The sequence below is a fragment of the Phaeoacremonium minimum genome (assembly GCF_000392275.1).
Source record: "Phaeoacremonium minimum UCRPA7 unplaced genomic scaffold PA7_03_scaffold_597, whole genome shotgun sequence".
Taxonomy (NCBI): Eukaryota; Fungi; Ascomycota; class Sordariomycetes; order Togniniales; family Togniniaceae; genus Phaeoacremonium; species Phaeoacremonium minimum.
Genome location: NW_006921499.1, coordinates 395,432 through 466,000, shown reverse-complemented (window position 1 = coordinate 466,000; position 70,569 = coordinate 395,432). Strand labels below are relative to the sequence as shown.

The following is a 70,569-nucleotide window of genomic DNA, read 5'->3' as shown; positions in this document are numbered from 1 at the left end:
TAGCCGGCTCCCGTTCCCTCGCTGTATAGAAAACAGTTAAAGCAGCTATAGCCTGTGCCAGTGGTCTGTGTACAAGCCCGTCTCGGCATCTTTTTTTAGTAGTCGCAGGATGGAGAAAGGCGTAAGATGGCAAGGGATAAATCTTCTCGAAGAAGACATCGATGAGACTCAGGATATCATCCGTTGTAGCAGACACTGGAGACCCCACGCTCTCATCGGCGATAGATGCCTGAGGGGACAGATCTTGAATAGGCCTCTTAAGTGCTGGGTATACGCAAGGTTGTTCCCTACGCTTGCATCTGACACATTGCGGCGACGTGCCTGAGCAGCGAATTTTCTTCTCGCGACATGCTTCACAGGCTCGTATACCTCTTAATCGTCGTGGTGTGATTGCAACGCTTTGTCCATTCTCAGAGACCGTACTGGAGTTAGACGAACAGCTCAACCCAAGTCGTTCACAGTTCGTACATGTTCCCTCACGTTTGTCACATCGCACCTACAAGCACCGTGTAAGTAAGATGAGGGAGAAAAGCCCTCAATCCCGGGGAGATGAAATCGAACCTTGCGACGCCTGCATTGAAAACATGTCTCCTGGCCATGTTTCTTCCCTGAACTGAAGCTACCAACATATGATTCCATTGTAAACCAGCGCCATCTCACAATACGAAACTGTCAAAGTTCATGCATTATGTACCCGCCAGCGGCCTGTTCATGAGCACCAAATCCAATGAGAGGCAATCAAATGCATCATTAACAGGGTGAAAGACGGGGCGAGTGGTCAGGTTTTCAGGCATCTCCGCTTCTTGGATCTCTTTGTCGGGGTTGGCTGGTAGTGTGGGGAACCGCGAAGACGACATCCGCTAGTTTTATTGCTAAGCACCAACACCCCTGGGACCATGACGCCTCGGCAGTCTAGATCCTCAGCATCATGCAAGATGCAGAATGACCAGTTGCATTTTCTAGCATACAAAATGGCGTAAAATGCTAGAACAGTTATTTCTGACAATCTATAATCGCCTTGCAAGTATGACTAAGCTACAAGATCGACTTCCCTTTAGGAATAGCTAAATTATCAAACATTCATTCTCATTCTGTTAGACCAGCATCAAGTGTAAGGTCACAACTTGCTCGAAATTGCTGCAGCTGTAGCCGGAGCTAGTCGAGGATGAACAGGCTCGTCACCTATTTGCTCCATCTTCGATTCGAGCAGCCCAGTCATTTTCCTCACCACCTCCTCATATCTCGGATCATTGTACACATTGAACAACTCTAACGGATCTTGTTCGCAGTCAAAAAGTTCCCATTCTTTTTCGTCCCGAGCACCTGGCCGCGCTCCCGGTATGCCAAAGTCTTCATTGTACCAATAAATGAGCTTATATCTTTGGTCCCGGACACCATAGTGGGCATACGCATTATGAATTATATCATTATGCATCCAATAACGGTGGTAGGCAATTTGTTGCCAGTTCTGTGGCGTATTACCTTGGAGCAGCTCGCGAAAGGAAACACCTTGCATGTAGTTCGGCAAGGGGAGCTTGGCAAAATCCAGGAATGTAGGAGCAAAATCCACATTACAGATTATATCATCGCAGACCGACCCCTTGGCTATTGTGGCAGGATATCGAACGAGGAAGGGCATTTGAAATGACTCCTCATACATGAACCTCTTGTCAAACCAACCGTGTTCACCAAGGAAGAAACCCTGGTCCGAGGTATAGATGACGATTGTATTCTGCGCGAGTCTAGTCCGGTCAAGATAGTCAAGCATACGCCCAACGTTATCGTCTACCGACTGTATAACTCGGAGATAGCGTTGCATATATCGCTGGAATTTGAACTCGGCTAGTTCGCTCTCGTTATCAAAGGTGAAGACCGTTCCGTCGTCCTTGTCGATTAGTTTCGTGGCATTTGTTGGGATCTTGCGTTGGCTTGACCCAGACTCCTGTACCACGCGCTCACCAACCCGGCTGCCGCCGTCCGGTTGAACCAGTCCAAGGTCTTGATATGTAAGGTCTTCTGCCACTCGCATCTTGGCAACTTTAGCAGCTTTTGCGCGATTCTTATAGTCATCCGTGTACGTCTCAGGAACTCGGATGGGATCCGTGTAGAGATGTTTGTGTTTTTCATCACACTCCCATGACCGATGAGGAGCTTTATGGTGGCACATAACAAAGAAAGGTTTCCCAGTGTCCTCGGTCTCGGTAATCCAATTCAGGCATTTGTCTGTGATAATGTCTGTAACGTATCCTGATTCGGACTTCTCTCCTGAAGACTCGATAAACTCTGGATCCCAGTAATCGCCTTGGCCAGGAAGAACAGACCAATAATCAAAGCCACTAGGTTCATGTGCAGAGCCTTCGCCCATGTGCCACTTTCCTACCATGGCTGTTCGATAGCCACCGGTACGAAGGTGCTTAGCAACATTAGGCATATGCTTATTGATTTTGCCGTCCAAGGTCATCACTCCATTGACGTGATTGTGTGTGCCCGTTAAGATGGCAGCTCGTGAAGGCGTACATATTGAGTTCGTCACGTAACAGTGGTTAAACTTCATTCCTTCAGAGGCTAGTCTGTCGATATTCGGTGTGTGATTGATACCAGCGCCATAACAGCTGATCGCTTTGCTGGCATGGTCATCAGCCATGATAAAGATGATATTAGGTCTTGCGGCAGCCATGGCGAAGAAATCAAAGATGACAAGCGGTTATTCTGCGTTAGGTGTAGGCTTACACAACTGATGAGAGACTTCGCCGAAGCAGCATGCTCGATTTTGTGACAAAGAAAGTTAGGCGTCCGTACTGGCTTTTAGAAATTCACATGCGGTCTGCTTCTAACAGCCCGATTTGAGACCACGCCGCCCAATTGCAAATGACCTGTTCCATCGAGCTTACCCACCTCCCGTGGCCACTTACAGATGAGTCTCACTCCTCTCAGCGGCAGACACGGCGAGTCTAGTGCACAGAGATCCATGTCTCAAAACTTGAAACCCCATCATCATCGTCTCGAGCTCTCCAATCGATTTCAAGCACTTCTCTGTATTAAGCAACCTAGTTATTAGCAGCGACCTATTAGATGTTAGAGCAGGGCGGAGACACACCGACAACCGAATAAATGCCGGGAGTCGGTTACAGGTTCCAAAACAGTTTAGTCGTCTATAAGCATCCGCTAGGCCCATCACCTAGCACCTTTCGAGGAGGCCGACCGAGTCCCGGGTTGTTATTTCAGTGTCCCATGGGGAATGCGCAAGAGTGCATCCACTAGCACGTCATCCCAGAATACCACCGTAGGATCCTCCTGCGCTTACCATGTGGTGAAGACGAATCACTGTGAGGTGCAATTGCAGATCTAACTCAGGCTTTAACGTTACTTGTGGCTAGACAGCATGCGTCGCCTTGAAAACCCAGTCAACAAGGCTCACGGCTCAGAATGTATTTCAACGCCGCAACCCCGCTGATCATTGCTTTTGCACGGCATCTCATTAACAGTCACATTCGAGGATCAAGGTTCTTACATCCGCAATCAGCTTGACTTTGCTAGCCATCGTAGGAGAGGGTTAGCAAAATGTCCAAGACTTTAGGGACCTTCCGGGCCGTTTACCTGGTTGCTATTTGCTGTACCGGGTCTTTTCTCTTTGCTTACGACACCGGCATCGTCGGCGGACTTCTCACCTTCTCAAGTTTCCAAGAGGACTTTCGATATGGGGCAAAGCAAAAGGCCAACGTTGGTTCAAATTCAACAAGTCTTTTACAAGCTGGAGGTATGAGAGTAGCCTCTCTTCCGAACCGTCCCCTCGTTATGCACACATCCCGATTCAGCTCTTTCTAAGACTTTTTGGCAGCCTTTTTCTCGTGTTTCTTCGTATGGCCCTTCACAGCAAAGTTTGGCCGTCGCTGGTCTATCATGCTTGCCTCTATCATCTTCTGCATCGGCGCTATCGTTCAGACAATCAACACGCACTCGATAGGGGCCTTTTACGCCGCGCGCGTAGTCAGTGGAATTGGGGTAGGAATGGCCACTGTCATTATCCCAATGTATTCGGCCGAGATGGCCCCCAAGAATATTCGCGGTGTTTTGGGAAGCTTCTTCCAGTTTTTCTTCACTCTGGGAGTGATGACTTCATACTGGATCGATTATGCCGTGAATAAGCACATGAAGCCGTCGACAGCCCAATGGCAGATTCCTATAGGGCTTCAACTTGTACCAGGTGCTATCCTCGGTTTAGGCATGCTGCTCACCAAAGAGAGCACGAGGTGGCTCGCCAAAACAGGAAAGAAAGAAGAGGCGCTCCAGTCACTTATCTGGGTTAGAGGGGGAGAGACTCCTGAGGTGCACGAGGAGTTCGTCTTATCTCGAGTGACTTGCTCTGTTGACATTTGACTGACCGTTGATCTCAGGTTTGCCGAAATTCTAGCTGGAATTGAGGAAGAAGAGCGAGTAACGGAAGGGTTGACTTGGAAAGAAATGATGTTGCCTCTCAACCGAAAACGTGTTGTTCTAATCATCGCTCTTCAGATTGGTATGCACGTCTTTGTGCATAGAAACGATCCAAAGACATGCGGGCTGACATGATGAACAGGTGTTCAACTGACTGGTAACACGTCGCTGGCATATTGTAAGATGATCTTTATCTCAATTTTACTGCAACATGCTAACACGGCGTAGATGCCCCTCAAGTCTTTGCAGCCGTCGGTGCGGGTCAGGATAACCTTTTGATAACTGGCTTCTTCGGTGTCGTCAAAGTCGTATCCTGCCTATTCTTTCTCCTCTTCCTGGTTGAGCGAATAGGTCGACGAGGATCCCTCCTTGGTGGTGCCTTTTTGATGGGCTCATATATGCTTATCATCGCTGTTTTAACGGCAACTCACCCGCCTAATGCCGCCAAGGGACTCACATCTACTTCTATTGCTTCTTTGACAATGATCTATCTCGAAGCAATGAGCTACAATATTTCTTGGGGTCCCGTACCATGGGTAAGCTTCAGATAAACTTCCCGGGGCAGTTCTGGCCGCCTTTGCTAACAAAGGTTCTAGTTGTATATGAGTGAGATCTTTCCTTCCAGAATCCGTGAAGCTGCTGTTGCAATTGGCACGTCAACGCAATGGCTTTTCAACTTCGTCTTCTCCCAAGTCACCCCGCACGCTGTAGCCAACCTTGGCTGGCGAACGTTCCTAATGTTCTGTATTTTCAACTACGCGCTAGTAGTCTTTGTGTGGTTCTTCATAAAAGAGACCAAGGGAAAGTCTTTGGAGGAGATGGAGGCTTGTAAGTGGACCCACAGACTTCACATAGCTGCCTGCTAATAGTGTAATACAGTGTTCGGCTCCATCGCGACATCCATTGACGTGGAAGCAACTCATGCCAAAGCCAGACAAGAACAAAAAGGAGGCCCTAGTTTCGAGGAGGCTAGACGAGAGATCTAGACATGACCTAAAGATTTCCGTAGATGATGATATACTCTCATCCTTCTAAATCTATTACTATCTTAGATATAAGCTAGCTTCCCCATTTGTATAGTGCTATTGAAGCTCGAAAAGAAGTAGGCGTCAACTAGCAAGAATCATTTCTCAATCTTGAAGTTCACGGTGAAGCAATGTTGTATGCCTCATGCCGCTAATCTCAAACATTAAAACAATTCTGCAGAGGCTCGTCGAAATGAAATACAGCACAGCCACTACCAGTGCATCTTGCATGCTGATAAACAAAGTACCGGAAAAGATAATTGTGCCATACACGATATGTGTGACAGTACTTATTGAGGTGATCCACGACATCATTATGAATAGGAGAGACTCTTGTTTAGCTTTCAGGTTCGCTCTTGGCTTGCGACAGGTAAGTTGTACTTCCCTCGCTACCGTCCTTCTGATAGCAAAGGGCAGCTGTGACCATTGCCAAATTGGCCAAGATGGAAGTTGTTGTTGCTCGCAAGTGTAGAGTCGCACCCGTAGATACACGGTAGCGGCCCCGCAGACATGAACAAGAATGGCGAGGAGCGCCCAAAGAAGGGGCTGGTAGGAGTTGTCACTGCTGAAACTACAAACAGTTCTGGTACCGAGCTCCCAGCTCGCATGGGCAAGGTTCACGGTCGCAACGCCGGCGCATATGTTACTGTAGGAAGCTGACGGTGACAGCCTTCATACCATTCAAGGGCTGGATGTCCGCGCAATCAGGGGTCTTGCACAAAATTTGAAATGGGCTCTTACTTTTAAACGTGCGTATAGGGGAGACGGCCGAGGTACCAGCTGAGAAAGAAAGTCGACACAGGTCGTCTTAGCGCTAAGATCCCAGTTTTAATAGTGCTAGAGCCTGCGAGTGCTAACATTGTGGGAAGAATTCCCAAGAGAACGGCGGAGGCGGCCATATTGGCTTTGACATCTTCCTCCGTGTGAGGCAACATATATCCGATCACGGCTGCGGATGCGCACTGGAGTCGGCTCAAAGATATGAGGCATTTAGCGCTGACCCCAGCCGGATCGCCATTGTGATAGACTGCGATTAGAGTGCTGCAATTCTCAAGTATAATTCTAGACGAGTAGATAACCTAGCCGCATTCAAGCTAGCAACTACCGCATAGTGAGTCGTCAAAGGGCAAATGAGTCGCTATCAGTTCAACTACAGTCAGAGGTTTCAGAGCAACAAGGCTCCACCACCACACCGGCGTACCACCCATTTCCACCGAGTTGTTTTGCCTCTCAGTGTAGTCAATAATTTCTCGGTCCATAGCTCTCGTCTCAAGTATCAGCCCTTCTCGGTTCCAGTGGCACTCTCAAAAGAAATGAGAAACGGAAGATACAGTACCAACGGCCCGCTAATCATCACCAAGATAAATGATGTGAGCTGTGCCGAAAGAGGCGCAAAGTAGAGTATGGATGTATGAGTAATAAATATGCTAATGGCCCCAACCAGAAGAAAGCCTTTGTCCATGCTGTTAGTCATTTATGGAATGGCAAAATGGCATCGTCTGATCTAGAAAACTTACACAAGCTATGCAAAGTGGTGTCGGCACGGAACGCGGAGACGCCGAGCAAAATGACGACGGCGTAAGATGCCTTTGAGATGACTAGCAGTACTCTTATCAGTTCTCACCCTACAAGCCATCGAACGGCGAGGGGATCGTACCGGTCACAGACAACCACGACTGACGTGCAGCCGATAATTTAGGCCTGTCCCGTCTTGAAGTCTGGGGACGAACACCGCCAGACTGAAAGGGGGACTTTTCGGCTGTGGCCATTGTGGAGATGAGTGATCTGAGGTTCGAAGTTGAACCACAAACGGATAAACTATGTCTAAAGGCTTAAGGGTGTCAATATTTCTGACAAAAATGGATCAGAAACTCAGGCATATAGATTATGCAAAGTGTCGCGTGCTCTGTTGAGACGATAAGAGCGCCGCAATTGCTAAGCTTTCGGGGGAGACGGATTCAAGATGCTTAAGCGCCCAAGTTTGAAAGAGTGGCCAATGGCATTCGGCTGTGCAGAGAGCCAAGCGCTGACCGAAGGCGTGCAGGCTTGGCTCGCCTGCCTCACCATACAGCGCAAGCCATCATTCATTCCTTGCAATGCCACCGTTACTAGGAGTTCTGGCACCCGAGTTATGTCATGCTTACAGATGAAAAGGCGAGGTTTACAAAATAGATCATCAGGGACACATATAGTATCACAATACAAGACAAGGCACGCAAGTCCGGCTTCATCCACCCGGGGGCGGATTACACCAATCTTCAATAAGTGTTATTGAGGTTCAACTACCGGAGTCTCCAAATTTGGAAGAAGAGGAGTTGAAAATATATAATCATCAGATAGAGGCATGTCGAAATCCCAGAGCAAAAAGGAAGACAAATCACTCCCATTCTGTTCCAGATCGTATTGCAACATGTCAAGGTACTCTTCTGCGTGCCATTCGCCTCCTGAGGATGACGTTCTATCTGAGTCATATGGTGTCGGACTCGGCCACTCGTCCCCGAAAGGACAATTGGTGTCGACGGTGGGCTTTTGAGATACAGAGGGCGAGGGTGCTCCTTGCTCCAAGGTAGCTGGTGCTGAAGCCGAGTTGATCGAGAGGGCAGCAGCAAAAGCCTTGGGCGGGGAGTGGAGGTATTTTTTGAAGAGTCGGTGTAGGTGGCCTCCACTGATGTTGACTTCCTTGGCCACGCCTTCGACTGTCCAGTCTTTGTGCTCCATGACTGCGGCGATAATGATGTCTTTGGCGTGTTCCACGAGTTGTTGGCTCTGGCTATTTCTGCTCCAGCCGTCGTTACAAGGTTGGCATCTCTTGCAGGGTCGATAACCAGACTGCTGAGCTTCTTGCAAGCTGTCAAAGAAGACGATGTTTGCCCGCCTTGCAAGACGCCCAGGGCAGGTCGGTCGACAGTAGATGCGTGTAGAGTGAACCCCGTAAAGGAAAGCAGAGTTTGCCGCTGGGTCTCTGCGCTGAAGAGCGGCCCAGCGTTCTGAGGGAGTGGAAAAAAGTGCCGTCGTTGCTTGCATCGTAGTCGCACAGTCACAGCGTGGCACAAGGCCCCCCGCCCTCGGATGCCCGAAGGGAAATCGACAAAACGAAGGCAAAATATGTCTCCCTATTATAGTTGTGTTGATGTTGCTGAGTTGTAAGAAAGAGGGAAAATAAAAAACGCGGTGAGATGGAATGTCGTCACAATAGGCACTCTGAGGCGGCGGGAGGCCGCTTTGATAATCCGGAATGCGGGATTTTGATTCGCCACATTGAGATCAGCCCCGTAGCGCAACTGCCGCTCCCACCAGCACGACTCGTAATTATCATGTTTGTGGATGCGACATGTTATCTGTCTGGCACCAAAAGAACAATCAGCTCATTTTCCTGGTTCCGCGTCAAACCTGCATCTCAATTAGCTAAGCCCTCGACCCGTGGCCGAGTCCATGAGCAACATTGGCTCGCCTTATGCATGACATTCTTACACAATAACCTCGGCTTTGGTTCCCTATTCTGGCACTTGTTGATTTGCAAGCTGTTATAAGCGCAACTCGTTCTCGTCAAATTTTGAATACTACTATATTAGGGGAACGCTTTCGACCGTTCCGGGCGTCTCGAGCGCTTAGTCGACAGCCAACTCCACGAACCAAAATAAATCCCCAGTACGCCAATTCCAATCCATAAACACAATTCCGTCGAATAAACGATCATGCCAAGTACATCTATTCGAGGCTCGAATATGAGCGATAAAATGGACGTCAAATCCCCAGCCGCATCAATCGCGACGAACAGGAACGAAATTGCCCCGGTTGATTTGAACTTATAGATATCCCAATAGTAGCGAAGAACACCTAAAGCAAGAAGAATCGCGGCTAGAATCGCCATCAAAGTTAATGGCCACTCGAGGTCTCTTCGATGGGCAATTGCCAGTGCGAAATAAAGTCCAGCCTCGACACCTCCAATGACTGTCATTGCAATCCCAAATGCACCACTGACGATCATGCGATGCCATTTCGCACCATAATATTGGCATTGAGCCCATGCCACAAGGCTGAGAAAGATCAGAATTTGAGGTTGTACCTGCAGTGCGAGATTGAAGTGTTGTACAAGATTGTAGACGCCGAGTGGAATTCCGGCAATAGCCCAAAAGAGATACGACAAGTGGTTGATGCCTTCGGTGCTATGGCGGCGGTAGTTTTTGATGATTTGAGGTATAAGCTGAAGTATTGTCAGATTGATCAAGGTAGTTATTCGACTCCTCATTGAAATATCTACCTGGACAGACCAGCAGATTGCGCCAGCGGTCCCAAGTATATTTGCCGCTGTAGAATTGTCCATGTCTTGTACGTGTTCTTGGGCGCTTCTGGCGATATTTAGGTCTGTCTGTACCTGAACCGTCTGTCGTCTTGACTGCATACATTTAAAAAGAATCTCTCTAAGACACTCAAATGCAAGACTTAGTCGATGCTTGATATGAACGTTTGAGATGTCTTGTTAGCAGCTGATACCTTTCTGGCCAATCAGAAGCTACCAATCATGCCAAGACAAGTTTGATATCAGCTCTGCCTTATCAAAGGTAGAGGCTAGAGTCCTGGAGCATTACAGCAATGTGGCACCCTAGACATGAAATTTCTCACGATGCCATAGTGTAAAAAGTTAAACCATGAGTGGCGGAAGACCAACTGAGGGTCGATAGTGTGTTCTTTCCCACTGTCAGTGCGCTTAACTCGCGACGATGAATTCGGTTGTTCTACCCGTTGTCTTTCAAATAGCGATTGTATACGACATATTACCACTAGTAAGTACTATTATGTAGCTGATCTACAACAAATCCTGCTGGGACGCCGCGAAGTCGCGGATAGTCATAGGCGGCTCATTATCTCTCAATGCGGTCTCCCAAGTTCTGACAAAACGGAATCCAGTCTTCCTAAGAATGTTCTCACTGGCGGCATTTCCTTCGATAATTCCGGCGATTACAATCTCCTTTGTCCCTTCTCCGTCAGCCCCGATTGTTGATTTATCAACCTCGATTTCGTGATTAGCCCTTTCCAATGACCACCATGCCTGTAGAAATCCTCTGACGAATTCAGTTCCATAACCTTTCCCCCAAGTCTCTTTCAGAAATAGATAGCCTATAGTTGGCCACCCAAGCTCTCCGGCCATTCGAGGCACTCCGCCAATACCAATCATCTCTCCATTTGACCGCAAACAGATCGCGCCAGAGAAACTATCTTCTTGGACACCCAGACGCTCCGCCAGATATACTTGCGTCTCTTGTAGGCTCGAGTCAGGGACACCCTTTCTGGTCCAGATCATGACTTCTGGCTGAGACCTGAGGGCATGGAGTGCCTGGACATCAGACAAGATGAGCGGGCGGAGAAGAAGTCGCTCGGTTAGAATTGGAGACCGAGCCGCCAGAGGCGGAAGAATGGGCAGAGTTGTTTGGACAGTAGTCCGTGCATTCATGTCTAGCTATACCATCACGCATGACTATGAGTTTTCACACAACTTGAAGACTCCAATACACCAATGTGCCTCAGTTCCTTTATGTACCCTGCTCCGGGGTGTCTGCCTTCGGAAAGGCGCTGCGGGTATCGCCTAACTTAGCCGACTAAGCCGAATCATTTCCGGAAAATAATGCCGACTATGAGGGAAGTCATGTGAAGGTTTCCTGTTTCATTAAACGGTAACTTTCCGACAAATGTGCAATGTGCGACTATTAAAGAAATATACAAGCCGTCATCGACGGCAATCGGTTGTGGGAACTATGGGATCATTAACCTAATGAAATTCAAGCTCAATTGTACGATGACGCGTCTTCAGTCATGGAAAAGACTGTAAGGCGCTCTTCAGTTTGCTCTCGTCTCTAACGGTATTAAAGATTACTTGGAGTCCCCAAATACCACGACGGCTGTAAATTTTTGCGCGAGTGACCTGTATTTAGACAGATTTAAAACGGATACAAGTACCCTGATAACTTCATTAGTGGATATTGATCGGTCATTATATTTTCATGGATTATCAGTCGTCCAGTTTGGTGGCCATCGCAGCTTTTGTCGTGTATTTCTCCGTGCCTACGTGTCTTGTTGCTGCAACACTTGATTGTTCTGACAATCAGAGAGCAATGGTGTTATTTACAATACAACAGATACATCCTACAACATCATGTGCGGCGTGAACTTCGTTGGTGGCGATCTTGCTACGCAAACGACGACCTCTTTCGAAGCTTGTATAGCCTCCTGCGATGAAACGGCACTCTGTATAGATGTGTCCTATGTCCCAAGCCAGAACCTTTGCTATATTAAGAAGAACCTACAAATAGCTATCACCAACGCCTATGTCTAGACAGCCCAGAACCGCATCTATGAATCCGATACACATTTGACTTGCGATAACAATCGCTCAACAGGGACTGTTTACGATACTTCGAGTGGTAACTCATACGGAATATTGTGTGGTGTGAATTATACGGGAGGTGATATTGCGATGTCAAATCAGGATACACTTCTAGCCTGCCTTGAAACCTACAATATCACGTTGGGTTGTATCGGTGTCTCTTATGTTGCCCCCTATTGCTATCTCAAGAGCTCAGGCGCTCCCGCTGTGGCAGCACAAAACTTGTGGGCAGCCATGGCTGTCCAGTCCACGGGTTGCACATAACAGACTGTCAACGGTATTGAACAGTGTCGAGCCGAAGATTGACATGTACACCGTAATCAGTGGTGTGGCAACTCGGTTATATATATCAGCGGGTATTTATTGAATATCGATGAACTGATGGGCCGCTAATCATGGTGATATCCTGATTCGACTTTTCGCATCGGCTTCCAGTGGCCAACGCTCAATCTCGTATATGAAATTTAAAGACAACTTGCCTTATCTGGACCGACCATGGCTTTTGATTTCAAGACATTCTTAGATAACACTTTGCACATGCCCCAAAAGTTTGCGGCCTGTCGCTTGCAAAAGCCTGATGCTATTTACGGAGGAAAAATCTTATGTAGGTGTGCAAGCACCCCAAATCTCTTTTGCATGATCCATATAGTTCAATGAACTTTCCATTACCTAATTATATGCTCGTACGCGCTCTACAGCTTGTCACACAGAAAGAACATGCATTTATGACGAGAATGAATACTAACTCTTAGTGATGCTCATGGATCATTGTAATTACGAATTCTTGTCGTCTTGTAGGAGTCGGCAATGGTTTTTCAAAACACTGACGCCACTTTGCACCAGACATAGAAGGAATGCTAGGAAAGTCCAGATTGATCGGAAATTGTGGGATAGGTTCCGAGAATATGAGATCGAGAAATATGTACCACGTGAATCCCGGAGTCGTGTTCTCCATTACTGCATTCAGCCGGATTGCGACTTTGTAATAAGAGGCGGCATTATCGCATAGCAATCTGGCTATCGGTCTCTGCGACAATGCATACAAGTGACATACCTAAGAATAGGTATCTGGACACTTAAAAGCAGAAAACAGAATAACCTTGGCTATTTATTGCCCTGCTCTCCGTAGCTCTCTCTCCGCAGGAACATGTCCCGTTTGCGACCCGGTTCGAGGATCATATTGCGACCAAACTCCCACTTCCCAGGATGATCGACAGATTGCAATATCGACCATGCAGCAGGCTCATTAATATCCATGATCCTGGAGCCGCGTGCCACTCTCCATGATAAGGAAGCAGAATTCATGTATATCACTCGAGTGAAGGGGAGTTCCTGCCAAGCTTCCCAATGCCGTCGTTCCTGCGTCTTTCAATCTCCCCGCCTGGCCAGTCGCTGCAGCTGCGCAGCCGATACTCACAATGCGGCTCCCTTCAAGCGCTCAAGTGCTGCTGCTTGCGCTTCAGGTCCTCGTTTGTGAAAGCGCGCCCAATTGCCCCTTCATAGGACCTGCATTTCCTAAGCCAACGGCTCTAGCCAGCAGCACCTCCTTCCAGGCCGCACTCGCCAATCTGACAACGACATTCACGGCTCGCGACCTAGACCCGGACACGAATCCCAACTCAACGAGTTACTCGTTAGAAATCTTTGCAGCTTACAATGACAAGCCAATCTGGTCGTGGTATCACACCGCGCCGGAGCTTATTGCTGCCAATACGAGCGGTGTGAAGACAGTTGACTCGAACACCGTCTACCGCTTAGGCAGCGTGACCAAGATCTTCACCATCTACACGTTCTTGGTGGAAGCTGGGGATGTCCATTGGAACGAGCCAGTGACGAGCTTTGTGCCGGAGCTGAAGTCGATGGCTGACAAGGCCGCCGATGACCCGGTTATGAATGTCGATTGGGGTTCGATTACGCTTGGTGGCCTCGCTAGTCAAATGGCTGGTATTACTCGGGACTGTAAGAGAACATGATTAATCTGTCAACTCGTGGAAATTCCGCTAAGACAAATGTAGATGGTATACTTGGGGAGCTAACTCAGGAGGTTACCGAGGGCAATCTTACTCTGCTGGGCTTCCCGCCAGTTCCAGACTCGGATATACCAACTTGTGGGGAGTGGCCGCTGTGCAATCGCACCGGTATGTGATTTGGCGTGGCATATGCGTCTGATAGTTTCATTGATAAGGTGTAGAATTCTTCGATGGTTTGAGCAAGGTGCCTCCCTCATTTGCACCTTGGCAGACTCCAGCATATTCCGATGTAGCGTTCCAAATTCTGGCTTATGCTCTGGAGAGTATCGTAGGGAAGGACTACGACAACATGCTCCAGGACGACATTTTGAGTAAACTTGGGCTCAATCACACATACTACCAGAAACCGCCCGACTCGGTAGGCGCAGTTCCTAATGGCACGAAGACGACCTGGTCTTACAGCCTCGGGGACGGCAGTCCGTGAGTACCCGTTCCATCGGATATGCGCGTTTCGCTAATACACATCAGCGCTGGAAATATGTACTCATCCGTCGGCGATCTCTCAACTCTAGGTCGAGCAATTTTCAAGAACACGCTGCTCACCGGACCTCAAACAAGGCGTTGGCTCAAGCCGGTGGTCATGACGTCTGAGCTCGTAGCTGGAGTGGGCTATCCTTGGGGATTGAGACGCGTTCCTCTCGGGACCGGAAACGATGCTCATCGTGTTGTCGATACGTATAACAAGGCGGGCCGAGTTGGTTCGTACGCATCTCTCCTTGTCATGATACCGGACTACGACATGGGCATCACAGCACTCATTGCTGGGAACTCAATACCTGCAAATCACAATTGGAACATCGCTGACGCTGTTGGCGGGATTCTGTTACCGGCACTTGAAGCAGCAGCAAGGGAGCAGGCTCAATCTATGTACGGTGGGAAGTACGTCAGCGGGACAAGTAGCGTGAACAGCAGCCTGACATTGAGCACATCTTCTGACAAGCCCGGGCTGGGCATTGATACATGGATTAGCAACGGCACAGACATGAAGGCAGTTGCGACATATTACAATCTCCAGTACTTGCCTAACAATCCAAGTGTCCGACTCTACCCTACGGGATTGGAGACGAAGAATTCAGACGGCACGACCAAGATAGCATTCAAGGCCGCCTACGAGGATCTTGATGCACCGACAAGGTCGAACAGCATGTTCTCGACGGACTGTGGCACATGGGTCAGCCAAACGGCAGCTGTGTATGTCAATCTACCACTAGATCAATTTGTCTTCACCCTCGACAAGAGTGGCAGGGTAGTAAGTGTTGAGCCGTTAGCACTTAGAGTGTCGTTAAAGAAGACGACGTAGGCAATTGATGATTAATAAAGTGGGTTTTACTCATTCTTCTGTTCGCCTATATCCTGTGCCTCTGAAAGACTGCTCTATGGTATCTTTGATGCACAAGCCAATGAACCCGCTCGCATCTTGCTCGTGGTCCTTATCCATGTATTCTTTTTTGTACACCAGCCCTTCCAACGCCGGGATAATATGCAAATGCAGCCTCCCTCCATCGAAGACGGACTTCGCCCCTGATCACCTCATTGGTCCTTGCTGCTTCATCTGTAACCTCCTGAGACCCATGAACATGGACGCCGGGTCGAATTTCCTCGTCTTTGGGTTCCACCAGCCGACCACGTCGATGACGGCGTAAGCCCGAGGGCCTTCTAATTCCACCAAGCCACTAACCCTAATGGCACCGCGTGGAGGGAGGTCCCGCATGGGTCGCCATTTCTGTGCCAGCTTTCTCTTGAACGCAGCCCAAGGACCTGCGTAATGTGCCTGGAAACTCGAGTGGGGCACCAAGTCCTTCGCTGATGCGGGCTTGTCCGGGTCTGTGGGGATCTCGGGAGTTGTGGGAGAGGTAGCCTTCGAAGCGGCAGGGCCCAAGGGAGACGGCGATCTTGTAGAGCGATCTGCAGCTATGTTCGGTGTCGCCGTGCCGTCGGGTGTCTGATGGTTCGGCGCCGGCAGTACCCCTGACTCCTTGGATGCTTCGGGGCGAGGACGGGCTCCCAGCTGCTTGAGAGTTTTTTCGATAATCGCATTGGGATTTACTGGCAAGACGGGGGACTTAGGTTCATAGCCAAGCATCTTTGCTATTTCTGCTACATTTTGCTTGAACATTGTCCCGGCGAAAGAGAACATCGACGCGGCGACCGGGGAGGGGAACAAAATTCGCTGCGTTCGGAATACGGTGGCTGCATCGACTGGCTTCGTGACCCAGTCTATACCTTCGTCATTGATCTCGAGCCTAGGGACAGTTCAGCGTTGGTTCATAACGTCAAGGCAAGGCAGAGACACATACCCAGATCGCTCGAATGTTGGAGATGGTTTGTAGGGGTAATCGACGTCCATCCACCATCTCCTTACCGCCATGCGGTCACCCAGTCTATTCTTAAGTATGGGGTTTGCTTCTGCCACTGTGCGAGCAATGTTTGCTAGATCATCTGCGCAAGTTAACAAAAGCAAGAGCTTGTGTAACGATTCGCAAAAAGGTACATACTTCTGATTCTCATCTGTAGGTTCTGGTCCTTGTTCACTTTGATGAATGTTTGCCATTCCTCGTCGGACCCTCGGTACGGCAGCGACTCGACTTGTTTTGTGGTGAAGGGGAATGCAATAAAGATCGGCTCGGCTTCCTCAAGCTCCTTCTCGTCCATCTGGTCCATCTCATCCAGCTCCTTGTCGAGCCATTGCGCAACGGGTCCCAGCACCACGGTGGTGTAGATCTGGGCGGCGAATACGAGGGTGCCGAAGCCAATACCGAGCGATCTGTAGTGACCAAGTATTAGCTATCGAGCGGCTTCAAGTCAAGGAAAGCCGTGACCCAGCCATGACAGCCGCGTGACTCCATCTAGACACTTACCTCAACCTTGACCGAGGCTTTATCTTCACTCTGTGTAGCACTACTGTCTCGCCGGCTTTATTAATTTGTGAGGCCGCTTTCGCTGAGGCGAGCGGCGTCCTCGGCGACCGGAATATTGACCGAAGCATTCTGCCTGCTACCGCGGCACGCCTCGCAGGCGGCCAGATCTAGAAGGAAAAGTGACGATTCGAAATCGGATGCGCGGCGCAAGACAACGGTATAATGTTCGTAAGATTTTAGATTCGAAGATGAAGAAGCACCTAGAGCCTGCGCGGGCGAAGAAGAGGAGGAAAGGAACAGTCGAACGTCGCTGGAAAACGCTGGCAAGCGATGGGCTGAATTCACGATCTGGAGATTCTGCCGCCTTCAATCGTGGATTTCCAAGACGATCTAGAATCTCGAGGTGGTCTAGGCGCTACAGGCTCGCTTGCGTCAGGGAGCACGACACTGTGCACTGGGTGCTTAATGGGGTTCACATGCGCTACAACAACGGGCCGGTGACCGTTATAGCGCGTGCCAGAGCCTGAATGCGTTGTGATTACAGTGCGGAAAGGGCAGCCGCCATCGGCAGCCGGACTAATGCAGCTCCGGGTTACGTCTCCACCCTCCTCCCAAGCTCGCGGCAGCAGTCGGTGTCGTAGCTTTGGTCTAGCTGCCTCCCGCTGGATATAGGAATGTCCCTTGTAGGCAGCCCATCGATCTCATCAACCACCATCACCATCGACTTCATTGCGCCACCACCATGAGGCTTCTCACAGGGCTCGCCATTGCGGCCCTCAGCGGCCTTTCCGTGGCAGCATCCCAAGAGCCAGCTGAGGTCTACATCCTGACAGCCGACAGAGATAGCTTCGCTCAGACATCACCACCGCAAATACCGCGCCAGGTGGCTCGCGACATCCTCTTTCAGCGACTCCGCAGCGAATCCTCCTATAGTGACCTCCCGGATTCGACCGACGAAGAGACGTCTCTATCACATATCCTCAAATATGGAAGCAGCCCGGCGCCGTTGTTTGAGGAACAGCGACCTCCGAGGTCTCAGCTTGTCGTAATCTTAGAGGGCATCACATCAGAGAATGCCAAGTCATTGCGCCAACAAGTGTCAGACAGCAACTTCAAGCAGACATTCACTATTTCCGATCCCCCATCGGCCAGCGCAAACCGTCAGCTCGTCGATGTTGAGTTCAAGGCTGCTGGCATCGCCATGCCATGCGAGCCGTCATTCGCCATTAACCCTTTCGACATGACTTGCTGGACCACGAGGTCGCTCGTCGTCAAATATGACGCATTGAAAGTTGGTCAAAATTCTGCTCTAATTCGGCGTATGATTTCTAAAGCTAACGTAACCCAGGACTCAAGATACTTCTCCTCCTTCGTCGAGATGATTCCAGAACTAGTGAAAACTGTGGAGCGAGGCTACCTAGAAGCCACCCTGGTCCTGATGCCTGAGAGCAGCCGCAACTCGAAGCTATCGTACTGGACCTCGACCCCCCCGAGCCAACTCCAGCGCCGACAGTCTGGCGAATCTGTTCTTACCGAAGGCGATGTGGCAAAGCCGAAGACACAGGCGTCCAAAGCGGCAGGGAACGACAACGGTGCGTTCGCTTGGGCTACCGCCGACCCGAAGACCATTCCCGCATGCTTCCAGTCGTTCAACTCGTGCGCCACCGCAACAGGCAACTGCTCTGGCCACGGCGAGTGCACTGACAAGTATGCGATTCCCGGCCAGCCCACCGGTGCAGACGACGCCGTATGCTTCCGTTGCGAATGCAAGTCTACATACAAATACCCCGAGAAGGGCGAGAACAGCCCTCACGTCCACTGGGGCGGCAATATTTGCCAGAAGGTTGATGTCAGCTCGCCATTCTGGCTCATTGCCGGCTTGACGATTGTCCTGGTCGGAATTGTCAGCTTCTGTATCGGACTGCTGTTCAGCGTGGGTGAGGAGAAGCTGCCGGGTGTCATCGGAGCTGGTGTTTCAAGATCTAAATAGGCCAAGGGAAGATAAGTATTTGTTGCAAGAGTTTGATAGCAAGACAAAGATGATCTGCATAATGGACTTGGAGGTGTATCATATGGTGTATTGCTACATGGCGTCGGTATAGGCAGGACGTTCTCCTTAGAATCCAATGATAGCTTGTATTTACGAGCAGATTTATTCGGTAATTTAAGCCACTTGAATGTTTTAGCTCTTGAATGTATTAAGTGACCGTTTTGATCCAAGACCGTTGAATATAAAGACTAATGTACTGGGTATCTCATTATATTATTTAGTACATCTAGTCAATAACACTCTGCAGCCGATCAATGACACTAAGCGTCATTGTCGATGTCAGGTCGCGTGGTAGGCGTTGTGCCAAAGCTCTCTAAGCCCCTTTCCGTGGGCAAGTCATGCATGCCTGGTGGTCTGAGAGGTGACTGCGAAACCAGCTTCGCAGCATCGACTGTGCTCCCCATGACGGATTGATACTTGGCCCCGGCCTGATCTAGAATGTCTTGGACTTCCTTCTCTCGGGTGAGTATCTCCTCCTTCTCCTTTTCCAATAAGCCTATTCTTTTGCGTTTCTGCATGACTTGGTCTTCCATTCCCTGGACCAAATCCCTCATCTTTGCCAGACACTCGCCTAGATCAGGAAGCGGCTTCATCTTCGGTATTATGATCCCTGTGGACATATTCAGGTCATCGTACCCGCCATCTGTCCTATGCAAACCATCCATAGCCGCCCTTGTCTGCGCTTCTTCATATGCAGCCTTCCGCTCGGCGTCTGAATCGGAGTCATCCTCATCCGAATCAGCCTCAGCGGTGTTTATCAGCTCCGCCATCTCTTGTCTGTGCCGTTTCTTCGCCTCCCGTTCGGCCCTCTTGCCAAGAGACAAGCCCCCGTCTTCGACGAATTCATCGTAGCCCTCACCAAGATCCTCGTCTTCTGCTATGAGCCGCGTTTCTTCCTTCTTCTTGCGCGGTGCCAGGGAGATGTAACCACTCTCCTCGTCGTCTTCATCGTATGCGCCGCCCTCAACTGCCAAACGGGCTCGTCGCTCCTTTTTCTCGCGTATCTCTGCTTCAGAAGGGATGTGACCTAGGCTAGCAGCCGTTGGAAGCGCAATCTCGGTTGAAGGTACTACCAATGCGCCTTCGAGCTCCGAGGGATCGAGTTCCATCTCGTCATCTTGTATTCGTAGCGACGATAGGTTTTGCGGCGTGTTTGGCGTAGAGCTTTGGAGCTCGTCCAGATATTCCTTACTGTACCGAGGCCTTTCCTCCTCCCCGCCAAAGGTTCGCGAGGGCAGTATCCCTGACAATGACTTCCTGAAAGCATTGTTCTCGGCGGCTCGCTGTCCAAGGGTACTCTTCTTGGGCGTGAAGACCTCCACATCGCCCCCGCCATCACCAAGGCTTTCTCCTGGCCCAAACGATAATCGCGAGGACGATGACTTCTTCTTCAGCTTTGTAGATCCCGATCGTCCCAAAGAAGGTCGAATGACAACTGGCTCCCCGGCGTCTTCCTCGATCGCTGTGGCCGTCGTGGTGCTGCCGGCGATGTCATCGTCGTTGATGTTGATGCTCCTCCTCAATGAAGAGCTTTTAAATGATCTCTTTCCGAATTTTATAGAAGCAGGACTGAGCGAGGGGCCTGGACATGCAAATTAGCCTCCTTCTTCCAACCATCAGCAAGGGAAGTCAAGCACTGTCGCAGGGGTAAAAACTCACCATTTGAAGCTTCCTCCTCGACCGCTACAGGGGCGCCAACCTCCCCATCATCATCTGCCACCTGTATCTTGCGCGCCTTGCGCTTTGCAGCGAATGCGCTCATATTGTAGCTTACGACGGTTCGTAAGGTATTTGTTGGTATTGAATGTTTGCGCCTCTGATGCCTGCAACCAAATACTGTGAAAAGCTGTTATCTTATCGCACGTGACCTCGAAAATCTCCCACTCTCCCTCACCACAGGCCAGCCGCGTCGCAGAGCTTCGAGGTCCTCCAGGCTCAAGCATCTTCGAAACCAATCCTTAGACAAGATGGCGCCCGCTCAGCCAGAACTCAAGAAGGTATGGAACTTTCTCTTCCCTATTCAGCCTGCCAAAGCTCGTCGAATCCCTTTCCTTGACGTGTATGCATGCAGCGCAGAGTGCTAACGCGATGCTCCTAGTATCTCGACAAGAGACTGTTTGTCCAGCTAAACGGCAGTCGCAAGGTCATTGGCGTCCTTCGCGGCTACGATGTCAGTATTTATTGCCTTAAAGTATGCGACTTTGTTTTGCTGACCGCTTTTGCAGGTCTTCTTGAACATAGTCTTGGACGAGGCGGTTGAGGAGAAGGAGGGTGGAGAGAAGGCCAGGCTCGGCATGGTGGTATGTTGAATTGCATTGCCGTTGAATGGGATAGAGACGCTGATGAAAGTATTAGGTTATCCGTGGAAACTCAGTCGTTATGCTAGAGGCTCTCGAGAGAATCGGCGGTGACGATCGCGGACATCATCGATAAATCGACCTGTCGGTAGACTGGGAGTCATGGAAAAACGGAGAGTCCACTTGTAATGGCGTTTTGTTGTTTTGACGAAAAAGAGGATCTGGGATGCCCTGAGGCGCTGTCTAGAATACAAGGTCTTGAGATACCAAAAGCAAAGATACGAGCAGGCTATGCGTCTTGTCGCCAGTACTCCTCGTCATACCATTCCATCATGCGACCCTCGAATTTTCTCGCCCAACCTTTGACACCGCCGTTCATGACGACCGACTCGATTCCCTCACCGCCGACTTCGTGGATGTAGTCCTGCATCCAGCTGGCACATCTTGGCCCTCGCCCATTGGACGAACCTGTGGGGGTCAGTCGATCGAAAGTGTAATGTCATGGGAGTGGAGGGGCGACTTACGGCAGAAGAAAATGATGCGCTTGATGTTCGCTCGTTTGCAAAGCTCGTATATCATGCCCCGGGCGTGGAAGAAAGCGTGCGCGGGCACGTTAATTGATGTAGTGATCGCGCCTCCCTCCCAATCCCCTCGTCTTACATCGACGAGGAGGAAATCGCGTGTTATGTCCTTGCCAGGTTGAACGCCCTCCAACAATTGCATCACTTCATCCGCCTCAATATTGGCGGCCTGTGTGACTGGGAGTGGCCAAGCCTCCCACCATTGTTCACCCTCGCTCCAGTGCCGGCGCGATGCTGTGCTGTTGTCTACGACCACTGTAGAAGAGCCTGCCCCTAGAGCGAGCTCATCCTCCCCTCTGTCGTCGTATTGTGCTCCAGCGAGAAGCGCAAGAGACAGCAAACTGACGACATGCACCAATAGCCATTTCATTGTGAGCAGCACTCAGAAGTGTCGTGAGCAAGTGCTCGCTTTGGACGTACTAATTGCGCTATTATAATTTTAGACCCCTTAACCATGCAGGGGTTTCATGTCTACTGATGCAGCGACGCCGGGCAATGCATCGGTGGCTTACATTCGCTGACAACTAATATCACTGATTAGACTGACTTTTGTACGCTTGTATCAATTCTCCCGACTACTAGATCGGGCTATAAAATTACGCCTTATACTTCATATACTTCAATAATTCGCTTTGCTGTTGCATCCTCCATTTGGGGCCGAGATGCTTGACTAAAATCCTTGGTACAACCTAATGCAACAAAACTTCCCAATTACAGGTATCGACATGCAGTGTCAGGCTATGTGCAAATGGTCTCGTTGGTCAATGGAACTTTTCTCCCGCGTTAGATTTCGTCTAATATACCAGATATTAATTGCATTGAGTAACTCACGTTTTTATCCACATGCTGCGGAAGCATCCCCGTGCGATCACAAATTCTTCACTCGGACCTCTTTCACCTACACCATCTTCAAGCTCAATAAGTAAAGCCTTGGGTTAGATAGGAGAACATCCTAGTCAGCACAGCCGTAAGCCTCATAAGGAGTGCTATAAAGAGCCATACGAGTAAAGTCAGCCCGCGCCATCAACTCATTTCTGAATACTGAGAAGCGTGCTAGACCGTCCCCTTGTTATTGCATTTGAACGGCTTATTGAAATTGATATCTCACGGTCTTGCCTATTCGAATGCTAAAGCCAACCCTTCGGTATTGGCTACACTCCTAACTGACTGCTTCGACTCCATCCGCCTAACCAGGCTGCTGTAATTTGGGAACTTCTCTGCCATTGGAATCCCTATTTCCCGTCCCCAATACCAAAAGACCACAAGGTTGAAGTCTACGACAGTTTCATGGTCTCCCAGAGGGAAGGGTTTCCCTTTTAATCTGTTATCAATCGTCTGGAAACTCTCCTGCACCAAAGCTTGTCCCTTTTCTCTGATCCTGGGGTGACTTGCAGCGTCGTCTGTGAACTTGTAGGGTCGAAATGTCATCCTGAACGCCGTACTGTGCACGGTACCAGAGAGCCAAGCCATCCACTCCGCAGCTTTGGCTCGCTGGAAGGTGTCGTCTCCAAGAAGATTCCTCTCGGGTGCAAGCGAAGCAATATATGTGAGAACGGCGGGCATCTCCGTAATGACTTGGTCGTCCACTCCAAGGGCTGGGACCAAGCCGTTGGGATGGATTTTGAGATAATCGGCGTGCGTGAGGCTACCGTCTGCCGCCTCGAATCCTTCGGGTCCAGGCTTCATGACAACTGATTTGAAGGCAATGCTGAGGTCGGTGAGAAGACAATGAGGAATGAATGAACACATCTTGTCCACGCGATATAAAGTTAGGTGAGCCATTTTGCATCAAGGTTCCAAGCAATCAGCCCAATAGCAATATCTTTGAGATCATGAAACTCTGTGGATGCGTTCGACAAGTAAATCCAATTTTTAGCAATGCCAGTAATTTATGTTGTCGGTTGCTCCTCCGCAACGGCGGACCGCTGAGGCAGCAAGCTGTGAGAGCCATTTACAAGTTCGCGGTACAGCTCTAGCTTGAAATCGGCATCCCACTTTCAGGTGAGATCCCCATCCTACCGCGATGTAGCGCAGCGCTTATCAATTATTAGGTTGCTACAATTCAGTAGTCGACGCGATGAAGGACGGTGCTAATGATGCTAGTCTGTGGCGTAGCAACATCACGGTGATTCCCAAGAACGAGGGGGGATCTCATACCGGAGTCCAGGTACATAAAGATGTGTAATGTTCAACATTGAGTCGTTACACTGGAAATTCTCCTTCAATATCTGTTTGAGAGATATCGAAGCCGAAAATGGGATCCATGTTGAAGAACATGTCTGAAAACTGTTCTTCCCACTCGGAATTGGCTAATGGCTCCATTGAGCTGACTTGTTCGATTGTAGTTTGATTCAGTCCCGTTGCCGTGTTTAAAGGCTGTAATGTTACAGCTCCTGCATTATTGGAGTTCATGTCACCACTTGACATGTTGATAGACTGGTTGGTCGAGAGTACGTTGCTGCATGAACCATGCATGGATATATCGCGTTCCGCTGTGCGAGAGACTTCAGCCGTGAACTCGCGACCAACGCGGACATTAAGTCGTCGCACCAGCCCAAGAAGAATGCTCATAGACCTTCGTGGCGCATGGCACACGTTTTGATGCTCCGACAAAATCTCAAGACAGTTGAGGAGGCATCGATGTGCCTTTGATCCGGGAGACTTTTGTGCTGCGATGCGCACATGAATCGTTGCACTCACATACGTCGCATAAGACAAGAAGTAGGGAGGAGACTTCATGCACCATTGCTTCTTGTAACATCGAAGAAGCGTGTCAATCTCGTTAGCAGCAGTCTCGCAAATAGAAGAGGCGCTTCGGGAAGCAGAATCGGTCACTGATTTGAGATGACTTTCTGAGACGAATGGTCGGTGCAGTAGTATTTGAAATGCGTGAAACATCAATCTATCTCTCGAGTTAGTCAACCGGAGGATATGAAATGATCAGGAGAAACTATTACGTCAGACATAAGATGTGGGGAAGGACCACTCCGTCGCTTAAATTATCGGAATCGTCGTAGGTCTGGGTACTAACTCTGAGGTATATTGGCAGTGAAGCATACCATTGCGTAAGATCTGAATGTAGGGACTGCGACGTGCGAAGGAGCTCCACAGGGTCTCTCCCTGGGCTTTTCTCGGCATATAGGCTGCTGAGAATATGGTCTGAGATCATGCTGAGCTTGCAGAGTTGCTCAAAGGTCGATACGCTGTAAGTCGGATGACCTGAGGTGAAAGAGTCTGGTTCTCCTGAGGCTGAGTATCCAATCGTATCAAACGGCTCCAGTTCTTCGTATTCGTCCAAGAATGAGATCGGAACGCTACTATCTGTGTCTCGTAACCGAGGGGGTCGACCTTGATAGATTGATTGTATCTTATCCAAGACTAAACAAACTGGTCAGCAAGCCAGTGCCATTAATTAGAATAGGAGATGTTGCAGACCGAAAGCAGCCCAGAACACCCGTCGATATATTTCTACAACCTCCGGGTGTTCTGACTTCCTCGACATAATTCTAGAGCTTTCAGAATGGATGCCAAGATCAATTAGCATATTGCTCGCGATGCCCAAGTAGTGCCAAGAGAGGCTTCTCTCATCGCACCATGAGAACAGTGCATCCGAGAAGAGGAGAAGAGCCTGAATAGTTGTGATAACACTTTTGCATAACAGCTGGCCGCCATCGTCGTACAGGAGTCTCTCGATCTTGCGTCGATACTGTGCCCCATTATAACACGTTTCAGTAATGTCGCAAGAGCCTTTACCTTGTCCATTCGAGATATGTTTAGAAGAAATGAAATAAATTGCATTAAGCAATAGTTTGGAGAAGTAAGGGCCCTGAGTCGCCATATCCCTCATAAATGCTGGTCGGTAAACCACAGACCCAGTCGCATGTTGGCGATTCCAGAATGTCGCGAGAAGCGTCTTGGCCGTATTGGGATCACATCCGTCCAAGTCGATTTTGCCCGCGCGCATATTGACCAGCTCTAATTGGCCTAATCACCTGTTTAGCCATTGTATAAGATTGAGAGCGTTAGAACAGAAAGAAACACAAGAACATACGTTGCTTCGCTGCCTCGGCTAGTAGTTTAGTCTTCTGAGAAGAATTGATCACTGAGTGGGAGCAAATGGTCTTCTTTTCTGCCCTGGGTTCACCATCGAACATCGCGCTTGTTGGGCCATGGTACCTAGGTTCATGAGATCCGGGAGCTGAGTGTGTCTGGCTAGAAGCCAATATGTTAGGGTCTGCAACTAATGTATCTCCTGCTTCTATCATCGGTTGTGCTTCATAAGAGCCCTTTGTTGACGTTTCGATTTGCACCGCATCGCTCTGCACGATCGATTCCTGATTGACATCCTGGATGCGTAGTTGTCGGTCATCTAATGAAGATTGTAAGTCCTTGACGACCCTAGATAATCTGGCGACTTCGTCTTGTAGCTCATTGGTACGGGAAATAGATGGCCTAGTTATGAAATGAGTATATCTGTGACTGATGCTAAGGGTTGGAAGTAGTCCGATGCACCAACCTTTCCTTCCGGATCCGTACAGCATATGTGCAATCCTTTTGGTATGCATAGCAATTTTCACACTTGGGCTTTGCATTATCACATCCAAGCTAGATGGTGTTAGCTATACGATAAGCCGATGGGGGAACAGGCCAGAGCAACCCGGGACAGGCAGTCCGAGACATACCTTTCGCTTGCGACAGAAGTCGCAGGCCACATCTGCCCGCTGTTTTCGTCTTCGGCCCATCGGGGGAGGTGAAGTGATGGACATGCTGCCAGAAAAAGCACGTAAGCTGGTATTATCTTTTGTACGATAGCCTTCGTCTCCTCGACTGAGCAAGCTCGCAAGCCAGATCATCAGCAGCGATTACGGAGAATTACGAGGAGCGGAAGCTGGCATTCCGCTTACTTAAGCCATCATGGGATGAGAGTCTTTAACAGATCCATTGGACACTGGGCATTTATCTGTTAGGACGGAAGGGACGGGATCAACAGTACCCTTGTTTTAGCGTGGTCTCTGTGCCACACACTTGAGTGCCAATTTCTTGCCATTCCATTCCTTGCTCTTAATTACTACGGACTTTGTATCTGTAATGGTTGCTCTCGCTGCTTCCTCCAGTGATTTCCTAATCTAAGAAGGGCCTCAATGTCTCCGCCGATTTTCGCAACATTTCAGTGTAATAGGCGTCTGAAAGGACGCCAGAGCCATGATCTATGATGAATTGAAGCTGGTCTGCAGAGACATCCGTAGGCTCTGTTTCCAACTGCGGCGCCCCAAAATCCCCAACCGGTGTCCGATCGATTGGTGGCATGGATTCGAACGCCAAACCACCGTCATAGCCGATCTCACGTATCACAGCCATGATCTTGTCCCAGTCGAAAGATCCGTCTCCGGCTGCAAGACGATTATTATCCGCAATATGAATGTCAACGATACGAGATCCACATGCTCTCATGGCCGCGAACATGTCCTTCTCTTCGAGGGCCAGATGGAAGACGTCGAATGTAATGCCACATCCATAGCCGACCTCATCGGCAAGAACTAGGGCTTGGTTTGTTCGGTTTAGGAAGTATGTTTCGAAGCGATTGAGGGGTTCGAGCCCGATCTTGACATTCTTTTCTTGGGCAAAAGCCGCGACTTCCCGTAGACCTTCCACAACCCATTTCCATTCATTCTCCGGTGTTGAGGTGGGAACTATCTTTCCGACTCTCGCTGGAACCACCGTGACGATCTGCCCTCCCAATTCAGCACACATCAAGACGACGTCCTTCATGTAGTCTATCGTCGCTCGCCGTTGTTGCGGGTCGGCTGCCGTCAAGTCTCGAGTGCCATGCTGCAAAGTGACAGTGCCCCAGCATTTTATGTTGTAATGCTCGAGCAGTCGACGGGTTTCATCGATAGGGTACTGATCAGGTTCGCCTGCTAATTCGATGCTGGTGTATCCGAGACTACGGGCACGGTCAAGGCTGCGCTCAAGCGGCTCTGGCCGCATCCAAGTATGTGTAGAAAGATGCATTGTTTTATTTTAGAACTTGAAGCATGATGAGATTGGTTCCACATGAACTCCGTCTTGCAGAAAGTCGGAGGAATATATATCACACGGAGACGGAAACACCAAATTTTCTGTCAGGTTACACTTCCGTTTTACTGCGTAGATTATAACGGAAGTACTCTTGTTCCTCTTTTCCGTATTACACAGCGGAAGAGGGAGGCTGCAGTAAATTAGTGAGCGGAAGTGGAGCCTGTTAACTAAACGGAAAGTGGAGATCCTCTAGGGGTTGTAAGTTGCCGCATCTGGCAACGGGAAAGGAATCTCGTGTTCCGTCATCTGGATATAACTCAATCACTGAACAAAGGTAAGGTGCTCCCCTGCTTCAAATCAAATCTAGAGTAACAGTTCCGAGAGTGATCATAAATAATCATCGTCTAAAATTTTCAATCAAAAAGTATCGAAAATGTCTTCCCAAACCTGGCCAGACGAATCAATGTTTCAACACTTCACGGTGTTCGAAGAAACGCAAGCAATCTCTCTATTTTTACTGCACTATTTCAGTACTTTCTAACTATTACACAGATTCAAAGTCGTTGAGTCTCATGAAATCAAAGCTGCAATCCTCATCCCGAAAGGCGCCAAACCAGGATCACACCCGGTTATTCTAAACACCCACGGAGGATTTCTTACATATGGCCATTCCCTCTTCGCGCCCTTTTTCTCGCCATGGGCACTTAAGTTAGCGCTCGAAAACGCTGCGATTGTGGTGTCTGCTGATTATCGGTTGCTGCCTTCGGCGAACGGCGTAGCGGATGTTTTGGAAGATCTCGAGGACTTCTGGCAATGGACACACACAGACCTCGCAGAGATTCTTGAACGCCGTGCTACCGGTCACTCGCTAGACCTCTCCCGTGTCATGGTCACTGGTCAATCAGCGGGCGGTTACACGACCATGCAACTTGCGCTATCACACCCAGACGAGATCTCAGCTGTTGCCGTGGCGTACCCTTTCGTGAACCCGAAAGACCGCATCATGACGGAAGGCCCAGCTCCCGGGGAGCCTACTGTACTTCGCTTTGTACCAGAAGACATTCCATCAAAACAAGATGTAGAGGCTTGGATCGAGAATGCGAAGAAAACGATCACGACAAAGGCCGGTTTTGAGAGGACACGTTTTAGTGTCGGTTCAGCACAACACGGCATTTTCTATTCCCAGATTTTTGATAGCTCTAACCTGGATCGGCCCGACTTCCTGCCGATAGAAAGACTCAAAGCAGGCGCGAGACTGCCTCAGAACATGTAAGCCAAGAAAGTTCCATAATTCCGATGGCCTGATACTAACGATAATTTAGATGGATATTGCATGGAGGTGATGATTCGGTAGTATACCTCCGAACTACTGAGGAGTTTGTCAGATTAGCCCGGGAGAAGCTCCCAGATACCAACATAAGATTCGATATAGCCCCCGGTGAAGACCATGCATTTGACCTCTTTAAGACCTGGTGGGAATTGTATACCATTGGCGCTATGGATTTCGTGAAGAAGTCGTGGTTGCGGGAATAGAGCATGAAAAGGCTTTATTATTACCTCAAATGTTTTCTCAGGGAAAGGCTATTTAACCCCCGTCATGTTTGATCGAAGTGTTCGTGCTAGGCGACTGCCATGTTCCCAGGATTGGCCGTTCCCAGTCAGCGCAGAAAAGAAAAGTGCAATCCAAGTAGCCAGGGCGCAATTGCAGATCGGAACACCACTAAACTGAATCAAGCCACCATCCTGGATCCATTCGGTCAGCCTTGGCCCATGTCCGACGACAAGCAATTCTGTATCAATATCAACATGGCCGACCCCAGGTACGCAGAGACAAGTATCTCCCATTGCCAATAAGAGCGTGCATACAACTAGAGCACTGGCTTCTAAACCCATAAAAGCAACGGGGTCTAGTGAATCGCTCTGTAGTCTGATCGTCGACTTGATGCCTCCGTATGCTTTCAATATTGACAATGCGTGCAAGAGTGCTTTCCGGCTGTCACTCGTGATCGCCCACTGCTGCACACGAGCTTGTCTTTCTGCATCATTGGTCGAAATAATGTGATAATTGCTCCATAATGTTGAAGAGCCTGTAATAACCGACCATAAGTTCCGTATATCCGCGTAGAGATGAACGCTGAGAAGGTGATAGAGTATCGTTGTGTTGAAAATTGCAACGCTGATGCGAGTCATGACAGGTGCGGTCCAGCTATCAGAACTAGGATCCTCCTTCATCAAATAGAACTTCATCAATTTCTCAAATGGACCTGTGTTTCGTGGGCCATTGATGATAGCCAATATCTTGTCCAGTTCGAATTTCCAGACGTCAAGCTGTTGTGCTAGTGAGTCCTGGAGAGGATTTGTGAGTGGCAATGCGGGATTGTTTGCTCGCGTCTGAGTGTAGTTCCAAATTTCTCGCCGGACTCCACAGAGGCCAATTTGAATGTCTTCTATGAGAATACCACTAGACAATGTGGGTATAGACCCACTGGTCAATTCGGAGATTCTGGCTTTGGTACGATCGAGAGGTTCTTCTCGGTATCTCTTGAAGAAAACATTCAAGCCGTGGGCATTCCATGCAGCGCAAGTCGATGTTAGTATAAGATCTAACTCTTCCCTCTGTAGTACAGGGGGCTGACCGCTTAAAAGCGACAGATATGTGTCGATAATGAGGGCGCCCGCAGCGATCCTGATAGGTTAGCATGTGCGTCACTGCAGAATCCAAATCATCGGATTACGGACCTGCTCCAGCGTTCATAAGTCATGTGAACCCAGGGTATGAATGTCCCTGGGTGGTGAGTTGCCCGTTGATGCTCCACCGCCTCAGAGTTGAAGGCGCCCTTCTCACGAAGTGTTGCAACGAAAAGACCATGTAAAACACGCGCTCTAGCAATAATCTGCTCATTCTAATACAATATTAGTTACAGCCTGTTTTAATGCTATTTCATACTTACCCCAGTTTCAAATGCGAAAATGATATTGACTAGAGTAGCCTGATAAGTCTCGTGTGGCCACGGCTGGTCATCACCATGGTTTGCTTGTGTTATTGCCTCAACTGTGTTAGCTACATGACTGGAGCTGTGACTTGTGAACATTACCATTTCCTCAAAGAACTGCGTTACGAGAGCTTTATGCACCTCTATAGCGGATTCTTTGACACTTTCTGCACCCTGCAGCCATGATCCAATGGTTAATACGGAAGCGATTACCGATGCAGAAAGCTCTGTCTCGTCAAACGTTGGCTCATGTATGATTGGCCAGCGGCAACTGAAATGTTGGAAAAAAGACTCAATTGCCGATGCAACCCATCCTTTAAGAACATCTGCTTGAAGGGACTCTCTCCATGAATCCGAACCGGAACGAGATATTGACATGGCGTCAAGCACTGATCGGAGTCCGAGCTGCGCGGTCGCCACTTCGTTGTCACTTCGTGCTGTATCCTCTGCCGGCCTGATTGGACTAGTGTGACCTGCATTTGATGCCGTTGATATGGTAGGGGCTGGTGAATCTTCTTCACGTGTTGAGTGGTCGACTAGTTCTTGAGCCTCTCGAACTTGCGCCACGTCTCTAGCTGCAACCAGAGTCTGAGCTGCAATGACAGGCTCCTGCTGCTCAACGACGTGTGGAGCACTCGTTGTGCCCGCTATCGTTGGTCTATTATATGTGCAGTCAATCCCTCGCTTCTTGCAAAGCGAGCATTTTTCTCCCCCATCACACTTAGTCTTGTTGTCATGGCAGGCATCGCAGGCACGATTCCTGCGTGTATCTGGTAACGGGGCCGACTCATGGACGTTGATATGTCGGCGCAAAAGATCGCTGCATCAATAATTAGACAGTCATAGTCAACTACTGTCGAGGTGCAAGAAACGTCCTTACTTGCGAGTGAAGGAGCGACTGCAAATATGACAGATGTGGGAACGCTCCCCATGAGTTGCTTGATGCCGCTTGAGATGTTCTTTTCTTAAGAAGCTCTTGCCGCAGTGACATATGTGACGGTCAGGCGATTCTTGGCTCATGTTTAAACACTCGGCTCACGCCCCAAATGCACAGTCATCGTACAAATAACCACGAAGCTAGCAACTACAGCTGTGGAATAGGCAGTTAAAATTGACGCCCACTCGGAATGTTAAGACAGGAGGCGTTGAGGCGAAGCTTCGAGTCAGTGCACCTTGAAGACCCACAACTTTCATCCCACTCGGCTCTCCCACTCTCCCACCTTGTTATCCCGCTTGGTCATCCCACTCGGCGCGTCTCTGTTGAACACCGCACGCTATGCTTAGTTCATCATAAAACACCACTGGCGCACTAGATGACGCCGCTGCGCCGTATCATTACTAAACTGTCTCAGTATGGATCCGAAAGTCTATTGCGAATGCAATGGGTCGACGGTCTCATGAGGCGTATAAAACACCCAGTCTGGCGTCGTGTTCAGGATGGATCAAGATGTGAATTTAACACTCCCAATAACGACAAGAGGATCTTTCAGAACAATAAAAACTTTCTTTGATCGTCTGAAGATAATTTACGGAAAGACAGACCGAAAACAATCAGACTTACCATGGCATCTATCAAGAACGTCGCGATTGCTGGTGCTGCAGGTAGTCTGGGCTCTGTCGTCTTTAAGCAGCTCGTGAACTCTGGGAAGTACAACGTCAGAGTGCTGAGACGTCTTGGCTCTCAATCGAAGTACCCCCCCGGAACCGATGTTGCGGATGTCGACTTCGAGTCTGTAGACTCATTGAAGGCAGCTCTTGCAGGCCAAGACGCCGTGGTTGCCACACTTGCCACCGAGTCAATTGGCGCTCAGAAGACATTGATCGACGCCTCAATCGCTGCTGGAGTGAAGCGTTTCCTCCCTTCCGACTTCGGATCAAATCTCGACAACCCCAAGACACGAGCGCTCCCGGTGTATACTCAGAAAGTCCAAATTCAAGACTACCTAGCCGAGAAGGCCAAAACAACAGGCCTTACCTACACAATCGTGTATAACTCTGCCTTCCTCGATTGGGGTCTCGAAAAAGGTTTCATTTTGAACACATCTGACGGAAAGCCCACAATAATCGATGGCGGTGACTTGCCATTCTCGGCTACGACCTTGACGACCGTGGGCGATGCTGTCGTGGCAGTGTTGGCTCACCCCGAGGAAACAAAGAACCGGGCCGTTTACATCGAGGATATTAAGGTCACTCAGAACCAGCTTCTTGCCATTGCTAAGAAGCTTGCACCCCACAAGACTTGGCAGCCTCAGCATGTGAAGCTGGATGATATGACTGCTGCCGCAGATGCCAGACTCAAACAGGGGTTGTTTGACATGCAAACCTTTGCCCCGTATCTGTTCCGTGCAGTTTTGGACCAGGAGTATGGTGGCAACTTCACCAAAACTGACAATGAGCTTCTGGGGTTGAAGGGAAAGACCGAGAAGGACATTGCTGGTATTCTTGAGCCATTGTTAAAATAGGGGCCAGGTAGAACTGTGATCAATATATAGTATAAAGCACAGTAAAGATGCGAACCTGACGGTTGTTTCCGCATGATATAACGGATGCCGCTGCGGCTCTTAAATGAGTATGTGCGTTGCGAAATATGACCTATTATGGTGATATTGTTGTGCAGAATATGGGGCAACGGTCTTGATCTATTGGCCTGCCATCCTTGTAGGTTGCTGATCCTTCGAGTTCCAACTCACCAGTGCTGACTGTTCACCTTGGCTGCCTGCCTCGACCTGGTTACTGTTGGAATCGGCTGTCCCACTTCCGAATCCTCCAGTGCCCAGCACTGATTAAGCGTGTGTCTAGCCCTGTAACCCTTGAACAATGACGTGCAGGGCTACATGTTGGAGTTCCCGCAGGTCAAGATTCTAATTATCTACAGCAACGACTGTTTAGACAACGCTCCAGTCTGATCCAAGACCAGTGCATTTTCTGGAAATCTTTGCTTTTGCCTTGTTAGCTACTGAGGTCGTATTGATTAGCGACTGGACACCACATGAGAGGAAGAAAAGTCATGAAAAGAACAATCTTAGGCATCCGTAATGAGCCGCAGGTTCCATGTACAACGAATGCAGGCCGTTTTCGCCCCCAATGCCGGGTGGCTTGCTTCTTGTTGTTTTTATTAGAGGAGGCAGGGTTGCATCTTGCAGCATCCTGCCGCTTAGCGTTAGGAAGGAGGCAAATCCCTGAGGTGTGGCTGACCCCTGGATAATTATCTTGGATTGATAACCGAGCCAAGATCCCGATCGAATGGACTCAGATCTGAGAAACGTTTCACAAATCTTCACAGCTGCCCCATTTTCATTGTCGCAATAGCTCTTCAAAGGTCATTTGCGGTCCAATATGGCGAGTCAGGCAGCATACGTCCCTGTCGGCCAAAGTAGGAAACTCCTGGAAAGCTCGCCATCAAGGAACCAAAGGCACCCGTCTACGAACCCTTCATCCACACAACGTGACTGCTGGACTTCATGGATGAACAACGGTTGGCTGGTTGAGGCAGCCAGCACGGCTCTCGGTATACTATTTGTCGTCACCTTGGTTATTGTCTTACATGTATACGATGGCAGACCGGCCCCTCAGTTTGGTTCAGCTTTCGGTTCGTCGCTCACACCGAACACTATCACCGCTATTCTCTCGGCAGTGGCTAAGGCAGCTTTACTCCATCCTGTTGCCGAGTGTATCAGTCAGTTGAAATGGATATGGTTCTCTAAAGACTACCGACAGCTTAGCGACATGTCCGCATTCGACCAAGCGAGCCGTGGAGTTAGCGGGGGCTTTGGACTTCTTTGGGCAACAAAGTTGAGGACTTTTGCTGCCCTAGGCTCTCTTTTGATGGTATATGAGATTGCCATAGATCCATTATCACAACAGCTAGTTTCGTATGCTTCAGTCCCGGTTGCAATGTCGCTTAATTCGACGTCTCAGGCGACGGCGCCCATTGCCACGACTTGGAATGAAATACTGATAGGCGGCCAAGGTGGAATGGTCATCATGGGAACAAGTATGACCAACTTCTTCATGCTATTGACAACGAGCTAAGGATATGTAGGCGAGAATGACTATGGATATAGTGACATCTCGACTGGTATGAAAGGCGTGATTCTATCCGGAATATATAGCGGCAACGAGACAGTCGAGCACATTGCTCCATCTTGTCCCAGTCTCAACTGCACCTTCCCGACGTATTCATCACTCGCGGTTTGCACATCCTTTGCCAATGTTTCCTCTCATCTCGTCAAACAGAACATTTCGAAGAGCAATTTTGACTACCAAATACGTTATGCCTTATCGAACACGTCATACGTAAATGCAGGGCTAGGTTTCTTCAACGCGAGCTCTGCATCTTCGCCCGATGATATTCAGATTGGCAGCTCTTCACTGAATCTTTTGAATTTCAACAACTCGATAGCATTTAAAGATGTGACTCTGCCATTAGCAGATGTCTTTGTGATATATGGCAAAGACATTGAAGGGCAATACACTCGGCCAGATGGAGTCATCGAGGCCGGCCACCTGACTTATGGCGCTGTTGAATTCATTATGGAGTGGTGTGTACAGGATTTCACTACAGAGGTTGTCAATGGGAGTGCCGTGACAACACGTCACAAAGCTACGAGAAATTTCAGAAACCCGCCATTCCCGACAATTGATGTTGACGGGGTTACATACTCAATCTCTCCCGATACTCATACAAGTGCCTCCAGATTCCTTGATCGCATCTTGCGGGGTTCTGTTCAGGAAGGTAGACTCGATGTTCTCTCTCAACATTTCAAGCTCTTACTAAACAGTCGCCCAGGTCTTGATCAGTATTGGTATGCAAGTTCTGATATCGCACAAGCATTATACGAACCATATAATGTCTGGCAGGCGCATCCGACAGATGAAGTATTTACCCTTAGTCAAGGCATCAAAGGCACAAACCAGACTGGACTGGAGTTAATCATCAATAATATTGCCAACGGCATGACGAATTTGTAAGCCAACCGAGCTGCCATATGGCAAGTAATATGACTAACATATGAGCAGCATACGAGCGTACCCGGACAATGTTGCAGAGGGAACGATGTTCACCCAGCAGATTGTGGTACGAGTTCGGTGGAAGTGGATCACTGCGCACGTAGTGTTCATAGCACTATGTGTGCTGCTACTGATGTCCACCATAATCGCTACACATCTCAGCGTCCTGAAAAACCTGGTGTGGAAATCTTCCTCGTCTGCTGTTCTCCACGCTCTGAGTCCTAGTCTGCAGCAAGAAGTCCGAGGAATTATGACTGAATCCGAACTGAAGATAGCTGATCAGGAACAACTTGTTCGCTTGTGCAATTTAGAAAGCGATGGATGGCGGCTTCTAGCTCACGATAGCAGTTAACTTAGTGAACAAACGATTTGCGGTTGCAAGAACTCTACATGATTGAATAAGAAAGCATTGATGAGTGGACGATTTATCTAATTAAGCTTGAACGGCTAATGTGAATTCCACGCTAAACCCATATACATGTAGAGTTTATTATAGAGTATAGATCAAACAAATGTCTGAGGCGTAGATACTATGACATTCTGTATTTGTGTCTTTCAAATTTCGAGCTTCTGTATTCTCATCTACCTCTAAACTCTGAACTCTTATTTAGTCAGAGGATGCTCAACTTGTCTTATTTCTCCCTTCTCTTGATCGTCTCCAGCTTTCCCATCATAGTAGAGGTGATCAATACCCTCTAGGCCAAATAACTCATCCATGTCCTCAAGACTCAAATTCTTAGTCTCTGGCACAAAAAAGAAGACCCAAGGAATAGCAAGCGTCATGCTCGATGCAAAGAGGAAGTACGTGCCGTACTTGATATTGCTGATCATATAGGGGGTGCTCCGGGCAATGACGAAGTTCATAACCCAATGTATTGCAACACATATAGATATGCATTGTGATCTAATACGCAAAGGAAAGATTTCCGACGAGTAAATCCAGGGTATACCTGCCCACGAAAAGCACCATCCAACGGCGTAGACGTAGATCATGACGACGGCGGCGTATCCGCCGGCTGTGATGTGTGTAGCCCCTTTACTGGGCGGATGGGCGACCTTGACATAGGCGCCAATATACCACATAGCGATAGCCTGGAAATCCGTTAGAGCGACTTTCTTATCCGTACTTAGCCCACTGACTTACCATTATACCGCTTCCTACCATGAGAGTTCTCGTTCGGCCAAACCGGTCGACGATGAAGACCATGGCGATGATAATTGCCACGAATCGCACTGCTCCGTAAATTCCGGTGGCGAAGAGGCCAGTGTTCGTACCGGTCAGACCAATACTCTTGAATATTGTAGGGCTATAATAATTAATTGCGTTTGAGCCAGCCATCTGCATGAAAATGAACATGAGTGCACCAATAAGGAGTCTCTGCCGGTTGCCCGGCTTTGCCATCTCTTTCAATGACGACTTAAAGCTCTTTCCTTCAGAGAGAGTCATCTCGTGTTCCATTTGTTGGAAGATGCCATGGGCTTCTTCCATCAGATAGGGGTGATCGGGCGGGATGCCACGAAGCTTCTGCAAGACGCGGAGGCAAGCTTCACGACCCTTATTGGCCGCCAGCCATCTGAGGGATGTCAGCAGCGGTACTTCTAAAGTGAGGGCACTGGTTTACACACCTGGGAGACTCTGGAATAAGAAAGACGCCAATCATGAGCAGTCCTCCAGGAATCAGTTGCACGGCGAAAGTGATGATCCACTGTGTTGAAGTTGCGGGAAGGTTCCTTTGAAGGCCATAATTGATCCAGAAGCCTATCAACGTTCCCATCGACACGCCGATCTCGTAGATACCCACAAGCCGTCCTCTAATAGTTGGTGGAGAGGCTTCGGCTACATAAAGGGGTACAATCATGCTAGCAGCGCCGACTCCAACACCCCCAACGCATCGGCCAGCCAGCATCATTCCCTCAGAGCCATGAGCACCAGTTTGTATGGCCGAACCGACGTTATAGAATATGGCCGTCAAGAAGAGTGTTACCAGCCGTCCCCATTTGTCGCTGACAGGACCGGCTGCTAGCGAGCCAACAATACACCCAACTTGTAGTAGTGACACTACGTTGGCTTTGAAAGCGGATTCTCGAGAAGTTGAAGCATTCTCAAGACCAAAGTCGCTATTTAGAGAATTAGACTTTATGCTTCACGAGTGAACCTTGACATACTTCTGGAAGGAGTCTAGCTCCATTGCAGTTCCAATGAAGCCCAAGTCATATCCGAACATTACAGCTCCCATACTGCTGATCAGAGCCAGAACGTAAACTCGATAGTTGAATACCTCTTTGGGGGTGGGTATACCCATTTCGATATTCTGCCGTGAAGCCCTCATATTAACGTCTTGGAAACCGCAGTCCTAAAAGGTTGATAAAATTTGAGTGTGCTTTATGCTGGGCTCAAGCAGGCCATCCGAGCACGGGGAGGTTCGATTTCATCTCTATTATAGTCTTCCTTCTCACGCGGGGACTCGGAGAATCTGGGGTCGAGGTGTGCGGGGGAGTCAGGAATGATCACTAGCACCGCGGTCTAGCAGGGTAGTGTGAGCTAACATCGTGCAACTTTTGCTGAATTATCCATGGTTTGTTAGATCCCGCGGCACGACTGACTCAGCTTACCGTCGGAAGTCCACGGCACCTTGAGACCGAATCAGAATAGCAATCTTTCAACTTTTCATTATCTGAATTGGCATCTTGGCAATGATTGCACAACTCGTAAATGCAGTCAACCCTTCTTCACGTACATAATCACGAGCTGTACGCAGGAGTTGAGAATTCGTAAAGAGCCATGCATACCTCAATTATATACTCTAAAGGAAGCTTAGAGTGAGATATTGAGTGACACTATCGAATACTAAAGCTTACACGCAATCTAACTTGCTTTCGTCTTATTTCATGTGTAGTCTATGCTTATAATCTACAAGGCTTATACAGTTGTATCTAAACTTGGGGGCAGATTAACAATCACGCTCCCTTCAAATAACCTCCGTGCAGTTCTAGCAACCTTAGCGTACTCAACCGTGACTTCATCTCCACTGCCGAATTGCGTCTTGACTGCAACATCAATTGTCCCCGATGAGTGGCCGATCAAAAACATCCTCTCTCCTTGTGAGCAGTCATCTTCGCTTTGTTCGGCTTCCTCATCGCTACTAGGTGGTGAAGGGGGCTGCTCGTCCGTCATCTCTCTCATTATCGACAATCGTGAAGCAATAGTTCCAGGAATGCTGAGAGCAGCTCCAAGGCAGACGGCGCCAGTGAGCTGTAGGCTGGGGTGTGGCTTGCCCATGCTGAAAGCAAGAACTCTTATATCGAGTTTACTCTCGGTTGGAGGAGGGCTCAGCAGCGCAATCTTGGGTGTTCCACGCACTCGGCCGGCTTCCTCCTCTGATGTCGCCAATCCGTACCTGACGGCTCCAGCTTTGCGAACATTCTCCACCGCTTCAATAAATTCCGTCGAGTCTGGCGATAGTGACCTCATGCCGATGGGCAGCGTAGCACGGTCGACAAATATGAACGGATTGGCGGCATCAATCAATGTGACCTTGATCGACGTCGTTTTGCCTGCTATCATCACGGCCAGTCGCTCCTCTCTCTTCCCACTAGGGAAGAGCTTCCTCGTCATGCTACCAGCAGGATCCATAAAGGCCACATCAATCCGACTTCCAGAGCCGCTGAAGCCTCCAATATGATAGTCACCTTCCGGTTGAAAATAGCCGAATTCATCAACCTCTACTGTTTCTATTAATTGTGTGTCGGTATTGGTATTGTAGACACGGATGTCAACCTGTATCAAGTCAGTCCGTTGAGCGCGTGTCAATCGACTGGATGGAACAAACCTTCGAAATTCCCTTTGGTGCCTCGATAAGGCCCTCGTCTAGAGCAAAGGCGCCAATACCGGAAGCCATATTGCCACAGTTTCCAGAGAAGTCCAGCAAACCTCCTCCAACTGGCACTTGAATGAAGGTGTACTCGACATCGACATCTTTTCGTTCACTTCTGGAGACTACTACCACTTTGGATGTTGTAGAGGAGCCGCCACCTACACCATTGAGTTGTCTTTTGTCACCATCCAGAGAGCCCATTGCCCCTAGGATGATAGGCGACCACTCTTTGATATCGGCAGGTAAGTCTTCACGTTTTAGAAACAACCCTTTGGACGTCCCGGATCGCATTAGGACTGACGGTACAACCCGTCTCCTCGGGTTTGGTATCTTCCTCAGAGGCATTGGCGATCTATTTTGGAAATACAAAGGAAAACTTGGGTAGTGTTGAGCAGTATGGCTAATGTCCTCTAACACAGATGGCAGTCTTAGTGAAAGTGTCCTCGATAACATTGGAAGAGTATCTCACCGTTGAAGTAGTGGCATCCAAAGTGCCAAGTTAGGAGAATCGTGCATTTATGAATCTTGAATGTCTCACTTTCCGCAGCTTCATCCATTCTGTGCTTGAGAAAGTGAAGACATCCTTCAGGGCGGGACGCGGACGGGCCCTCACGGCTATTCTACGGAGGCTCATTCTGGACTAGGAAGCTGTACTCCGCCGCTTGCAATTACCTAGCTACCATTCCGTGGAAGATGCTGTCTCCGGTTAACGGAAGCTGCTCTTGTAAACCTGGAGATAGTTGGTTTGAGGGGAAGAAGTTGCGCTAACCCCTGAGATGCCGCGGGAAGTCGAAGTTGGAGCAGCACTAACAAGCGCCTCGTCTCCACGCGTTGTGGCACAGGCGGGTCCACCTATGCCTGCCAGGTCGATTGCAGTCATTTATGAGGCCTATAGACACTGAGGGATTACTTATTAGTCCTCGACCCCGCACCGTACTTCCTCTAAATCATGAGGCGCCATACCTGCTTCAGGCGTGCTGCTTCCCTGGCCAGCACAGAATCCAAACACCCTGGATCTATCAAACATTGATTGAAGATGATCACACCGGAGAACTGGCTGCGTATGTTGAGGTTCGATGATGGCTGACAACAAGCACCGCAAGGATACAATCGTCATTGTGAAGAGTCCTGAATTCTGCGCATGTCCGCCATCGTTTAGTGTCCATAGCTTCGCCCTAGCCCTAACGCGTCGCCGGTGACTCAATAACAACAACAGTTCATTCAACCAGTAGACAAAACTCCTGCAAAGTACTGAGCGGAATTGTGACGGTGACCGTGTTTCGATAACAACGATGTAGCAAGATAATATTCTACACACTTCAGAATGGGCTCAGAAAATCATTACGCGCTGCCCTCATCACCGACGAATAGATGCGTTGACCGATTTAGCATTACGGTGGACACCGAGGAGGATGAAAACGGCCAGATTCCTTTCTGGGCACTCCTCTCCGAGCTGTTGTTTGGCGATATAACCTCACCAGAGACACTCATTGACCTTCTAGAAACCATATCTGTCACTACTCACGATTCGTCTGGCCTTGCGGGAGACTACGGGACACTACGGAAGTTTCTTGCCTCCCGGCCGAAGTTCTTCCAGACGCAATGGCCGACGCTCGTGAAAATCGCGCTGAGCATGCCACAACTCTTCCCCGGCAACACATTGCCTGTTCTAGGACGCGACCGCGCAGCAAATAGTGTCCAGCTGAGCCGTAAGCAGGTGGGATGCCTCGTTATACATCAATTTCTCGGTACCTTGAAAGCTCCGTCCTGGAAGGATGACGGATTACATGATTTCGCGGCCTGGTATGGAAATGAGCAACGACACCTCCAAGCCATGTCCGCTTACTTGGAGTCTTTGTTCTCGTATTTTGACAAGCTCGTGACATTTTCTGGTGATTCTGAAGCGTCTGGGGAGGATTCGCCTGTATGCTATGCTTTACGCGACTCCTCATCTATCAGGGCGGGGATTTTCAACAATGTTTCTAATGAGACAGTACCTCTATCTGAGCTTACCGTTCGCATTGTTGAGAGGTATAGCACTGATCCGTCTGCGTTGGGGCTGCCTCATGGCGCATGTGTGGTGTCTGCCAATCGCTTCGTTGGCTTTGGACAGTCCGCCACCCAGGAAGAGATCCATGTTGGTTGCTCACCGGAAGCCTGCCCGGCGGTGCTCATTACACCGCCGCTACAAGACGACCAAGTCCTCATCGTTAAGGGACCGGAAGCAATGCTCAATATCAAAGGGCAACGACGCGATATTGCTGTTGAGCCTCAGCAATGGCCAGCGTCGTCGGTAGAGGCTTGGAAGGATCGCACCATGCTGTTCATGGACGCGCTTGAGCTAGACATGGTCTCTAGCGAGCTTGGCCTTCCAGACCTACAACCAGGCAATGTGGATCGCGAGATACGGAAGGCGGCAATTGCATTCTCGTCAGGGGAGTACGACGAGGTCCTCGTGGGTCTCTGGGGATGTGGTGCTTTCTGTGGGGATCCTGGAATAAAGATGACTGCTCTGTGGTGTGCGGCCTCACTCGCTGGTGTCAGATTACGCCTTGTTTTTGACGAACCGCAACGGACTTTTGCAGAGGAGTATGCAATGTTTAGTTTGAAAGTGCGACAATCCTATAGGACAGTCAACAGGCTGAGACAGATGCTGGACTCGGCTCCGCCAACTCTTGAGAGACACCATACGCTCGAGTGGTTTACAAAGCTTTTGGTAGATAACGGGACATGAATGGAGCCTCTTGGCTTTCAATTCATCTAAGATACACCTAGTAGCCTACTACGCTCTAATCAATGCCAGACAATGGCTCCTTGGCTAGCATCATTGTCATGCCTTGGGAGCACATCTAGTGGAGAGCATTATGTCACAGATGAGTTTTTAGAGTCATGCCCATGTGGACGGCTGATTCAGATTCATTCTGTTGGAAGATCTCCTAAGTAATAACTATAGGGCACAGAAAGCTCTAGGTTGCGGTCCACCTCTGGTGGTATGTAGCTATTATCCCCGAATATCAACATAGAAATCTCGCTTTCGGGCATTTTCCCTGTGTGTTCCGACCATAACCTGTATCTCTCCCTATATTTGTCTTCCAGTGACTCCCAACCTTCGTAGGTTTCGTTAGTTGACTGCATGGCAGCAGTCACAGAGAGAATTGCATATTCTAAATCTGCGATGCGATGGTTCTGCTCATATCGTTTCTGAAAGGCGTCACCTAGCCGACGCTGCCACTCGATTGGATCTTGGTGTCCATCAGGCATGAAATTTGATATTATGCGGATGATATCAAGAACATCTTCATCTATCTCTGGTATGTTGCCTGTCACCTCAAAGTATGTTCGAAGACTGTCTCGGAGCTGCACTATGAGGACGTCTTTCTGCAGAAGGAATTGCTGCCGTCCTTCCTCACGAGCGAGTTTCAAAGCAGCTAACCGGTCGGCAACGCTACCCCTCGGGCTTTTCAAGATTGCCATTTTGACGGCAGTAGCACGGCTGGCAACGGCTTCTTCCATATCTTTAGCGTCAGCCGTTACGTTGAAACGGTTGGTGAATGCAGTGGCGAGATTATGCAAAACCATTAATGGATTTGTAACGGAACTCTCTGCTTCGAGGGCTAGCAATTCTTGGGACACCTGAATCATACCGTCTATGTCCGATAAAGATTTGGTTTTCTTGAACCCGTCGTCGAAGAAATCATGGAGCACTCCCAGCATGGTCTCTTTGAGAGGATGTCCCTTTGGAATGATGGAGAGTGCAGCTTGCGCGGCAGTCTTGCCTCTATCCAGATATACCAGCTGTTGAGTTTGTGCATAGCCAAAGCTGCATATATTGCAAAGACCTTTCAAGCCCAATGCTCGATACGGACTTCCTTCCCAGGTGAGGTCAACAATTTCCTGAAATGTATTCATACCTTTCTCAACATCCCTATCATGCTTGGATGTCTTGGCAAGGAACACGAGGACTCGCTCTAGGTTGTCAAAATAGTCCTGCGGATCTTCGCGGTGTGCACCCGAGATCCTAAGCTCCAAGGCCTCCTTAGTTACTTGAACGGCTTCCTCGACGTCGTGGATGTCTTTTCTGGGCGATGTCTGATACCGTCTCTGAAGAGCGACGCCAAGAATAGCTAATGCGCCCGCTCGCCTCTCGTCGCCAGCGGCGAATGCGTTGACCGAGGCACGCGCATGTTGTATGGCAATGTTGAGGTCTTGAGCGAGATACCCTATTTCAAACTCTTGCAAAGCCTTTAAAGCTTTAGCGAGATGTTCTTGAGACTTCGACTGATCAGAATTCTGAAATGGCATTGGTTCGATATGCGGTTTCAAAGCGAATGAAGAGAGTAAGTCTGAAGCTCTTGGAGCTATTCAAAGTTCAAGGCTTTGCTGTCGCCTAGAATTCATCAATGGTGGAGATGCTGCCTGCTGAGTGTGGCGCAGCGCTGGAGGGTGGCGTGGCTACAGGGCATTGGGCAGCCCAAACTGTCGACAGCTGCGTAATACTTAGGTTTAGGAAGCTCAACAAATGAACAGGAAATCAGCGTTTTGTTGACTGGCACGGAGCAATCAGTTTCTGAGAGTTTTTGATATCAAGAACAGGTGGCTGGAACCAGGTGTCATAAAATCTTCCAGAATCGGGGTGACGCCATGACTGGTACAATGGACAGACCGTTCCTTGAGTCAGCAGCACGCTGTTCGACTTGCCTAGATCTCAACAAGGAGCATTTACGCCGCCAATGGCGAAAATTTGGTCGACTACCAGCATTAGATGCACCATATTCGATCACTCTCAAGAAAGTCGCAGAAAGTGTCGAGACGACATCATGTGCTGGTTGCACCCTCATTCTGAAGGCATCCCGGGTTATCAAGGATGAATTCAGCCTCAACTTCCAAAACGCCGTGCTCACATATGTCGACAAAAGCGGACAAGAAGGACTTTCATTAACATTGTCAATGTTACATCCTCTACATACAAGTCTTGGCGACTGGGAGAAGGCTCAAGAAAGCCTAGACCTGAAAACCTCGGTTCACACTGGCCCAAGATCGGACACCTCCAAAAGGCAGTGGGAGTACAAAATTAGTTCTCCCACATATGAGATATACAATCCAGAATACCATGAGAATTCGAAGGCCAGAGATGCCCCCAGAGTGAATGAATCCACGACAGCAATCAATGCCAACAAACGAGTTACGACTGAAGAGTGGACCAGCATCTTACCACGGCCTTCTCGATGTGGTGACTTGGGTGGTGACGAGGCAATCAAATGGACGCTCTCAAACATCAATCAGTGCTCTGGCTCACACAGAGTGTGCAGCAAGAATACAACAGGATGTGCGCTTCCAACCCGAGTACTAGACCTTAGCGAGAATATTCAAAATCAGCAATCAACAGACATTAGGTTACATATTAGTCGTGGGGAAAAGGAGCCTTATCTATGCCTCAGTCACTGCTGGGGCGCAGACAAAGAGTCAATGCCTCTCGAAACAACGCTCGAGAATTTGACCGAGTTTCAGCATGGTATACCCTGGGAAAGGCTCACACGAACCTTTCAAGACGCTGTGGTCTTTACGAGAAAGCTGGGCTACAGATACCTCTGGATCGACTCTCTCTGCATTGTTCAGAATGACAGAGAAGACTGGATGAAGGAAGCCGGAGAGATGGCGAGCATTTACGAAAATGCAGTACTCACACTCGCGGCAGCTTCATCGTCAAACAGTAATGGTGGTCTCTTCCGCTCATCAACGAGCAGCATCCAGCTTAGTGAAAGTTTTGAGACAGAACGCATATGTTTGAGAAGATTCGCCGATCCTACCTTCTTTCAGTATCAGCCAGAGGGAAAGAGCTCAAATACACGAGACGTGTCACCTCTGCTCAGGCGAGCTTGGGTGTTCCAGGAGCGGATGCTCTCACGCCGAGTCTTATTCTTCACACCGTTGGAGCTGGTTTTCGAATGTCGCACTTCAAGCAGTACTGAGTCAGGTTACTCATGGGTTGATTCAGCTACCAAAAGAGCTTTTACTGTGGCTGGCGACAAGAAGAATGCCAATCTTGAACTGGCGCGTCTATGGCGAAGTCTCGTCAAAGACTTCACTCAGCTCCAACTGACCATGTACAGAGACACACTCCCAGCCATGGCTGGTCTGGCTAAAAAGTTCCAACTACTACGCGGTGTAGACGCTAGCAGTTATTTGGCTGGACTTTGGAAACAGACGTTTATAGAAGACATGCTCTGGGAGACACCTCGTTGTGCTGTACGTCGGCACGAGACCGTAAATTCTCGCATACCAACATGGTCATGGGCCCGGAGCAGAGAACCCAAAAGCTATGACAATCATCACAGCTTAACGCTTTTGAGTAACCTTGAAAAGGCAGTATGCGAGCTGGATGGACAGTCACGAAGTGTTCTTACGGATGTAGATGCCGGCTACGCAATACTCTATGGATACTTGTTGAGGGCCAAGGCGACCAGTGGCGGACTCGTAATAGATCAGAACCCGCGAATCAGCCACAGTCCATTGAAGGACTATGACTGGTTTGGAGAAAGCCCGCAGAAAGTTGAAATTGGAGATGACCTTTTCATTCTTCCCCTTGCCTCAACCGCAAGTGGCCAAGGAGATGCTTATGTTCACTCTTTGATTCTCCGACCCTGCACTAACAATGAGACTACCTTCAATAGGATCGGGATATTCCAACCTTCGGTATATCATCTCAGGGGCCATGAGCACATATTTGAAGACAAGGATACGCTTCTATCGCTCTATAAAGAAGAAATTAGATATGGCGAGTCTTTGCTCGGGAGGGATGGATTGTATCGTGGATCGGATGAGCGATCTGACAAACCAAGATATTTGGCATCAAAGACTGATAAGGTGTACAAAGATTTTAAGTCGCGAGCCTGGTTACTTCATTTATGTCTAAACGGTAACATGACGGAAACGGAGCACCAAAAGTTCTGTGGGTTACCTCATCTCGAAATTCTCAAGGCTGCGATGAGAGAGGAAGAAGAAAGGATCCGCAAATGGGCTAATCCAAACAGTGAACAAGATGATCATGTTCCTAGAAGAGTAAGAGTGAAACTTGTATAAGTCTGTATAGCAGGGATGCAAGGGCTGCTTCACTTCGAACGATAGACAGAATTACCCAGTTCAGAGTTTGGGGCACCGCTTTAATTTTGGTAGCTTTATGCAATCTAGCTCTACATGGTATACACGAGGTTCATCGTATTCTATCGCCAACAATGAGTTTATTTGACAGCCATCAAGATTCCAGAAACTTTCTCGTAGATGGAGAAAACAATGCCACCACTGAATACAAGCCTTCCCAATCTCATCGTGCTACCTTTCCAATAACCGCGAACACCTGCATCTTTCCATATACTAGCAAATGCTTCAGTCGTACTAGCACCCTTAGCACTCTGAGTCCTGCTCTTGATAGTGTCAAACGGCTGGCTGGCATACACAGTGATCGTCCCTGCCAGTGCGCCAATTCCAAAAGTCATTGCACTATTTTGAGGTAGGCCATATGACTGGCTAGCCTGCTTCATGGTATTGTATGAGCCCATGCGAACGGCAGAAGTAGCACACTGTTTCATTGTGGTTGATCCGAGCCCTTTATACAAGCCGCCAAATCCCTGTTCCTTGACAATGAGACCAGTGGCATGAAGTGAAGAGCGATACCTCTTGGCGCCTCGTGCATCATCGATCCTGTCTTGGTCAGAATCACCGCCCAAGGATCCCTCTGATTTATAACAATAACACACTTACATGGCTGTCTTGATTCTCTCAGTAGGAGTGACTGCAGCGACGCTCTCAACACAGCCGGCGAACATGCCCGCGAAAATGGATCGAGACATCGTCAAGTGTCCCTTCTCATCTGAAAGTGCATTTTTGATGCCGTCGAATGACAAGAATCGAACTCCAGCTTTGAGAGCTGTGCCCTAGTTCGTGTTGATGATAAGATAGATAAAGCAGTGCATGAGTAGAATACGTACTGCTACGAGAGTCGAGCAACCGACATATAGACCTCTTATACCATCGTTGACAATGATATGTCTAACCATAGAAACAGGGTTTGAGACCGTGATATCTGACTTCAATTGAAGTCGCGTTTTAGCGAATTCAAATGGGTACTGAGCGATAAGATTAGAGCGGTATCAATGTTGTAGTTGTACGAGTTGGACTCACCGTGATGGCAGCCTCGCACCCGCCGGCAACGGCACCTGAGACACATGAGACTATGGGTGGAATATGCTGGCGATAAATCAGTTAAAATTCCGTGTAAGCATGTGACCAGGGATATACCTTCTTTTGCGGTTTTGCAGGTTGATTTCCTTGTAGTCCTTTTGCTGGGATGCCCAGCGATGGGCTGGTTTGGATCGGTTGCGACATGATGTTTCGTATGTTTATCCTTCAGCCATACGCATTCGATTTTCGACCGAGGCTCGTGGTAGCCGGCGGCCAAGAACATGAGAATCTGGCCGATCAAAACTCCCCCAGGTCACAATGCATCTAAATCGCGTCTTCTACGACTAATTCCACCGATCAGCGGCAGTAATCCCAGTGCTGACTGTACATACAGAGACACAGTCCGAGTTGCGACATTGTTGATGGGGAATACCCCTTGACCCACATGACAGGGGCAATGTACCCGCGGTCGTAGAATTGCCGCGGCAAGTAGGAATCAGCATACCGCTTAATGGCATCCGCTAACGATCGCCTGAGCCAAGCACTTGGCGCTATAACCCACGATGATTACAGGTGCCGTTTAGCCGTAAGACACGATTCTGTGACAGTGAAGAGTGTCTCCACTCGCAGGTGATTAACCTGTTCGGGGGCGCCCCGTACTCGAGTCAAGGTCTCACTGTGGCACTCCACGAAACAAATTGCGGGGAGCAAACATGTCGAAGGAACAAATACCGCGGCATCGTCGCTGCCGTGGAACTCTCTTACTGACATCAACAGAATGGACACAGACAACACCACAATCTATGCACACTCGCCAAAGAGAAAGCGGCGCGCGCCGGCGGCGTGTACCTTCTGTCGCGGCCGCAAGATCAAGTGCAATAATGAGCAGCCGCGTTGTAGCAATTGCAAGATCTACGAGAAGGAATGCATCTACGAGCAGAAAAAACAGAGACTGCCGGAGTATCTCCTTAGTCGGAGACCTTCAGAGGGCAATGCTGGTGTAAGTGTGAGACGGCAAGAACATCGCGGCCGGGTGCCGCTGCCGTTGAGCCCGGATGCAGACCGAGTACCGCAAACAGATGAGACGGACAGTCCCACTGCTCACCGGAGCATGAGAGGCTTGATTCTGAGCCCCAACGGCGATGGACCGGTAGAGTCTACTGTGGAGTCTGATCTTCCGCCCGCGGAAGGCAATGTAGGTGGCCGATATGGCGTCCCGAGCACATACTACGGGCCCACGAGCGCGCATTTTGAAGATGCATCGGTGCTTGGCACCCGTCGCCGGCCTGATATACCGCCGGACCTAGTCGAGAAAGTGCTTATGGCAGAGGCAGCACATCAACGGTATGTAATCTGACACCGGATTGTCTCCGTGTGCCGAGGATATGGCAAGGCTGGTGAGCCTTCTCGGCGAGCTCCTCGTTTCGTGGCATTCGTGATTACTCCTTAATTTGTCATGTAGTTGTCGGGCCCCTGTGCTCAATAGCTTAGATGAGTAGGCACGATCACTCTGCTGACTATGTCTTGGATTAGACAAATGGAAACTATCAACTACGCGGCCGGCAAACTGGACTTTGACGGTGTGGACCCAGAACTTGGCTTTCATCTCCTATCTCTACATTGGAACAGACAACATCATTCATTTCTTCTCACCTACCGCCCAGCCTTCATGCGAGATATGGCATGCGGCGGAAAGTATTTCTCCAAGCTTCTCCTCAACGCTATATACTATGGAGCGTCGAAGTTTAGTCCACGGTTAGAGTTGCGAAGAGACCCAAACGATGTTCGAACAGCAGGCTGGGCGTTCAGAAAACGGGTTAAGGAACTTCTCGGTGATGCATTGGATAGGAGTGAGATCACGACCATCCAGGCGCTCCTTGTGATGACTAATTCCTTGTTTGCCCTCGGCGATGAGAGGAGTGCGGCGTGGATGTATGCCGGGTTGGCATTCCGGATGATTGTCGATCTCGGTATCCATGTAGATAGGCCATTCGTCTCGGCATCTAGCATGCTGACCGAAGAGGATGTCGAGATACACCGCCGTGTCTTTTGGGGAGCATTTGGTTGGTTACGCTGAGATGCAAAAATGGCCCCGTTCATCAACTATACTGACTTATTCACACAGTGGTCGATAAGATCCAGTCGCTCTACCAAGGAAGACCACCAAGCATCCAAGACTTCGACACGAGGGTGCCCTTGATCTTCAGCGACAAATATGAAGAGCTAGAATCATGGACGCCGTTTGCGTTCAGCGAGTCTGCCAAGAACTACCCTGGCAGTCCCGCATATAGCGTGTCAACTTTCACAGAGCTGTGCAAGCTATGTGTGATTATGAATAAGATTATTAACAAAGTATACGCCGAGAAGAGTGCGAAGAAAGAGTCGTCTGAGCTCTGGAACGACCGCGAGACTCTGCAAAAAGAGTTGGAGAAGTGGAGCTCTGAGCTGCCAGATCATTTGGTCTATAGCACCGTGCAAGTGGACAAAGGGGTGACCGTGCCACCGCCTCACGTTATATCATTGCAGTATAGTTACTTCCACATGACAGTCAGGATTCGAGAGCTAACTTTTGTAGGGCCATGTACAATGTGCTTTTGATTCTACTAAATCGCCCCTTTGTCTCCGAGGGACGGCTAGACTCAAATTCCCCTTCACAGACCGTAGCCGCCAAAGCCTTCGCGCCCTGTGCAGCTGCAGCAACACGGATAGTGCAGCTCGTGCTAGCGTACGACCGCGCATTCTCTATCAAGCGAGCCCCCTACCTAATATCATACGCAACCTACGTCAGCGCCACCATCCACGTGCGCATCGCCGCGCAGCGCGCACCAAGATCCGACGCGCACACAAGCCTCGAGACGTGTCTCTCCGTGCTGGAAAAGAACGGCGAGACCAACTGGGCCGTGAGAAAAGCCAGAAAAGTCATCATCGACCTCGCCGAGAAGATGAGCGTAGCGCTCGAGAAGAGGCGCGTGATCAGTCCACGCTCGGCCGAGAAGATACCGCCCGGCCCGCAGAGCGTGGACGCGGAACAGATGCCACAGAATGACTATGCCAACGAGCTCGGGTTGACATTCCCCGATCTAGACATGGAGGCGATTGTGCAGAGTTTCATGCAAGAGCCGCCGGAGCAGGTGCGGATGGAGGAAGCTGGATTCGGCGGGCCGATGCAAAATCACGCAGGTACGGCGTATGCACAGCCACAGTATATCAACTCCGGCAACCTGGGTGGTAATAATAGCCTTGTAGCCTGGAACACGGGGCGCAGCAATATGTTGCAGACTGACGAGTTCCTGCCGGATGATGCACTGTTTGGTTTCAATAGGGCTGGTCTGGACGGCTACATGTGGAACTCTCCAAGCTGGGACCAGAGAACATAAGATTCGTAATCAAGGCAGCGGAAGAAATTTGCTTTGGTATTAGTCAATATGTGGTAGGAATATCATTGATCGAAAAAAAAGCGAGAGATTGTAAATGCTCAGAAACTGCTTGCTGTATAGATCAGACGTTAAGGCGCGACACATTTTGGCCCTACTTAGCCTTTCGTCTGCATCTCCATGCTACTATTCCCCGAAAGGACATTTCTATATGATAACAATAATGCCATGATCATCAATCATAAATGGTAGGGTTTGGTGTCCCTGATGATATATACCTCGGCAACGAGGACAACGCAGCCAACAGTCATAGCAAGAGCAATGATCGGGAGGTTAACTTTCGCAAATTCCAATGGGCGCACCTTGATATGTTTTTTACCAAGGATATCGCGCCACAGGAGGCCGGCAAGTGACGCACTGATGGCTGTGCTGAAGGCATCATAGTTGACCCCTAAAGCCAAGCTGTAAACCGTCGCCCAAAACGTGCGATCCGTGATAGGCTCGTGGTTGATGGCATGGATCTCAGTCCATGCTTGAATGACGCGCGACAAAAGGATTGTGGTTCCAATATTCGTTCCTGCAAACTGTTGTATAGTAATTAGTCAGCTTGGCACACCGGGACTTTGCTCCGTAGATTTTATCCAACTTACGTTGCATAGAGTCAATGATAAAAAGGCCATCCCGCCGATTGCGCCTACCGTCCCAGTCTTGTTGACCCAGTGGTCCCATCCGTAGGCGAATACTGGGACCCATCCCTTCGTCACCAATGCTTGCACAAGAACAAACATAGCGAAGGCGAAAGGAACCAATTCGTAGGGCAGATGCGCCAACACTACTGTGACTGTTGGAAATGTTTCCTGACACCATCGATACAAGTCCGCGAGGAGAGACTGGAGGGTTCGTGGTGGTTTTCTCTTTGGGTTCTCAAATTCGGGCGAGGCGTGTATCTCAGGGTCTGCAACTCGCCTCCTAATATCCGTCTCTGTGCTAAGAGTAGCAGCCAGCAGACCTCCAGGTTGTTTGCTAGATTCCACTCGTGGCAATTCCTCTTTCTGGACTAATATGCTTCCTCTGCTGATCGGTTGCTCACCGCTTTCCGTTACCCCTAGCGCTGAAGTGAGAGCAGTGGAGGAGCCCGATTTGGGTGGTCTCGCAGCAATACTATCGCCCACTAACATAGTATCGTCCCCAGTGACTCCAATTTTGATGTCTGCACAATCAGCACTGTCTGAGTCTAGTTCATGGACATCGCGCGTAGGCATTCGGTCCATTTCGATAACGATCGTTTCATCACCGTCATGCCTACTCTGAGGTGTCCGCCTAGCCTCGGCTTCCTCCCTGTCCCTCTCAGCTCGCTCAGCCTTTGCTCTTTCGAAGGCTTCTCGACCCTTGCGCGCGATTTCTCGTGTCTCGTGCCGATGGTACCAACCAAAGGCTACGTCCCAGCATAGCATAACAAATGCGGCTGGCAGAGTTACCCAGTAGACGTACCAATGACCGCTGCTTGTACTCAAAGCGTTGACAACTGATAACGTGATGAGTGTGACAGCCATGATGACGGCGCCAAAGGCCGCTCCACCCTTATCCAAGAAAGGGTTCATGATTTCCTCGAGCGGTAGAAGCTTAGCTTGATCATCGTTAGAGGGATTGTCGACCTGGCCCTCCGCCTCTCCTCTTGCATGCGGAATATTAGGATTCACTGGCTTCCTTGCCCTGACTTCTTCCGGAAGCTCGTGCAGGTTAATCTTGACGGGGATGAGGGTTTCATCCAAGAAGATAATGTAGAGCAAGAAGGGAAAGAGCACTATGGCGGTGATGACGACCGGTACAATCATATTGGCTGTGTAGTGGATGAACTTGATATCGAAAGCACCAGCCAGTACCAAGTTCGTCGGGTTCGAAGAGACAAGGATTGCTGACGCAATGTTGGCCACTGCAAACTGAGAATGGATCCATGCTCTCGGATGTACAATGTTTGAAGAAACTCTGGTCATGTATGCAAGGAAAGCAGTGCCGGACAGGATGATGGGGTCATTTCCAATGAAGCTGCCCAGGGCGAAAAAGAAGGCATAGAGGTAGAAAAATAACCTGTGTCCTTCCTGCCCTCCCCATTTCAAAACCCTAAATGCTAGGTATCTGATGAGGCCCGATGCATCGATAGAGATGGCGATGTATGCCAAGGTGAGGAAGAAGGCCATAATGTCGATGGGCGAGATATTGTTCGCGCCAATGGTGCCATCATGTAATTCTTTCCTACCGATAGCCAAGATAGCGAGCAGGAAAAGATCTGCTATCAAGGGCGCCGTGACATAATTCATGGGAAACATGAGCATCCTGAATCTCCCATGCCTGCCAGGCTGCTCATTGGCGGAGCCATTCTGAGCGCTGGGCTTTTGTCTAGGAGGCATGATGCGAACTGCGCTCAGCGTATCCGATACAGCATCTGAAAACCACCATGGCACAGGTATGGGAGTGTGGAAAGGGAAGAGAACCACGAGGTCTGGTCGGTGTTAGTGTTACTCGTTCCTCCTCGGTGGCGGGAGTCGTCCAATATGAGAGACTCACTGGTGAGGACGAATACAACGAGGGTGATGATCGACCGCCAATCCTTGATCTTACTGGTATCGAGGTCGATGTCAATCGTGTCCTTGTCTCCTGCCATTGTGATAGGCGCTTCAAAGTAGTTGCTAGGCCATCAACTCTCCATCGGCGATGATAGCGATGATGGTAATGCTAGGTGACGCAGAGGATATGGCGCACTTTTGCTGTTGTCGCTGTCGTGATGAGACCGCTGCTCCGTCAATACATGGATCGAGACGAATCTTGAGATAAGGTATTCAGCCTCAAATACCCAATGCCCAGGACAGTCGGGAAGTGCGGGGCACGGATGCCACTACGGCGCCAGACCCGGTTACTGGACTTGGGTAAGGTTAGGTAAGGTAGCAGTGCCAAGCATGCCCTGGGGCGGGGCCGGCAATTAACTCAGTGTCCCGCCGCTAACGTTATGACGGAATGTGTCGGATCCACCGGGAGTGATTTACATGCGAACGAATACATCGATTCCATCACCTCAAGTTTTGCACAAAGAGCGGAAAGTCTTCGACGCGGAGATGTCCTCTTCTAGGGCAAGGAGCTACTACAGCTGCCCACTGCCCGGAAGACCCACGAGACAAAGATCAGATAAGCCAGGAGATGTCCGAATGCATCAAGATGAATACTTCTATTCAGACCATTATCTAAGAACTCGAGGACCACTATTCATAGGCATTAGATGTCAACCGCTCCTCGCCGGATGCCCGAGACGGGTAGCCAAATGACCTAAGCAGAAAACCCAGGGTGAAGTGATTTATGACAGAATCAAGTTGCTCATCGTCATGGTGAATGTTTCCTAGACAAATCATACAGAACGCTTATCCTCGCACGGCACACCTCTAAGCCACCGGTTTTGCGCTTTGAGACACGTCAGACATTCCCTGCATGTACTTCAAGAGCTGCCGGCCTGTGAATCGGCCGTCAAAAATGGATTGCAAGTCGTCGAAGAGGGTCATCGGGTCTTCGACTCCTTTCAAGAAATCCGAGGCATATTGTGAATACTCGCCCAACACCTTTAGGGCATCGGCCTCCAGTTTCTTGGCGTCCTCCTCCTCAATTCCTTGCTCGCGGAACATCTTGGATAGATGAAGTTGAGCTCTTCCCAGTGCCTCTTCCGGGAACTTTGAGGTTCTCGCGCATTCGATGCACTCAATCATGTAGTCACTGCGGCTCGAAGGTCAGCATCGTTTTGATGTAAACATGATTCATAGAGATGGCAAGACTTACATGGCGGTTGGCACAGCCTTGAGGTGGTGATACATGGCGCCGACAGCGTAGGTGCTGAAAATCGTGTTCTGGTCGTGTTGGCCAAAGAGATCCAGCCTACCGTTCAGAGTTTCCAAATGGATTTCCAGGGCTTTCTGGGAATTTCCTGACTGGTGGATGATGCACGCCAGGGAGAATTTGTATTGCCAGTACTGCCATGTTTGAGTGGAGTGCTTCGCGGCAAGCTCGACACACTTCTCCATAGACTCAATGGCGTCCTGGTAATTGCCATGTCTCATCTGCACAAACGCATTGCAGTTGTAATACTTCGCATACTCGAATGGGATGTCATCCTCCGTACCCCATGTGCGGTACTGTTCCAAGCACCCTTCAAGGAGCTTGCCAGCCTCTTCATATTCATTCTTATTGAGGAGACACGATGCAAGATCGTTGGCGGCGTTCCGAAGCAGCACATCACTGTCATTGTCCTCTGGATTAGATTCGTAGATGACTTGTCGGATGCGGAGCGCGGCCTGTGCCTTCCTAATACTCTCGTCCCTGAAAGCAGAACCGGCCCCGTTATAGTAGATTCCAGCGATGCTATGTATATCGGCGCGCAGCTTTCCGTTCGGGTCGAAGTCAATTGCATCGAGCTGTTCTTCTGCGCACTTCAGGAAAGATAGGCCATCATATGCTGTCGTCTGTCTCTCCCATACATGAAATCCAGCATTGTAAAACAGCTCTGCAAGATTGAGTGTTGGCCAAATGCGTTTGGTATGGTTGTATTCCTGGTATATCCGGTGAAGACTAGACACATGTAGCATATACTTCTCACAGTCTGCCCATTTGGCTGGTTCCGGGACTTGAATTGGGGAGGCGGGTGGATATTTCTTTCGGATCAGAAAAAGCGCGCTCTGAAATGTTTCACTAAATTTGTAGCCAAAGGTTTCCCCTATCTTGTAGCTGTCCATGTCCGACAAAATCTTTGTCTGAAGAAGCCGATGGATACTATATGTCTCATTACCGGTTTCGTCCCTCACGACTGCGATGAGTTTCCGGCCGCTTAATTGGTCAATCATCCGCTTATATCTGAACACAACTTTCATCAGCTCTCTCGTTGTACAAATGGTATTATGGAGGATTTGACATTCTGTTTTCAGAATCTCAGTACATACCTGATTGTCTCGGCCGAGTTTAGGAATTCCAATGCTTCTTCCGTGTGATCGCCGACAAGCAGGTCCTTGGGGATGGCTTCAGGGTCGAGAAAGGAAAGTATATCGAGGAGGCTGCGAGCTTTAAGCGAGAGCTCGCCAATACCAATGTCCCATAGTGAATCGATAGCAGCATCTACAAAACCTTGGGATACAGGCTTGCTTTTCTTCTTCTTTTTTGACATTTCCTCTCGCTCTTCCCAAGTCTCCAGGAATTCCTCTATTGGACAACGTGACACTTTCAGATAACCTGCTACCATGCTGACGGCTAGTGGTAGTTGCCCTACAAGCCTGGAGGCTTCTGCAGCGAGCGCATAGTCTGGATGCTTTGACCAGTCCTCTTCAGAAGATGATGATTGCATGGACTTGAGAAGAAGGCTGGTGGCTTCTTCGAGAGGTAAGATATCTAGATTGAAGTGGAAGTAGTTTCTGGAAGTCCTCGGCCAGAAGTTGGTTTCGCGGGCTGTAATGAGTATCGAGCCGTTGGTTTTTGGCATGTTCCTTGGAATATAGGGCAATATATCTGACCACTCCTCCACGTTGTCGAATACTATTAAAAAGGTTCTTTCGGTCGTGCTGAGATATTCTCTCGCGAGATTAATGAGAGCAGCCTCCCCTCGCTTTGAATCGCTAACTATGCCTAGGTTTTCGGCAATTTGGGCGTACTTGTTAGCACACCCTCCAGCTGTCTCGGCCTCAATCCAAAATATTGCGGAGTACTCGGACTCGAACTTGTAGGAGTACTCCACAGCTGTGGCAGTCTTTCCTATACCGCCACGCCCACTCATCAGACCGATCTGGCCGGGCTTTGACAGCACCGCGTGAAGACGATCCAGACTATCTTTTCTCCCCACAAACTCAACAGATCTGGGAGGACGATTGAAACGAACAAGTTCATCGGTGACCTGACTGATCGACTCGTGGTCTTCCGTCTCCCGTTTGTCCTCTAGGAATATATTCACTCTATTCTCCCAATCATCTTTCTCTTTTCTGGGCGGCTGATCCTCTCCGTTATCTGCCATATCTGACGAGTCAACGGTACGCGCTTCCGTAGCCCCGAAGGTAGGTCTAAGGGGTTGAAGATTTTTCCACGCCAGCTTGTACTGATGATCGACTTGAACCTCTGGCAAGTCTGAACGGGCAAGTTCATAGATTGAGGCTTGCTCAGCAACATATTGACCGAGAAGCAGCTCACTGGGCTGACTGGGGCCTTCCATCTTGTCATCTCCACCATCTGATGCGTCGTCGTCTGAGTCTTCTTGGAAGTAAATGGCTGTCAAGCCAAACTGCTCGAGGTGATTGGCAACGTGATCCTTTAGTTTGGCTGCATCACGAAAGGATGCCAGACACAAGGCACAAAGATTTGTTCTCATCACCGGAGGAGATAGACCCTTGAATGCGTCAATGACCGCAGCGGACAGATCAGTGGATGGAAATAAATCTGCGTGAGAGGCGAGCAGGTGATCATGGAATAGGACTTCAGAGGAGAACTCTTTGAGGCAAGTGGGACTGTGACAGACCCAGACTTTCTGCAGCCTGTGCTCACAGGTCTCATGTTGAAACCACTCTTCCTGGCTGCCAAAGGTCTTGTGTGCATGTAAACAATGGTCAAAGGTGCAAATATATGGTTCAATGTCCAAAAACACATGATTAGACCAGTCTTTCTCCGTGATGTTTTGCAGGTCAAGAGGGAGTTCAAAGAGACAGTAAGGGCAGTTGAAGGAGAGACCAGAACTAAGCTTGACAGGGGGATCGGGAACTTTGAATCGGGTGGCAGGCGAATCTTGTGTTTCAGCAACTGATGTTCCCAATGCTGAGTGGAATAAACCATTGGAAAATACCGTGTCCAGAGCGGTTGAAGCAATAGTTGATATTCCAGCCTCAGAGTCTCCTCTCCTAGAGCGATAGCGTTGGAGAGCCCTCCGTGTGCGCCGTAGGCGAGAAGCTTGATTGTTTGCCGAGGTTGTCTTTTGCTTCGCGTGATGCAATTCGCCTAGTGCGTGATCTGCGCCAATGGTCGTAGCGCCTGATGCCTTGAGCCGTTGTCGACGTACCCAATTGGCCTTGGCAAGACGTTGTTTGAGAAATTCTGGCGCATTGGGAAACATCTCCAGAGCCATCTGCAAGTCGGTAGCTGCCCCTTCCTCGGTCCATTCAATGGTGAGGTTGTCTCTTGCAGGTTGTCTTAGCTCGGGTAACATCTCCGACAGACAGCTCATGATCTCTACCGCGTCATCCATGTACTTATCGGGATCTAAGTCGGAGTCTATATCGTCTTGTGGATCGAAATCCTCTAAGCTTGGAACCTTGCCTCCAACGCTACTAACCGCGTCGGAAGCCACTCCATATCTTGGAGGAATCTCATCTATTCCTGTTCAAGCATTTATTAGAACATTTGGGCTGTAACTTCAGTATGAGCATGTTGGGAGGGTTGTACCAAGTTGGAGGATCTCATGTAGGTCTGTTAGATGCTGCAGAATTGCAGTCCGCAATGGCGAAGAACTTCGCAGAGCATGGTCGAGTGCTCGCGAGTTGGCCCCGGTATCATGACCCCATACTTTCAACTTTGTCTCACATTCCTCCGCTAGAAGAAAGACTTGCTCAGTTTCCGCTGGACTTCCACTAAGGGTTGAGCAAAGTCGATTTATGAGCTGCGAACAATCCTCGAATCTTGCCGCAATTGGCGCCTTAGACCGCAACTCGTTGCATTCTTGATCTCGAAGAGCTTTCCAGTCGGCCATCTGAAGGTCCATGCTACCCAGCATTTATCATCTAGAGAAAGCGTTTGGGAGATGTGTGCATTTACCACTATTTTGCGAACTGGGAAGGATGAATTATGAACCACTGTACTGAAAGGAGAAAGCGAAATTGTAGCATGGTCAAAAAATGAATGACAACCCAAGGAATCACATTTGACGGGGCATAGGTCCAGGCTCCTGAGACAAGCTTTCACCCAACGCCGCAAGGCTCTAGGATTTGATCGGCGCAAACTAGAGCCGCAGGCTTCCCTGCACTTCTGCACGATCCTTGCTACAGAATGCCTGATTTGGTGCCGTCACCCGAACGGCTGCATTTATAAGGTTGCGGGCAGCCATATGATTCGACCTTCGTGATGGTTTCCTGCAATGGGGCTGAAAGTACGGGCTCACCGAAAACCGCCACGTAAGCACAGACATGCCTACCCGCATGGCCGGGCGATAAGGCTCTCTACACCTGTTCTCTGCCCCAAGGCTCCGAAGTGTCCGGTCTTTGTCCACGAAGCGGTTCCTCCTCCTCTGCCATTTGTTTCAGTCGATACTTCTGGTCAAGACATTATACTTCGTAGTGTTGATTTTACTGCCATAACATCTTGGCTCTTCTTGGTATCTCCATCTACGAGCTCTTGGCTCTATTCTGGTCTCGTGTTAAATGCTTTAGAACTCCATTTCGCAAATGTCTGGCTGGGAGGTAATCGGCCTGGTTCTCGCCTTGTATCCAATTGTCGAAACAGCTGTGAAGCTCTACGGAGAGGCCAAGCCCGGTCGTACTGCTTCGTCTCTGACCCGTAAACTCAAGACGGAGGCGATCATATACGATCAGTTCGTGCGGAACCTACTCAACCCTGTTGTATCGGGACCTGTACTGGACAAACTACTCGATCGATCGTCACCTACTTTGCAGGAAACATGGCAAGATGGACATCTTCACAAAGAACTTCTCACCAGACTTGGTTCATTAAAGTCGAATCACCTCTTAGAATTATTGCTGGATATGAACAAACGGCTTAAAGCGCTTGAGATTGAGCTGAGTAACATCAGCCGTGGAACCGTAAGACTGTTTCCCCTGCTGAGCCTCATGACTTTACTTACTGACCCAAACAAAGGAAGTACTAGAGAAATTCAGAAGTAGGCTCAGGGCAGCACGAGCTAATTCACGCAAGTCAACGGTTCAACTGAATTTGGCTGCGGTCTCTGAGCTCAACAAGGATCTCCGTCGCCTGTTGATGTCTGATGCGATATCAATCGTCCGTTCTTCCAACAAAGATGACACTACACAGTTGGACTACATCAAGTTTCTTCATCGGGAGAACGCTGATCTTGAAGAGCTTTACGAGATCATGTGTCATGGTTACGCATGCACATGTCATGAGTCGCACCTTGTCACCGTCGGATGTCATTGCTCATCTTGTCAAGAACCATTTGGTCTCTCAAAGAGGAAAAGTTCCAGTTGGGCTCCCGAGCTTCTCCTCTGGCCAAGAGGCACTGCTAGTTTACAGCCCGAGATAGCTGTGTCAAGTAACGGGTCAAATGCCGAAACGAATACCGCGGATTCAGATAGTGTCGACGACACAGCGTAAGTCACGGTGAAATTGTGGAAGCCCACTTGGAGAATATAGCTGATATTGATTCGGTAGGGGTAGGGGTGCTACCAACAAGTCCAGGACATTCTCTCTGCCTGAGATGGCGCAGGTATCACCACTGGAATCTGCTCCTAAAAAGCGGAGCCGTTCCATCTCAGTTTCACCTTGTCGTGATAGCGAACAGCTTGGGGGAAAGGAGATCATACAAGATCTCTGCTCTACTATTGATAAATTCCAGAAAGAAGCGGGCAAGGCAAAGAATATTCTTGGAATCTTGGAAAAGGAGAACAAAAGATTTACACTAAGCATCAACGAAGTACGAGGTAATGATGCAGAAGCGAACATAGTTCGCCTAGCAGATTTGATCAAGATTAATGGGCCGGCTTTCAGCACAAAAAAGCGACTCCAAATTGCTTTTCAGCTTTGTCTGAGCGTCCTTCAGCTTTGTACTACGCCCTGGATTGATGACTCATGGACTTGGGACGAGTGCTGCGTCGTTAGGAAGGTTGAAACGCAGCCTGCTGAAGGAGTGGAGGAGGACGATGACTTTGAAGTCCGGGACGAGACGTACCACCTCTTCGTCACGCAGCAATTCTATTCAGCCCAGTTGGCAGTCAAGAAAGGCAAGGCTAGACGGCCCAAGACTATGCTAAACCTACTTGTAGGTGAGCCTGTGGGTACCGTACTGATCAAGCTAGGGTGCGCTCTCATCGAGCTGGGATTTGGAAAAACAATGCAGGACATCCGAGATGAAAAGCCCCCAAACTGGTTGGGCGGCCTGGATAAGAACCTTGACTCTGCATCTCTGGATTTCCTGACAGCAACCAAGCTCCTTGACTCGGGTAGTGTGACTGAAGAGGTTGGAATGGATTATGCAAACGTCATCAGGGCTTGTATCAATCGTCAATACGAAGATGCGCAGCAGTCGTGTGTCAAGGTTTTCACCTCGGGCGGGGAGAAATTCTATGATTATGCCGAAGAGGCAATCATGCACCCTCTTTTCGATTGGGTGAAGGTGTTTGGGTAGTCTCCGAAGTAGTTGATCCGCTTGAATGTTCGGAACATTGTCCCGGAGCCTCGCCCACGGAGCTACAGATAGCATTATATATACCGCCATTAAGTGTTTATAAGCTTGCCGCGTATCTAAACAACGGTGTTGCTATTCATGCTGCATCAATAAATTATAACGTCCTTAAGTCCTTCATTAGGTTAATGTCCTCTAATGTCCTCTAACCGTAAATACCCAAACACGAAACGCAAAATGATACGAGGCAGGAGGCATATCTAGGCAAGTCTTAAAGGTAATCTAATCAAGCTGGAGGTCCAAAGGTTGGTAGGAATATACCCAGATTACCACGCTGGCCGCCCAGTTCAGGTGCTGGTGCTTGCTGCATGGTGAGTCCCGACTCCCTCCAAACCCTCCACTACCTACCTTATTCCCTACCATCCAACCCACCGACAACCAAACAGAGAATGACTAGCTATGAGCCTCTTCACCTCCCTCCTTTTCGATACAGCATCTTCGATTGCAAAGTGTAAAACTGGAGTGGCTCGGCTCACTGCACGAACTTGTGCACACAAACTCGCCTTTTATGTTGACTGGCTACGTTACCCTTTGTTCCCTTGACACCTCAATGTGCCGGGACGGATGAGCCACGCCTCAGCATGCTAGCACTCATAGCAATCACCCATCACTGGCCAAATCGCCCTTGAGCTCTTTGTGAATCGACAATGCCACCCAGAAAACCGCCGTCACTAAAGGTTTCAATCAGCTGCAGGTGATATGTGCTTGGCCATTGGCCAGCCAGTACGGATCCGGGTTGCAATTTCTCTACTATGCTCTGGTCGCAACTTGCGTGTTGGTTTGGAAGACAGACTGGCTCCAGATGACTTGCTTAGCCGTCGCTTTACTGCTGCTGGTCATTACCACTCTGCATGACATCGTCCTTGCCGCATTGCACGGTGTTGATTAGTCTTTTACTCTAGGGTTTGCTAAATCTATAGTGTTGAACAACCAAGGTTGATGCCACCCAACTGCTACATTCGCGTAAGATGTAGCATATGAAGTAAGTAGGTGTGATAGACTTGGATGTGTACGGGGCTTTTTAGTTATGCTCTATTGGTATCTAAATTACCTCGGTGATGGTTAGGCTCACACTACCACTTACTTCTTCGACGATCTTGTTAGGACATTCTATCATTGCAGACGGAGTTGATACTCTCTGCTGAATAGCTACCTTTCGAGTCTTATTGTATGACTGGGCTTATGCATGGGTTCGCGTTGATGTGCCCGGTCTTTGTTTCACACCAATTTATCCGCTTCCGGCACGCTACGGTGGTGGGCTCTTGGTCCTCAAAGAGCCGACTCACTGATCCACTCACCACCATACATATTTGACTTTTGATTTAAAAAAAATCATCTAGTGAATTTCAACTACATTTTTCTTCATTCAGAAGTGTGGTTTTCACTCAGGCCAACAATTCAGTCTGAAATTCCAAAGCCTGGAATCACCACCCGACTCTACTCGGTTAGCGACCACCATATTATCAACACGAATCCAAGCGTTGGCCCACTACCCTGATTTTAACATGGCCCCGAAAAAGGACGACAGTCCGAAGAAGAATCTTCCGGGAACCGGGCAACAGTCATTCCCATTCAAAGTGACCAAAATTCCCAAAAACAATAACCAGGCCTTAGCTTCATCATGGGGCCCGAATCTGTTTCAACAGTTGCCAAGCGGCCAGAGCAGCTGGAATAACAACGGCCGCAAGGCGAATAGAGGGTCGAATACTTCTGGCTTTGGAACGCAGGCTACTTCAGGCGCCTCTGGTAGCATTTCGTCAAATGTGCTCTCAGCACTGGCGAGTTTCATGTCGCCTTGGGGGAAGCCATGGCTTGCACAAGCGCCCAAGCCGCCGGCTAGTGGAGACCAGTCAAGTGTGGTGGGTGTAAAGCCCGACGACAAGGCCAAATCAGATGCGAAAACTGGTGACAATAAGGACGCCGCAGCTGCGGTGGTGTCTGGAAAGAAGAAAATCCCTGATTTCAGCGGCTTCGTAAAGCCAATTCCGAAATACATAATCAAATCGGCCGGTCAATCTGATGTTCAAACCGAGCCTCCAAAGCCTAATAACACTTCAGCTTTGAATAAGAAACTCGCCATTGTCAAAACTCCGCTAGTGCAGCCTCGTGCTGCGAATGAAGTACTAGTCGGTCAGATTACGGGACTACCGGCGCGCAACGCGGTGGTCTATAAAATTCCGTTCGAAGTCTCAATAGACAAAAAGATCTTGGAGGGGAGAGTACAGAAGGTTAAGGTGGTCTATAGTGTGGCTTACTCGAAGTAAGTGATCGTACAGCAGACTAAGAAGCATTGCCATACAGTAAAAGTTGAATTAATCAAACGTTGACTGCTGACCAGCTAAGCGACCTGTGAGACTATATTTTCACGACAGAGTATGATTGTACAAGCATTCATGAAATCCAAGTGTGATAGAAGTCGAATCTTGTTGTGACTTTACTTAGAAACCGCAGACGACCAATGTAGTATGGATCAAGATGAGCTAATCTGACGAACGATGTCAAGAAACGTTGGGAGACATCGCGTAACCAGAGCTCTGCGACGAACAAGCTACAGATACCCTAGATAAGTTTGAGACGTGCCTGTCTACTATTGAAACAATGCAGGTCGTGGCCCTAGCCCTCACCCAGATGAAAATGCCTTAGTAGGCGCCTGCTCGAGATGACCATCGTGGCATCGGACTCAGATCTGGCGAACCATAACCAGACTCTATAACGGCGTCGGCAGACACTCGAAAATCTTGCAATACGGCTCCGGCCTCTTCCAAGGCCCAAAGAGTAAGGGCCAGCCAGTTCTTTCCGTGATAGTCGAGAATGCCTTCAGGCACTAGGAAGGATGTTTGAGGACCAATGTTGCTTATATATTTTCCAAACTGGTAGCCGTTGAGGAAAAGCTGCGCCCGATAGGCTGAACTGGTGGTAATGTTGTCAAATACAAAGCTCAGCGGTATATCCTGACATTTCATTAGAAGACAACTGAGAACCCGAAAGGGGATAACACTTCAATCAGATACATACCCAACCAAAAGGCATATTAAGCGTGAATGATGTCGTGTAGAACGCAATGCCAGGACTTTGAAGGCCTTGATAAGGCGAGGCCGATGAGAAGTCCGAGGACTCTGTTGGTGGATATGGCTGATGCCAGCCCTGTCGTTCCGCGTACATCCCGCCTTCATTTAACGGTCCTCGCACACGATCCTGATAATCCTCGCCACCGAGATTACCGGTTATGAGCCAACTGAGGGTTGAGGCTTCGTGGCCTGCAAGATTGTAGTTCAATACACCTCGGGGAGTTTTGCTCTGTCACGGAATGTCAATTACCGTTAAGTCGCAACTCAAGGAATGAAGCCATACTAATCCTGTTGGCCCGATGGGGCCGCTTTCTTCCAAGCCCATCATGTCCTGCACGACCGTAATTGTATATATTTCCGAAGCACGTAGAATGGGCAAAATGACGTTCAGATAATAGCTCGAGGTACCTGGCTTTCCTACCCAGGAACCTAGGAACGTCTGGTTTAGCCACATGGATACTCCGTAGGCTGAACCTCCCTGAGTCTCCACGCCGAGTATAGACTCATTACCATTCGCTATAAAGTGTGTCCTATATATCAGAGTACCTGTATTAAAGCCATAGTCTGTTGAGTACAGACTCGTCGGTGTTGTGAGATTGCGTTTCTGTGTGTTGTTTGTATATGTATTGCTAGCTTTCGTCCACGCGGCATCTTCATATGTCGGGAGAACCTCAGGGAGACTATCCGCATAGTGCCATTCAAGCTTAGAGAGATCGGGAAGTTCAAAATGCGGCGCACTGAACGAAACGGAGCACAGCAGATTGTGCGTTGATACAGCCCGTCGGCAGCATAGCTTTCGTCCATTCCAGGTGACATGCCTGACCTGTTGATTGAAGCCGAGCAACTCCACCGACGTAGTTTGATTGGTGTCACCCACGACGTGAAGCGTATCCGCCTCAATCGTAGCGTTTCTTACAAGGTAGCCTGCTTTGAGAATGACGGAGCCTGGGCTTCCTAAATCTAGTGTTCCGATATTCCGTGCGTCAACAACCCAATAGTTATATGCTGAATACCGATCTGCAGGCTGCATTAGTCACCTGTGATAGGGTGGCAAAAGGGGAAAATATCAATACCAAGCAAATATACTTCGAGAGCCCCAAAAGTAAAAACAGCTCGCTGGCTGTTTGTCCTCCATTGCACTACGGTTGAATCATTCAACAATGCAGTGGCTTCTAATTCCCCTTCAAGTATCCGTACCTTCTCGCCATGATTACTTTTGATGGCAAACTCATTAGTCTCGTCCGGGCCAGCATAGGCAACTAGGACTATCTTGCCGGGTTGCGTCTGCCAAGTGAAGATCTCGGCTGTAGAGTACAAAATAGTGTAATTTCCTACAAGGTAGTCCACAACCATAATCTTCGAATCTCGGCCGTGTAGAGACAATACACCTCCGAGTTGTGGAATTGTCACTTGTCCTGACGTAGTGGGAAGGGTAAGTTGATAGTCGGTACTGTCGAAGCTACTGTAATTGGAGTGTCGAATGACCCAGAATGATGTTTTATTGGTAGTGAGAGCCGTCACTGTGATGGCATCCGTGTTGGCATATTCACTGCGATTTGTGAAGTTCTTAGGATTTGCGATTAGCCATGATGGAGATACTTTGAAAAAGTTGGCTTGAAGTTTCAACTCGGCATATTTCTCTCGCGTCAAGGTGCGATCTTCTTTGATAGCTGCGCCGTAGTCGTATGAAGTGTACCCAACGGCAAACCGTATGTTACCCCAATTAGTACCACCGTATAGCATGTATAGGTTAATGCCTTTCAGTCCGAAACTGTAGTCATTTTTGTAAAACACTCGCTCGAATTCCGCACCAGTAAAGGTGGCACAAGCTTCAAACCCAGCACCACCCCAACTGTCGAATGAACCTCCTTGGAACTTAAGAGGTCAGAAACTCATCTGAAGTATCACTGGTGTCTTAGACTCACCTCGGCAACATAATGGGGGGTTGATGGACTTTCCAACGCATGCAAATCATTCCATCGCGGATCGATTGCCACGCTGTTAGTGGGTGTATTGGTCGGTGGTGATAGGCCTGGAAAGTATTGATTTGATAACCCTGCCCAGACATATGGCTTTGCACAGTTAAATCCCAAAGGATAACTATCATACCCATAAATATCTACAGCCCCTACACCAGTACCGGGCGCAAAGTTGCCATAGGCATAACCGTCGTTGCTGATAAATGGCAGGACTATGCCAGCGTCTCGATACCAATCTTGCACGTCCTGCATGTATGAATGACTCAAAAGATACTGCGGAGAGCTATATTCACTAGAATATGGTTAAGCTGTGTTCTGCTCACCTCAGCTGATAACTTACTTCTCAGGCTGCACGAGAATGACAGGCCCACCGTTTGTGATTTGTCCCTTTGCGATGATGGGGCCAATTTGGCTCTCAAAACTTGGTTGTGAACTTTTAGTGGAAAGACAAAACCGTTCTCAAGCCAGTATGCTTACAATTTCACTGCCTCCAAGTAGGGAGTGTTTGCTTCTCGCAGATAATCCGGGATACGTTGAAGCCAGCCTGGGAAGCCTTGACACAGTCAAACCGAGTTAGCTGGGAATATTTTATTCAAGTTTGGGTATCACCACCTCCTCCCGAAGCCTCGGCATTGATGTATGCTGTTCAGCAGTAAGCAACTACCTTATGGATGAGTCTACCACAGTGATTAACGTACGGCCGGGTCTCTTATTCATGTTAGACGTTGTATATAGCTGGGGATAGTTCGTCTTTTCTCACAGCAATTAGATATACGCCAGCGTCTTTGGCTGCTTCAAAGAACGGCTCGAGCGCAAAAACTCCTTCTGCGGAGAAGTCTCCTTGCTTCCCCTCGAGGAGAGCCCAGTCAACATAGAACGAGACCGCATTGAAGCCAACTGCTTTTATTTTCTGGAATATATCCAACCATAGCCCTGGTACAGGAAGTCTATTTTATGTAAGACATGCATTGATGGCTCGATCTTTATTAATTGTGATGTACCTAAAGGGATGAAACTCGCCACTAAACAGGAAGATCCGGGTATCATTGATCTTAATAGAGAACTCATCGTAAGAGATAATATCCTGAAGAATCTGTGCTGAGGCAACACTACCAGCGACATTGTCACAGAACGCAAGTACGGTCAATATTGAGGAGAAGCAATTGAAAAGGCGCATTTTGAATTACTTGTAGCTCAGGACGGTATAATCTGATAAGTTAGCTCTAACGGGCTCAATTATCTGCTGAAGATATTCGGGGTTAAATATACCCTATCTTCCGTTTCTAAGCATACCGTCCGTCGGAACCTTCAACAATGGCTTGCATGTCTGATTTCCATCATGCCGGTCCGCGCTTGCGAGGGCACTGCGATATCCAATTCCGACGGGAAATTATCAATGACGGCAACACACTAAGCGCTCGAATTGCCAGCTGTCTCCTCACCGACCTAGCCATACCGCTTAATTCCAATGTTTGCCGTTGACCGAGGGGCTTGCCTCAATGAGGGGGATGATCGGCATTTGGCCCAAGGGTCTGCATTTCAGATGTCACATAAGACTTGAAGTAGGAAACTGTTGAGACATGGGCAGATTATCCCCTCGATTCTGGAATTTGAGGGCGTAACTAAAAGTACGGCCTAATTCTCCTTAGTGTTCAGTGGCACTGTTCACAGGAGTGAGCAAGGCAGGACTAAAAATCAACAAGACGATAGATAATTCAACTGTCCAAAGCTTTTTGATAGATTATGAAAACTGTCATTACATTCTGTGTTTTATATTGAGCGTGCCAAGGCATGACTATTTCTGGAAACTTATCAAACCCAAAAAAAAAAAAAAAAAAAACCGAAAAAAGAAACCGAACCTTTTTGCACTCGTGATATCTCAACACTCTATGGTTTGTGCTTCTTCATCTATTGCCTCAATCACTCGACATTCGGGCTCTGGCTGCGACCAACCGGCATTTCCCCACAATCCTCCAGGATCCGTCTGGGAGTTAGCAGGCTGTCATCTTTAAGCGTGCGGGGTACAAGTAAGCTTAACCAGGCTACTCCAAACACAGATTGTGATCGCCACGCACTCGCACGACATCTCGGCTAGTTCTTGCGCGAAACGATGAGCTACCGATAGTTTACAACACTGAAGACATGGCAATTATGTCCGATATTTCTTTATTCTCGCTGTCAAGCAGCTGGCGTGTGATGCATCTTACAGAAGATTTGGGCTTTCACGCAAGCGGGTTGACGATATGGAGAAAATTATGCGAGATACCATTTGGACCTTGCTATTAGCTACGGCTACAGCTATCACGCTCCCTAATTACAATTATCGGTTTGATACAGAAGGGAATCTCCTTGACGCCCACGATGGGAAATTGTACTTCTTTGACGGCAGATACTACTTTTATGGTACTGCTTATAACTGCGGCTTTCGTTGGCGCACATCAAACTACACGTCGCCGTTCTGCGGTTTCAAGAGCTATTCATCAACAGATCTTCTTGTATGGGAAGATGAAGGCTTCTTGTTCGATGCCTCAACTGCTTATTGGCAAGCTGCATGTGCAGATGTAGCAGCCTGTTTTCGCCCCAAGGTCATTCAAAATCCTAAGACTAGCGAGTATATTATGTGGATGGTACGTGACGTTCTATGGACATCAAACAAAGAGAATGGAATCGCCTGACTAAAAATGCTAGAATTCTGGCGCATCTACGTACAGCTACACTGTTTTTAATTCTACCAGTCCTACAGGGCCTTTTGTTGAGATTGGCAAGCCAACCATGCCCTACAGTCGAGGTGATAGCAGCTACGGCAATGGAGATTTTGGCATCACAATTGGGCCAAATGGTGATGGTTACATAGCCTACGATACTACACCACACGTCAGCGGACCACCGCTTTTTTCGACTCCGAATATTACATATGGTATCGTGCAGAAGCTAACGCCAGACTACAAAGCTACGGAGGCTGATTACATCGTCACTGAGCTCACCAATATCGAAGCATTTGACATCTTCCATCGCAATGGGTGGTGGTATTTGACGGTATTTTGCCACTAATGTCGCTCGTTTTCAAACTTGTAAAGTAAAATACTAATGATCATCTTAGTTTGGTCATATTTGTGGTTATTGCGACTCTACAGACACTAGCTATATCAAGAGCAAGAATCCGCTTGGCCCGTGGCTGGAATCAAACAGGGTTCGCATCACTAATAGCTCCTGTGGTGGGCAGCATACTATGGTTTCACAGCTACCGCGAGGCAGGAACGACAATAGAGACCCATATGTGTGGCTTTACGGCTCTGACACTTGGACTGGTAATGTCAACGAAGGCAAGGCGGGCAGTCACTGGGAACCGCTGAGCTTCACCGAAAACGGTGACATCAAACCCCTGAACTGTTATGTTAACAGCTACGAAATAGACATCAAAACCCAACAACCGCAAGTAATATCAGTGAAACAACAAGCTGCAGTAGCGAGCAAGCCGGGGAACTATACTTGGTCGTGCAAGCTGGGCACTCGTGACCAGAATATTTTATACCAGTTTTTTCGAGCTCCTAAAAGCGGCAATGTGACTGGATTTGGGGTCAATATTGCAGAGCAAGCAAACGACTACGAATTGCAACTATATTTCGGTGAGGCCACTACAGAACAGCCATCCGAGCTTTACACACCAACTGGCGGCGTAAAGAATCTCTGGTCTGGAACGAGACCTGTGGGTACTATTGGATGGGCGCTCCCTATTGTTACGGCATCACCGTATGTTAATGTCACCGAGGTCAGTCTCTTTTTTGGACTAAGGTTCTATCTGTATGGCTTTTGTTAAGTCTAACCGTCTAGCAATTATGATAGGGAAAATATTATGCCATTTATTTGAGTTCACGCGGCGGAAGTACACCGTATTGCTACTTGCATAGTTGGACAAATACCTCGAAATGTAAAACATACAGCGAACCAGAAACATTTTTAGCTGAGATACAGCAGGGGCGATACC

At 48.9% G+C, this 70,569-nt stretch overlaps 10 protein-coding genes across 10 annotated transcripts; 5 read left to right on the top strand and 5 right to left on the bottom strand.

The window, feature by feature from the left end:
• Positions 1-13,259: 13,259 nt before the first annotated feature.
• Positions 13,260-15,171, top strand: UCRPA7_8546 (putative beta-lactamase family protein; the record flags this gene model as incomplete). The annotated part of the gene is made up of 5 exons (XM_007921058.1): positions 13,260-13,800; positions 13,857-13,979; positions 14,033-14,291; positions 14,340-14,738; positions 14,841-15,171. 5 exons carry the CDS (start codon positions 13,260-13,262, stop codon positions 15,169-15,171), a joined length of 1,653 nt encoding a protein of 550 aa, XP_007919249.1.
• Positions 15,172-15,396: 225 nt separating this feature from the next.
• On the bottom strand, positions 15,397-16,857 carry UCRPA7_8545 (hypothetical protein; the record flags this gene model as incomplete). Its single annotated transcript, XM_007921057.1, has 4 exons — positions 15,397-16,114; positions 16,169-16,310; positions 16,367-16,635; positions 16,730-16,857. The coding sequence occupies 4 exons, from the start codon at positions 16,855-16,857 to the stop codon at positions 15,397-15,399; spliced, it is 1,257 nt and encodes a 418-aa protein (XP_007919248.1).
• Positions 16,858-17,471: 614 nt separating this feature from the next.
• UCRPA7_8544 (putative arsenate reductase protein) lies at positions 17,472-18,719 on the top strand (the record flags this gene model as incomplete). The annotated part of the gene is made up of 2 exons (XM_007921056.1): positions 17,472-18,020; positions 18,078-18,719. 2 exons carry the CDS (start codon positions 17,472-17,474, stop codon positions 18,717-18,719), a joined length of 1,191 nt encoding a protein of 396 aa, XP_007919247.1.
• Positions 18,720-19,039: 320 nt separating this feature from the next.
• Positions 19,040-20,541, bottom strand: UCRPA7_8543 (hypothetical protein; the record flags this gene model as incomplete). Its single annotated transcript, XM_007921055.1, has 2 exons — positions 19,040-20,361; positions 20,439-20,541. The coding sequence occupies 2 exons, from the start codon at positions 20,539-20,541 to the stop codon at positions 19,040-19,042; spliced, it is 1,425 nt and encodes a 474-aa protein (XP_007919246.1).
• Positions 20,542-20,746: 205 nt separating this feature from the next.
• Positions 20,747-21,212, top strand: UCRPA7_8542 (putative lsm domain-containing protein; the record flags this gene model as incomplete). Its single annotated transcript, XM_007921054.1, has 4 exons — positions 20,747-20,776; positions 20,878-20,949; positions 21,005-21,079; positions 21,135-21,212. The coding sequence occupies 4 exons, from the start codon at positions 20,747-20,749 to the stop codon at positions 21,210-21,212; spliced, it is 255 nt and encodes an 84-aa protein (XP_007919245.1).
• An 11,018-nt stretch (positions 21,213-32,230) lies between these two features.
• UCRPA7_8541 (putative oxidoreductase - protein) lies at positions 32,231-33,130 on the top strand (the record flags this gene model as incomplete). The annotated part of the gene is made up of 1 exon (XM_007921053.1): positions 32,231-33,130. The coding sequence occupies one exon, from the start codon at positions 32,231-32,233 to the stop codon at positions 33,128-33,130; it is 900 nt and encodes a 299-aa protein (XP_007919244.1).
• Positions 33,131-36,281: 3,151 nt separating this feature from the next.
• On the bottom strand, positions 36,282-39,577 carry UCRPA7_8540 (putative quinate permease protein; the record flags this gene model as incomplete). The annotated part of the gene is made up of 7 exons (XM_007921052.1): positions 36,282-36,501; positions 36,646-36,770; positions 36,823-37,252; positions 37,305-37,796; positions 37,845-38,032; positions 38,677-39,456; positions 39,509-39,577. 7 exons carry the CDS (start codon positions 39,575-39,577, stop codon positions 36,282-36,284), a joined length of 2,304 nt encoding a protein of 767 aa, XP_007919243.1.
• An 8,932-nt stretch (positions 39,578-48,509) lies between these two features.
• Positions 48,510-51,108, top strand: UCRPA7_8539 (putative c6 transcription factor protein; the record flags this gene model as incomplete). Its single annotated transcript, XM_007921051.1, has 5 exons — positions 48,510-49,075; positions 49,265-49,311; positions 49,857-50,221; positions 50,389-50,911; positions 50,978-51,108. The coding sequence occupies 5 exons, from the start codon at positions 48,510-48,512 to the stop codon at positions 51,106-51,108; spliced, it is 1,632 nt and encodes a 543-aa protein (XP_007919242.1).
• A 236-nt stretch (positions 51,109-51,344) lies between these two features.
• Positions 51,345-53,767, bottom strand: UCRPA7_8538 (putative arsenite efflux transporter - putative protein; the record flags this gene model as incomplete). Its single annotated transcript, XM_007921050.1, has 4 exons — positions 51,345-51,689; positions 51,804-51,937; positions 52,412-53,605; positions 53,671-53,767. The coding sequence occupies 4 exons, from the start codon at positions 53,765-53,767 to the stop codon at positions 51,345-51,347; spliced, it is 1,770 nt and encodes a 589-aa protein (XP_007919241.1).
• Positions 53,768-54,536: 769 nt separating this feature from the next.
• Positions 54,537-57,136, bottom strand: UCRPA7_8537 (putative transcriptional xre family protein; the record flags this gene model as incomplete). Its single annotated transcript, XM_007921049.1, has 4 exons — positions 54,537-54,861; positions 54,925-55,710; positions 56,079-56,189; positions 56,781-57,136. 4 exons carry the CDS (start codon positions 57,134-57,136, stop codon positions 54,537-54,539), a joined length of 1,578 nt encoding a protein of 525 aa, XP_007919240.1.
• Positions 57,137-70,569: the final 13,433 nt, after the last annotated feature.